This window comes from Populus trichocarpa, chromosome 4 (assembly GCF_000002775.5).
Source record: "Populus trichocarpa isolate Nisqually-1 chromosome 4, P.trichocarpa_v4.1, whole genome shotgun sequence".
NCBI classification, from domain to species: domain Eukaryota; kingdom Viridiplantae; phylum Streptophyta; class Magnoliopsida; order Malpighiales; family Salicaceae; genus Populus; species Populus trichocarpa.
The window spans coordinates 20,289,674-20,358,998 of NC_037288.2; the positions used below are offsets into that span (position 1 = coordinate 20,289,674).

Here is a 69,325-nt window from a genome sequence, read left to right on the forward strand (position 1 = left end):
ATTTTTTAAAAAATATTTAAATATTTAATATTTCATATGAAAAAAGTAAAAAAAAATCCATATAAATATAGACTATACATGTTGTAAATAATGAAGTTTCAAAGAATATTTTTTTAAAAAATTTATCCTACATTGAAAAGATACTATGTTATGCTTTTAAGTTGAAGTATTTAAATCAAAATTTTTTTTTATTTCACATTGAAAAAACATAACTTTTTTCTTATGAACATAAAGTATATATACTAAAGGGCTTTAAATCCCACATTGAAAAGATATTATGTTATCGTTTTAAGTTGAAGTATTTAAACCAAAAAGTTTTTTATCCCACATTGAAAAAATATAACTTTTTTCTTGTGAACATAGAGTATATATACGAAAGGGCTTCAGATCTCACATTGAAAAAATAACTTTTTTCTTGGAAAAATAGAGTATATATATACTAAAAGGTTTCAAATTCCACATTGAAAATACATAACTTTTTTCTTGTGAACATAAAGTATATATACGAAAGGGTTTCAAATCTCACTTTGAAAAAATAACTTTTTTCTTGGAAACATAGAGTATATATATTAAAGGATTTCAAATCTCACATTGAAAAAATAAAACACTTTTCTAATATTTATATAGTGAACTTTAAAAAGTGTTAATAACTAACTAAAAAAAATATGAAAAAAGAGGAGTATAGGAGAAAAACCACATTTGAAAAAAAAAACTCGGGTCTTAGCCGAGTTCGCCCGAGTCATAGGTCGACCAAGTTTGGCTGGGTTGTTGCACTGACCGGTCTTTTGACAAACCCGGACCGGTCCAGCCACCAGGTCGACCCGCCGGGCCGGTCCGGGTTTAATAACAATGGATTGAACACATTGATACTCTGATTCAAATATATGCCCTCTGACATCTTAAGACCAGATTGTTTCTGGTTAAGATAAAGTTTGTTTGTCAACGACTTAGACATATACTGACTTTCAAGTTTTGCTCAAAAACCGTCGCTGATGATTCTTTATCCATGACATGATACATAACATCATTATCTAGACAAATCCTAATAGTTGTCATAACCCTCGCTTCCAGTTCCTACCAATCTATGTCATTAATACCTTTCAGTTGCTTAGGTATAACGCCTTTACCATGCCCTGTTATACCAACAGATCATTCACCCTCCTCTGTTAGGCTTTGATACCGATTATTGTGAAATTTAAAACAATAATGATGAATATTACATAAGAGAGAAAACAAGAAAAACACACTAATTTAACGTGGTTTTACAATGGACCTATATTCATAAGAGTAATGAGCTTTATTTCACATTTTGTCAAGTTAGGATTACATAATGTGTATTTATAATAGACCCTAGCCATCCTAGGTGTATTAGTAATTTTCAATAATACCCATAACTTATCAATTGTATGTGACAATAAAATAATACTTTACATCTAAGAAAAGGTAGATGTTGTCGTCCCACTTCAATATCTATTTATGAGCCATAAATTACAACAGAAGTACTTTTTAATATTCTTTTGTAGAGTTTTGGATAAGTGTATAAATTGGAGAAAAAACCCATTTCCTTGCAAAAACAAGTTGTGTGTGTTAGAGATTAGAATGTTCTAATGTTCTGCTCAACAAATTGTCATTGTTGTCACGTGCACAGTGTCGAACGATGAAGATGCCTCCTGGAATTGAAGGGGTTTTGGGTTCAATTATAAACTCATGATTTGAGGGAGTTGTCACCTAGTATCATGGTCATTAGAAAACCTATTGTTTGTGAGAGCCTGGGTAAGAGGACTAGTTATGAAAAAGGAAGACCCATCACCTCGGTGCACCTTACCTAAGGTAAGTTGCATTGTTGATTAACTGTTTTTCTAGGTCATGTTTCTATTAGTTGATCTCATTTCAGGTTCAAGGCAGATCTCTCTTTGTGAGAAAGTCTCTATATTATTGGATTAAATCCTAATTGTTCTAAAGCCCAAAGTTAACATCACATTTATTTTCTATTTTGTATCTTTAATACATGAGGGTATACTTTACAATGTAATTTTATACTCTTAAATATTAAAATCTACAGCAAAATCCTAACACTCTGAATATTAATTAAACAAATTAATTGTTATGAGATTTTTGGTATTTTAGCCAAATTCTAATAGATAATTATAAACTCATTACGATATCTATTTTGTATTTTTAAAACATGATAAAAATATGATTTTATCTTTTAGAAAATATGCATGAAAACAAAACATTTTTTTTGTATTTTTGAAATGGAAAATTCGAAGAAAAATCAGGTATTTTTAATACCGAGTTCGTATCTTACATTGTAAGTCTACAACCCAATATTAAATGAAATTCTTGAATAAAAACGTATTTTTATGTCTTCTGAAATAAGAGATTTTTTTTTTGAAATCTTAAAAAAAAATAAGATATTTTTAATATCAGGTATGTATGTTATAAAGTATGTATACAACCCGATATTAGGTAAAATTACTGGAAAAGCATGTAAGTGACCCAAAAATATTTTTAAGATGGTCCTTAAACTCCATTTTTTTTTTAAAATTTGTAAGACTATTTGGCTAAACATTAAAATAAAAACAAACTAAAACTAAAGAAATGACATCAGGGTGTGTTAGACAAACGAACCCGTAACGTAGGAGTTGGGTTGGGTTGGTTAGGCTCGAGACTCAAGCTTAACATAGCTGATTGAGATGAAATAAGGACCAATCATTTTTTTATAAGGATGGGTTGGACCAGCCCAGCTGTGGGGCTGGGCAGAGGGTCTAGCCCATCTTGCCCTTTGCTAGCAAAAGTTAGCAGCTACTGGATGTTAATTATTCACGTCTTGCATGCAACAAAAGGTAGAGTGTAAGAGGGGAGGAGCGAAGGACATGCCTGACCTAGGGGTGGTGGTCGATGGTGGAGACTGGTGATGCTGATGGCATAGGTTTGAAAAGAGTGCATATTAGAGCTTCTTTTTAAAACTGTTGCCGCTGCTCAAGTTCTATACTACTGTTGGTAGAGGTGATCATTTTCGGTTCGGTTTGGTTTTTACCTAAAAAATAATCAAACCAAATTTTAAAAAAAATCAAAACTAGTTCAAACAGACCGGTTTCGGTTCGGTTATTTTAGGACAAAAACCAAAACCCAACCGATTCATGTTCGGTTCGGTTTGGTTATTTTATATTAAAAACCAAAAACTATATTGTTTTTTGGGTTTTATTTTTGTAATTTCCAAGGGGTTTGGTTTTTTTCCGGTTTGACTCGGTTTTTTCAGCTTGATTTTGTTCGGTTTGGCTCGACTCGGTTTTTTCAGTTTCAAGCTTATTAAACCGATACCGAATCGATAAGTTTTTTAAATATTATAATCGGTTTAATTAGTTTTTTTCACGGTTTGGTTTTTTCAATTATTTTTTTTTGTTTTTTTCGGTTTGATTGGTTTTTCAGTTTTTTTGTTCACCCCTAATTGTTGGAGGAGATGGTTCACAATGTTGTCACTGTTGAGAAGAAAGGAAGCTGCTGGATGAGATGTTGTTGAACTGGTGGTTTAGACTTCTTGCTGACAATGTGAATGGTTCACTTGAAATTTTTGGATTTTTTTTTAAAATTTTAGAGAAAAATCAGGTATTTTTAATATTAATTTTATATTTTATGGTGTAAATCTACGACTCAATATTAAATGAAATTCTAAAAAAAAAAACATAATTTGTTTCTTTTAAAATAAGGGATTTTTTTTAATTTTTGAAAATTTTTTCGAGATCTTAGAAAAAATAATGTATTTTTAATATTGAATATGTATCTTATAATATAGATATATAACTTGATATTAGATAAAATTATTGAAAAAAATATGCAAGTGACCCAAATAAATTTATTAACATTTTATAAAATCACATCATTATGTCCTTGTTGATTGTTAAATGATTTTATATTATATATTTCAAGAAGAATATATCAACTAAAACCTGATAAAATCAGATACCCAATAAATCAAGTGAAATTGACATCCCACTTCTCTAAAAGTATGTCAATAATCACGAACTAGCTGCTAATTGTAATTGCAAATCTTGAATCCATCTCTTCTTTATAATTACCAGTTATTTGATAAATTGTTTTGATTTAAAAATAGGCTATGAAAACCCCATGGAACACGTCTAGGAAGTTTAACATTTGCAACAATGTCTAGATTTAGAGACTTGGCATCCATGGCAATAAAATTCGATTCTCCAGAGGTCTCATCATGCCACAAGTCACGACAAAGCCACCATCCTCTTCTGACACCGTATCATTTGCATCTCAAGAAACAAACAATGGCTCCCCTCCATGTAACCTGGCCCATAAAGCCTTCTCGAGACTTCACATTCTTTTTCCAAATCAATCTTTACTAAACCTCACATCTTCGGAATCTTTTCAGCAATTCCCAGATAGGCATAACGATTGTTCTTCCCAACATAGGAAGCATTGATGGATCCCAATTCCAAGCTTCTCTTGGACAAAATCTTTTTTAAAGCTTTCCCTGTTCTCATGTTGATAGTTAACTTCTCCAATGAGAAATGGACCTTCTCTATTTTCTGGAAAACATTTTCAATGTTTAATACATTTGGTGCCACCAAAACTACCTCATCATCCCCATTTTCCCAAGCATTGGTGACATGCATGGCATTAAACCCTGGAACTGGAAACCACCTCATATCTTAATTTGTCACTCCTAGCATATCTTGGTAATATCCCAATTCTTGGCACTTTCTTTGGCTCAAAAAACCACAGGCATGCCTCTTCCTAGCATGACATTTGTTGGTGCAACCACCAACTGTGTCTCAGGGAAAATTGCAAATTGTTTAGTTATTGCAAAATCATGAATAGGAGTAAGCTGATTTATAGACAAAAGGGGGACATCTTTTTGATTAACACCATCTTCATTGAAGTAAAAATAAGTGATATAAGGAAAAATTAAAGGCTTGCAATGTAAAGCAAAAGTCTCCTTTGAATCCTTGTCAACTTTGGGGTGTCCAGTCATGCTTGCAAACAGCTTTCTATCAAAATCCATCTGCCTAATGTCTCGACGTTGCCTTCTTGTGTCAAATCAATGACATATGGTAGATCAGACTCGCCAAGAGCGAGGAGCTTATGTGAAAAGAATGCAAGACTTGTGTCGGCCAAACCAAATCCTCTCATGAGATTAATTAATATGGCCACACAGAACTCTCCCAACAGACACAACACAAGGATATGAGCAAGACTATAAAAGCCAGATAACATGTTCGAAAAGATGGGAAACCTGCTTCTTTCTCAAGCATGTATTTGTAAGTCTTGACATAGCGACGACTACAGTACGCTGCCTCGCCTCCAGATAATTTTAAGGAATGAAACGTGCCATCCCCTTCGACGAAATGGAGAGGACAGTGCAGTGCATGGTCTGATAAATAACGGAAATGATTGTTTTGGAGAGAAATGATGAAGGTGGTGCAGCTCAAGGGATATTTTGACTTCATATATATATATATATATATAGCTTTATTAGTAGGGCATCAGCTGCTGCCGACAGTAGGGAAAAAATTCACACACGCATCTGCTAGCTACAGTTCTATCTATCAATTTTCATGTATCAGACCAAATTATTGAAAAGCCACAGGAAATTAATTAAACATTTGAATGCATGCATGTAAACTACACACAGTATCCCCATTTCCAACAACATCCCATTACAATTAAATTTTAAGATTTTTACTAGTGTCAAGTCCAAATTTTGAGGCCAAATTTCTGAAGATGAGGATTTAGAATTGAGGAATTAAGGGTTAAAATCATTAAAATTAGGAGCTAAAATTTTCTATGCACATTAATTAGCTGTGGTGTGTAAGCTGAACTTTACGTGGCTTATAAAATCCTTGCACGTCTTTCTTTGCATGATCATATATATGATCCAAGCTGAACTTTACGTGGCTTATAAAATCCTTGCACGTCTTTCTTTGCATGATCATATATATGATCCAAGCTGAACTAATAGCCTGATCCCTTACCAAATTCTGCCACCACCGTCACCTCTTAGCATCTACAGATCCTTACAAAAATCACATCCCTTAACTCAATTTCCTTCCTAAGATAATAAGTGATTCCATCAATGGACAATACCCGTGTCTATTACCTATTTTCTAGCACTTTTCTTCTGTGTTTCATTGATTTCTCTAGAGAGACTGTTCTAAGTTTCTTGAGTTCTCTTCAAATGGTACCAGAATTCATTCCCTAGCTTTTCATTAAAGAAATCAAAGAACATATTAACACATACAACACCCCCTAACATAGATCAAAACAAGACAATGCCTCAAAAATTTCACTCCATTTCTTGATTTGAAGATAACAATCATCAGATTAACACAAATCCCAAACCAGGAACCAGAAAAACTAATTGATCAAAAACATTTAATGCCCACTAACATATTATTAACATCAAGCTCAAAATTTCTACAACAACCACATTTCAAAAACTACATAATGAACCAATACGAAAACACCCCATCGATTCACATTCCCACTAATCATCACTGCTAAAATATAACAAGCAGTGAAAACAGAGTGTAAATCAAGAAACAGGCGTACGCAATCAATCCACGATGCTCCTCTCCACCATCAGCAACAGCGACCATCAAATTCGTGCAAGCCCTCGTAGCCCAAATCACGAAAACCCCAGCAATCCCAAACCTAAGAGCCCCATTTTGCGGCACGAACAGCGAAACCGCCGATAAAATCACCACCGGCAACAAACAGTAACCAATCACACTCGTACATGTGTGCAGATTTAAATTCCCATGTCTACCAGCCAACATATTGAACACAACGTACAAGAAAATCGAGGAAACGACAATCCACCCCAATATCACGCCAAATTGGATTTTCCCGGCGAGTAATTGAAACAAACAGAACGATAGGTACAAAAATATTGGGCCGGATAGATCCGAATCCTTGTGGAATGTAGGGTTGACCCGGAATGGATTTAAAATAGATTTCGTTTTCTTCCAGATTTGGTCTGGGTGGATCCCGAGTTCGTCAAGGAGTGGTTCTTCGTCGTCGAAGTTGGCTACACCACCGATAGGACCGGTTCCTCCGCCGATTGGACCGACGGTGGTCGCGGCAGCGGAACCGATATCGAAGGACATGAAAGGGATTCCGGAGTTTGATGGACGTGGAGGTTGGAATGGAGCTATTGGTACTCGGCGTTGCTGGATGTTTCCGCCAGTGGCGACCGTCGGGTTCCCGACGGATGGGAAAACTACTGGTGGAACAGCGAATTCCTTCGTCATGGTTGTTGATGTTGAAAGGAAAGGTACTGAAATTAAGGTTTCAAGATCAGTGAATTGGGGATTTTGTTTTTGTCTATTTACTTGGATCTTTGGATTATTTTTTTCCGGGTGAAATAAGAAAGGAGAGGGACTTTACTTTTTTGGAAAACCTCAAGAAAGTCACCAACTTATAGGGGTAATTTTAATTAGGTCCCCAACTTAATTTTAATATCGTTTAGATTCTTAAAATGTCAATAAATCCTCAATCAGATCCTTCTATTAGTTTAGGTAAATATAATATTTAAGCATTCATATGATAATCACATAATCTATCTTTACCTCATTAAAAACTTATTAATTTGCTGAAATATCACATGAAAATCACATAAATTCTCTTTACCTCGTTAAAAAGTCATTAATTAATTTACTAAAATATTTTACATTACATGATAAAACAGACTAGAAAAAAGGTAAATGCTTCGTGTTTTATATAATTTGGTTAGAATCATGAGCTTCGTATAATTCAAAACCAAAATTTTAGAAATTCATTGATTTTTTATATAAAAAAATAAAAATCATGTAAATTTTACTTCAGCAGTGAATAACTACTAAAGGTTAGTAACTTTTACTAGGTTTATCTTTTCTTTTTTTAATTGATGGTATATATAGGATGGTATTAGATTATTGCCAATGCTACATTGCAGATCATATTTTTTTAATATATAAAATATTTAGACATTGCTAATATTTTTCTAGTAGAAAAAAATTGAACTGTATAGTAAACTCTAAGATAAATTGAAAATAAAAATATAATAAAAATTGAGATCTAATGCAATGAAATGAGAAAAGAAAAGGAAAAGGAGATAAAAAGATAAATAAATAAAAAAGAGTTTTTGGTCGAAAATGCATATTTTTTTCAATATAAAAAACAGTTTAGCCATTTTAAAAAATAACTAGAACAATTTACATAAAGTAGTCAGACCGTTTTGACTATTATCTCTGATATAACCCGATGGTTTGTAGCAAGAGGAAAAATAGCAAATTCATTTCCTCTTCTTTTCTTCCACCTTAATGACTAGAAAGTAATGGTTATGAGTAAAAAGAGAGTTTTTTGAGAGAGAAATACAATTTCCAAGTGTTTAATGACCTAATGTAAAATTAGTAATATTTGAATAAAGGGTCTTGAGATGACATTTTAGGGAAATTAAAATTAGTTGTTAATTATTGTTAATGATTATTAAATGATTAGAGACAGTAAAAATTTTGTTAAATTGAATAAAAAAATTGGATGGGTGATGGAGCTTAAAGGCTAGCCATGTAGAGTTAAAAAATAAGGTTTGATGAATTTGTGTTATTCTTGTAAATCGTGTTGAAATTGTGATAACCAAACATGTGGGTAGTAGTTTAAATGATTAATCCTATTTCTCCATGATAAATGTGAATTTTGATGTTTTAAGAATTCAATATTTTTTAGAAATTGATGAAATTAGAGTGAATTATACTTGTTTAATACTTGTAATGATGTGATGAAGAGTTAGTTGTTGATTTGATAAGTAAATTGTGGTTAATTGAAAAGAAAACATGCCCCACCTAAAAAGAAACATTTAGTCAATTGAAGAAATTAGAAGGAGTGAGTTGTTTAAATAAATTGATATTTGAAAATGGTAGAACTTGCAATGAATTAATCATGGGATGATTAATGGGAAACTAGGTTTTGAGAATTTTAAGTAGAATACATATCTTTTTCTTTTTGGTATTGTCGACCAAAGATAAATGAATGGTATTTTAATAATAATTGTTTATGTATTAAGCTAATATAAGAATATGAGACATTTAACATTAAGATGTTAAAATTGCAAGAGAAATTGCAGAGAGAGAATACTGAGACAGGATCCTTCATATAGAGCTCAAACATCAAGTAGGTGCTCAACACCTTATTAATTCGGCTCTATTTAAAATTGTTATAAATATTGAAGTAAATTCCTTACTATTTAATTGTATTAATATCTGATATGAGATTATAGCCCTGTTTTAGGCTGGATAATTAGTTCTTGGTTTAAGAAACATTGCCTTATTATGGGCTGGATAATTGGTTTTTTGGTTTAAGGATCAATGCTTTGTTCTGGGTTGGATGGCTAGTTCTTGATTTAAGAACCAGTGCCATGTTCTGGGCTGGGCTTGATTATTGGTTTCTTGATTTAAGGATTAATGCTTTGTTTTGAGTTGGATGACTAATTCTTGGTTTAAGAACTAGTGTCATGTTTTAAGAACTAATTAATTAATTAGTTCATTGGTTTAAGGATTAGTGTCATGTTCATGATTGTAAAATTAGATACCTTGGATCAGGATTTATTACTTAGATCGTGATTAAGAAGCAAATCTTTTAGATCTTCAAGGAATGATGAAATTAATAAGAAGAGAAATTGAGTTATTTATTAATTTAATTCTTAATGGTAGTGTATACCTTAGTTACTTGGTAAATTCATTAGATTGTGTATAAAAATGTTATGTTATATTAATTAATTAATTAATCATGGTATAAAATGATTTCAAGGTCCTCGTAGTTTCATCGAGATTAGTAGATTATAGAGCTCTTATGTTTTGTATTTTATAAAAACATAACTGATATTACATATTTTATATAATTTTAGGATGATAACATGTATGTTAAATATTTAATGTAATTATTATTATACTAGGAATTTTATGAGATGTTGGACTTAAATATTAGTTAAATCCATGATTATCTAATGTAGAATTTTTTCTTTTGTAATGTTTGTATTAACTATGAACATAATAGTTAAATGACACTTAGTTTAAATTATATATTGTCATATTCCTATTATTTTTGTGGATGAATCATAGTTTAATTCATGTAGTAGTTAAATGTATGATACAAAATATAATTGATGTGATGTAATGAGTACAAGAAGATTAGATAATGATTGGAATATGAATTAAATGTTAATGAAAGTATAACAAGTTTAATCAATAACTTGAAATCTTTTAATATAGGAAAAACTATATTGAAATTTTAGTAGAATCTCAAATCATAAAAAAATATTATTTAATTGATCGAATATGTTTAGTATCGAGAAACCAAAGAGAGGTTCGTGTGTATGCTCGAGTAATTGATCGAATATGTTTAGTATCAAGAAACTATCTAAATTCAAAAGCTCAGGCTTCAAAATACGATTTATATTATTCCCTAATATAATTTTTCAAGTAAAAGTTTTTAAACTTGAAATTTACACAGATACACAGTATCTTTTACTATTGATTTTATCAAATAAAATTAAATAGTAAGATTCAAACTCATGACCGGTCAATAAAAATATAATATTATGGCTCTTAAACGGTTAAATAAGATTCTAGTATATAATTTATATTATTTTCCAACAACAAATTTACGTGTGAGATTTGCTGGAGAATCATCTTATCAAATTCGGACTGTGTACATGAAATTGATATTCAGAAGGTAAAGATTGAAACAAATCAAGTGCCACAGAATCCTAGATTGTCCAGCAGGTGGCGACATTAAGAAACAAAACAGAGTGAAGAAGGCTGAAAAGTGAACCAGAGTCAAAATCATGACACCTTTTTCGCAAGGAAATCTAGCAAACTTTAACGGTGAGGGCATGCAGATTGGAGCTTTCTTGCATAGGGGATGTGACAGAAGTCCAGAGTCTTGAACCAACCCTCGTGCCTTTCCTGTGAATAGACACTGAAAATTCTTTCGAAGTTGAATTTAGTTGAAAATCATTAATGGCTAGATAGATCCTGGAGGATGAACAAGAGATGAACATTTCTGATGTAAATTAATTTACTCTGATGTTCCTTCATTACAGCATTGAGGGAATTCTTGTTTGCTTTATTGCTGGAAGAGAAGTTACAGATTGGATGCAACAAAGCACAGAATCATGACAAAACAAAAGGTCATAGGTACTTGTGACGATAAGTACTTGTTGTCAGTCTGCCCGATCTTGATCAAAATTAAGCTCGACAATTTTGATCGTTGGCATTTACTTTTAGCCAATTTCCTGACAGAACCACCACAACAAAAAAGTGAAAAAAAGAACTCCAAATTTTGGGCTACGTGGGACACTCTCAGGCTTTTTGCTTGATCCGAGTCTTGAAGCTACGAATGATGGGAGGATCTGAAGAGATGGACCTTGTCCAGGAAGGTTTCGTACCGGGACAGAGATTAGACGGCAAGAGAAAGAAACCTGAGGAAAGTAGCAGGTGTCGCAGCAGCTAGTTAAGATCCTTGTAGGAAATTATCCTCTCGTGTGTGCTGCAAAATACCCAGTAGAGAGCATATGATCCTCCATGCGCCTAGGAAAAGAAAATTGGCATGATGCATTGCTATCTATTCTTAAAAAATAAATTAGTGGGGATAATGTCAATAAATGTTATTTGAAGTAATTAGTGTAATTTTTCTTAATCGACTAGCCATATTTCACAAATAAGTGGGGAAAAAATATTGAAGAGATTTGCTTCTTTTATTAACCTTTTTCAATTCAAACCTTCAACTTCAAATCATATTAATATATTAGTATGATAAATGGTGTCATTAAAATCATTTAAAGGTATAATACCAGCATACAAACTTATTATGAAAAAAAAAATTAATAAGATTGAAGAAATTTGCTCGAGGCAAATTTATTTCAATGTTTTTATATTTTTTTTTATAGATTTTTTTTATATGAGAAATTTGCTAGTTTAATATGACATGTAGCCACCGGGTTGGTTATATATGACATCATTATATTCATGTAAATATATGTTTATTATTAATAAATGCTTAATTTATCTTTAATATTCATATAATATTAAATTAATGAATTTAATATTTGATTTATAAATCTAGAGTAAAGATAAATTCAACATGACAAAAATATTTTGCAAAGAAAAATATAAAGTTATTATAATTATAAGAATCTTATTGTTTCAAAGCATTATTCCTACTCGATGTTCTTTTAAATACTGGACATTCATTAGAACTGTAGAGATTGATATATATATATATCATGTTCTTTTTTTTTATAAAATAAAACATCTATTCTCATAAGCTGAGATATAAATAATACCTAGAATTCATATATAGGTGCTAATCATAAGATACGTAAACTGAATTGGCCCATATGAGAATTACGTATGGAGAGATCATCTATGTTTATGAAAAGTCTCACATGACAGTTATGTAAGTGATATATATTTAAACTTGAGATCACTAAGTTATTTTATATAAATAGTGTTATGCTTTGATTATATCACATGATATCTTAATCGAGGTAACGGAAAGACATACATTGGATATAATATGAACTATATAAAGATATTTGAGTGATTAAAAGAGGATTCATCACCCTGGGTGAATTAGAAAAAATATCACATATGTTCTCAAATAGTATTGACTGAGAAATTCTTTACTCAGGTGGAATGAGATTTAAAAAAAAAATTAATTTTTATTCAAACAATCAATGATTATTGTGTAGAGAATAAACATGATTTAACATGGTAGATATACTCTATAATTTAATGTTAAATCAGAATATTATTGATGAAAAAAATATTAATTACACTGAAAAACCGGTCACTAAAAGGTTAAGTCAAACCACTAATGACTTTTATAATATTTAGGGGATCATGACACTTACTAGATAATGCACCTGATCTTTAAATATAAATTAATCAATTGTTTAATTGATAATAAATTAAATTATTTAATTTATTTAATTCTATTTAATTATAATTATAATTATAATTTATATTTGGACCAACATATTAGGAACTAATGGGTCATACACACATTAAGAACCATTAATCAAAAATTAAATTGGAATGATTTAATTAAGTATGACTTGATTAAAATATATTTTAGAAATTAAAAACTAGAATATAATTAATACAATGATTATATTTCTGAACATAGAAAAATCAAGCAAAACTTGAATGAGTTATTTTTTAAAATTATTCTGAATTAATAAATGGATATTCTAGCCTAGCTTGTTTTAACCTTCAAGCAAAGACCTTGAGAGATCTCATTAGTTCTTTTCTGTTCTAGATTATTCAGATGACAAATTTATTTTTGCCAATTTATAAGATTTTGCAAATTTTTTTATAAATAGTAAGATATACCTCTTATTTAGAGAGGTTGTCTGTTAGAAAAAAAAAACTATAAAAATACAGAATTAGAGTTAGCACTCTAGGTATAACAATCACTCTCTCTTGGATAGGGGTTTAAGAGATTTCTCATGGATGGTTCGTGTGGATTACCGTTGGAGGTCGGAAAATTAGACGACTTGCGGTTTGCGACAACCCAACTTTTAAAAAATTATTCAAAACCGAAAAAGATCAGATTTTCAGGAAATAAATCACTAAACAACTTTAGATCTGTCTAACAGGATCCTAAGGACTCCCAAATAACTTATGTTTTATAGTTTTCATTGTGTGTATGATATTCAAGAACCTAATAAAATTAATCAAATGTACTTTTAAAACAAGATCCGATTTCAAGGGCCTGTTTGAAAGTATAGTTGAGGTTGTTTTTCAAAGTACTTTTCGCTTGAAAATATATCTAAATAATATATTTTTTATATTTTTTAAAATTTATTTTTGACATCAGCATATTAAAACGATAAAAAATAATAAAAAACTAATTTAAAATTTATTTATTTATTTATTTTTATTGGATGATAAGAAGTATTTTTAGAATAATTACTATATTGAGAAATTATTTATTTCATTGTGTATGGCTCCTTTCAATTCTCCGGGTGCCATGAGGTCGCCATTTGCAAATTTGATAGCAAATGCAGGTTTTGTTTTATAGTTTATAAGTATTTTTAAAATTTTTGATTTTTTTGATTTTTTGATTTTAAATTAATAATTTTTTAGTTTTTAGATATTATGTTTATATTAAAAATAATTTTTTAAAAATAAAAAATATTATTTTAATATATTTAAAAGTTAACTGACACCGTATTCTTAAATATCCTATAAAAAGAGACTTTAACTTTACAACAAATGAATAAATAAATAAATAAATGTAGTGGCTGTTAATTATGTTCATCTTGACCAATAAAGCACGCCTGTTGGTCCAATCATTGCTGTAACAAATTGCAGAATACGTGCTTTTTTTTTAAAGCAATCATTTGTCTATATCAAGCATGAGTACCAAACTTCACCCGAGTTCTCCATTGTCAGGATTAATCTTGTTGAATCTTAAAATAATAATATTTTTTAAAATTAAAATAAAATCATAAAATTAATCTAGTAAAATCTCGTTTTAAACTTGTGAATTCACTTGAATTTAATTAAATCAACCCCTAATTTAATTAAAAAAATAAATCCAACTCACTCCAAGTTAATATATTTATACTTGGTGTAGGTTTTATTTATTTATATTTTTATAAAAATTAATTTATTTTTATTTTAAATTATTTATTTTATATATTTGATTTGTTGATTTTAAAAATAAATTTTAAAAAATAAAAAAAATAATTTTAAATAATTTTTTTAATAAAAAAAGACCTGCTAGCATAGTAAGAAACAGGAGTTTAATGACCACGGCACCGACATAAATTAATAATTAAATTAAATTTTAAGAGCACGAAGGCTTCCATGTGAATACTGAAGAACGGTCCCATCTCACCTACTCACATCACCAATATAATAATATTGTATGACTAATGGAAATTAGTGTGGTCCTTTTTATTTGATGTCTCTCTCTCTCTCTCTCTCTCTCTCTCTCTCTCTTTGTCCTAATCACGAGTTGGTAAACTTCATTTTTTTGCTCCTGCAAATTCACCCATCTCCCACCTCCATTCATATAGTTTAAAAATTCTCAATTTTATCCTTGTAGTTCTCTAAAAGTTTCAATTTTATCCATAGTTTTCAGACCTGGCCCGATTCAAGGCTTGGGTTCCGGGTTTTGACCGGGTCACCGGGCCGTCCTGGTCAATTTTTTTAAATTAAAACAATGCCGTTTTAGTAAAAAAATCAACGTGTTGCAACCGGGTTTTTGACCGGATCTTGCCGAGTCAACCGGGTCACACCGGTTTTTTCTTCATCTATTTTTTCTTCAACCTCGGGTCAGTCGGGTCTTGGGTCGACCTGCCGGGCCAAGCCGGATTTCAAAACTATAATTTTATCAATGATATATTGAATCTTGAAAAACACAAATGTTGAAAATAAAATGGTAAAATTGAAAAACAATTAATTATAAGTGTAAAAGTGGATTGTTGATGAATTTATAGTGGCAAAAGATATGGCTCACCTCACCACACAATTTTGAGTAGATTGCATTCTAGGGAAGTTGCTTACAAGTATACATCCACTAGGGCACCAACTTCATGGATGTGACAATGGAAGTGATTATAAAATTAAAATCGGAGCTTGGTTGTATGGTCATGGTCATGTTCATGTTCATTTTGATCTAAAATATAAGATTTCTAAGATGACTCATATTCAACTAATTCCCCAAAAAGATTGAAGTAGGTGATGGATTTGTCTTTTTGGATTTTTTTGCCCTCCACAAATTATATTTTACTTCAATCCTTACCTACATCTATAGTTTTGAAACCCGGCCCGACCTGGCGGGTCGATCCGTGGCTGAAATCAGGCCGGGTTAAAGAAAAAATAGAGGAAGAAAAAACCTAGTGTGACCCGGTTGCAACCCGTTGATTTTTGTGTTTTTTTTACTAAAACGATGTAGTTTTGATTTAAAAAAAAATTAACCCGAGCCTTAGACCGGGCCGGGTCTGAAAACTATACCTACACCTAGTAAAACTTGAGACACATTGAGATAAATGGGATAAATAGCATATAAATTTTTTTAAAATAGATGAATTAACATCATAACAAAAAAAATAGATAAATTGGATAATTATTGTGATTTTGTTTTTTAAAAAAATCCAATACATTGATGGTTATCGGAACTTAACATTATCCAATATTAAAAAAAAATTTAAAATACCAACACCGTATAGCTGCTACCTAACACCAAAATAAAATATTATTTTCTATAAATTGAACATTAATTTTCCATTAGTAGTTGGGTTACAATATTCAATTTTGTTGACATATTATTTTGCTGTATAATAAAACTGAAATGAAAATTTTAGTGTGTATATAATAATTTTTATTGATCGGTTTGATTTTTAGATACCATTACATAACATTTAAACCATATTAATATCATAACACTTAAGGATCCTTTAATATTATTGTTGAAGTGTTTTTTATAAATAAATTCTAAAATATTTTTTTATAGAAATATCAATTTAATATATTTTTATATGCTCTTGATTTGTAATATAGTTGAAAGTACTTTTCATCTGAAAATATATTGAATTAAAATATTTTAAATAATTTTAAAATATTATATTAAAATTATAAAAAAATAACTAAAATACATCAATTGAATTAAAACTAAATTAAAAAAAAAATTCACTAGAAACATAACTCTAAATAGTGGCTTACCTTTGCATATATTACCAGCATAATTTATTTTTTCCTGGCACTGAAACGCATGAAAATATCCAAGTACGAAACAAAAATAATTAATCAATGAAAACAGAGAAAAAAAATAAAAAATACTTTTTTTTTCTTCCAACGGAATACTCCAAAACAAAGATTATTTATTAAATAAATTAAATAAAAAACAAATGGTTCAGATCTAGAGAGAAAAGTGGGACTGTAGTACACTGCATATGGCAGCTTTTCCGTATAAATGAACCGACTCTCTCATCACATACTCGCGCCGTTCTCATCTCATAGAGTCATACCCCTTCGCTCTCTCTCTTTCTCCGCTTCCTTCACTGCCACCAATTCCCACTCTCCTCCTTCACTTCTCCGCTTCTCCTTTCGCTCCTTCTCTATTAGGTACCGTATTTTATTAACTACATTACCTTTTTCTGAAATCCCTTTTTTGGTATCTAATTGTTTGCTTTTTGAATGGATCGATTCTTGGTAGATCCGATGAGAAACTTGCAAGTTCTTGTTTTGACCTTGTTGTTTCGTTGATCTGGTCTTGTTTGCAAATGGGGTTGTTTGGTTTATGTTTGTGAGGGAAATGGTTGAGTTTGGGTTTGTGAAGTTAGTTTTGTTGGGATCTTTAAATGGTCAAAGATTCGAACTTTTGGATTGGTTTCTTGATTGTCGATAATTTGGGGTTGTTTGGTTTTGGTGACTGAATGTGGATTTCGGGTGGGAATTTGATTCAGATCTGGAAATGGGAATTGGAAGCTGTGGATGACATGCATTTATTGACGTTATGTTCCATTAACTATGACAATGGATTTTATTGTTGGGAGTTGTGTTAGTTGATTAGACATGATGGCTAGCATTTATGTGTTTGTGTTTTTGAATGTCAGCTATGTCGGTTATGAATCAAATGGGATCTGGATCATTAATTTTCGATTTAATTTCCTTATGGAATAAAGTTTGAATTTTGGTTAACTATATGGATAAATCCACTTTCTCTTATGGCATCTGATTAGATTCCAAAAAGGTGTGTTTGGGAGTTGAAACTTAGTTGTATGGACATTCTCTTTTGACCTCTCTCTTTTGTCGTTTCATTTTATTGAAACATTCTGTGTTTAATTATTAGATCAGTTGCAGTGTCCATGGGAGTTAGTTTAGGTTTGATGGAACCTGCTGATTCTTTTGTCCCCTTATGGTTCTATTTGGCGATTGTAGTATGCGATTTGATGGATTGTCTTTCATTCTTTTAATGTAGTTTTTGATGGTACTATCCTTTAACATTGGAAGTTTGGGACTCTTGATTTATGGTTTTGTGAAGCTATTCCTCTGTTGTTCTATATGCAATTTGGCTATTGTTTAAGACATGCATTGGGATCTAAGCTTTGTTTAATGTCTTATGTTGAAACAGAGCAATGGCTTCCCACATCGTTGGTTACCCTCGCATGGGCCCCAAGAGAGAACTCAAGTTTGCTTTGGAATCTTTCTGGGATGGCAAGAGCAGTGCCGAAGATTTACAGAAGGTGGCAGCTGATCTCAGGTCATCCATCTGGAAGCAGATGTCTGATGCTGGAATCAAGTTTATTCCCAGCAACACTTTTTCATGCTATGATCAGGTGTTGGACACTACAGCCATGCTTGGTGCTGTTCCTCCAAGATATGGATGGAATGGTGGTGAGATTGGATTTGATGTCTATTTTTCCATGGCTAGAGGTAATGCCTCAGTCCCGGCCATGGAAATGACCAAGTGGTTTGATACCAACTAGTAAGTGTCATTTTTTCCTATAATGTTGGTTCATACTTTCGTTCGAAGTATAACAAGACTAAAACTAACAGTATATGAACGGCATTGTAATATTGGTGCAGCCATTACATTGTCCCTGAATTGGGACCAGAAGTTAACTTCTCCTACGCATCTCACAAGGCTGTCAACGAGTACAAGGAGGCCAAGGCTGTAAGTTATCCTCTCACTGCTATTTATAATTTTCTATTTTTTTTGTTGTTTTTTGAATGGTTTTCTTTGCACATGATAAATGATCATGAGGAAGCTTGAGCCTTCCTTGGATTTTCAACTTGAATTTCATATCATGGATATCATAAAGTAATAGAATGAGGATTTTTTGCTCTGATAGAAAAATAACATGAAAGTCATTATACATGCTGTCAGTCTAAGTTTTAGCAAATTTTCCTTTGTTACAACTTACAAATAAATAAATTTACCATGGTTCAATAACAGCTGTCTTTATCATCTTGGTACCCCCACTTTTACCATGATTCATGGGTCAATTTTAAACCTTCTCATAGGAAGCAAACTTTAGTCCCATCTGAGAGCCTTAGTCATGTTGTCAACACATCGAGCTAGGATAGTGTCTTCATGAGAATCTTGTGTTGATTGTGGCTTTTCAGTGGAAACATTCTTTAATTTGACTGTCTCTAAATGATTTTATTGGTTAACTAACAATCTTTTATTTTTCTGTGACACAGCTTGGAGTTGATACAGTGCCCGTCCTCGTCGGTCCTGTTTCATACTTGTTGCTATCAAAACCAGCAAAGGGTGTGGAGAAATCCTTTTCTCTCCTCTCCCTAATTGACAAGATTCTTCCTGTCTACCAGTGAGTGCCCAACTATTTTCTGAGTTTTATTGGGTTGGATGTTAGGCTATGCTATTTGTCTCTATCTTGGGAATCTATGCTGACAATTAGTTTCTTTCAGGGAAGTTCTGGCTGAACTAAAGGCAGCAGGTGCAAGCTGGATTCAGTTTGATGAGCCGAAGCTTGTGATGGATCTTGGAGCTCATGAATTGCAAGCATTTACCCATGCCTACTCTGCACTTGAGGCATCTTTATCTGGTTTGAATGTTCTGGTTGAGACATATTTTGCTGATGTTCCAGTTGAAGCATACAAAACACTCACTTCTTTGAAGAGTGTTACTGGATTTGGGTTTGACCTGGTTCGGGGAACAAAGACCCTAGAATTGATTAAGGGTGGATTCCCTTCTGGAAAATACCTCTTTGCTGGAGTGGTTGATGGAAGGAACATCTGGGCTAACAATCTTGGTTCTTCCCTCGATACACTAAAAGCTCTCGAGGGCATTGTTGGCAAAGGTATTAATGCTTTAATATGGTGCTTTATCATTGCTATTTTGATTCAATTTACATGAAGCTGAAAAATGCATCTATCTTATGCTTTTGCAGACAAGCTTGTAGTATCCACTTCCTGCTCTCTTCTGCACACTGCCGTTGATCTAGTTAACGAGCCTAAGTTGGACAAAGAGATCAAGTCATGGCTTGCATTTGCAGCACAGAAAGTAGTTGAAGTAAACGCCTTGGCTAAGGCACTTGCTGGACAGCAGGATGAGGTAACCTCATCTCTCAGTTTTCTCATCATACATCATCCTCTTCATTATTTAAAACTTAAAACAGTGTCTAAGAATTAGAAGTTCATTGCTGTTTATTTTTTATCTATTGTGCTATTAAGGTTTCTTCTAGACAGTTTTGAACCCAATCTGCATTTAATGCTTTTCTGTATCAAATGAATTGATTTACGGTCAGATGCATATATATGTATTATGTTGTTTGTTGTTATTATTAGAATACCAAGAGATCTTACTCCTGAAAGATTCTTCTTGTGAGAAATATGATGATATGACTAGTAAGAGTTGCACTAAGGTCTTTGCCTCCTATTTCCATATGTCCAGGCATTCTTTTCTGCAAATGCAGCAGCTCAGGCTTCAAGAAAATCCTCACCAAGGGTGACAAATGAGGCTGTTCAAAAGGCTGTAAGTGGCTTTTAGTTCATCCTTAATGCTGTTGTATGGCTTATGTTCATAGCTTGTTCTTACTTTGGAGTTTTGCCTTCTTGCTCAGGCCGTTGCTTTGAAGGGTTCTGACCACCGCCGTGCCACCAACGTTAGTGCTAGGCTGGATGCTCAGCAGAAGAAGTTGAACCTTCCTATTCTTCCTACCACAACAATTGGATCATTCCCTCAGACCATGGACCTTAGAAGAGTGCGCCGCGAATACAAGGCTAAGAAGTGAGAATACTGTTGCATTATTGCACCTATGTTTAAGTTTATCAGTTGCAGTTTGTGTTTCAACTTAGCTGATTTTGGTTTTTCTTTTTCTTTTTCCTTTTTGATAAAAAATAGGATCTCAGAGCAAAATTATGTTGAGGCCATCAAGGAGGAAATTAACAAGGTTGTCAAAATCCAGGAAGAGCTTGACATTGATGTTTTAGTGCATGGTGAACCAGAAGTGAGTTTTCCCTCTAAATAAAATAGTTTAGTTACTGAGCTGTGATGCATTTTCCTCCCTTTGAGATTTTACTGATTTTTAAAAATTTCTTGCAATGCAGAGGAACGACATGGTTGAGTACTTTGGTGAGCAATTGTCTGGTTTTGCCTTCACCGCTAATGGGTGGGTCCAATCTTATGGTTCTCGTTGTGTCAAGCCTCCTATCATCTATGGTGATGTGAGCCGCCCCAAGGCCATGACTGTATTCTGGTCTTCAATGGCTCAAAGTATGACTAAGCGACCCATGAAGGGAATGCTTACTGGTCCAGTTACCATTTTAAACTGGTCCTTTGTCAGAAACGACCAGCCCAGGTAAGAATTTAAGTAAAATAATTATAACCATGCTTGGTTTTCAGGGTTTCTAATATTATTTGACTTTACCTATCTATGTTTGTGTTATAGATTTGAGACCTGCTATCAAATAGCTTTGGCCATCAAGGATGAGGTTGAGGATCTTGAGAAAGCTGGAATCACTGTCATCCAGATTGACGAGGCTGCTTTGAGAGAAGGCTTGCCCCTAAGGAAGTCTGAGCATGCTTTCTATTTGAACTGGGCTGTTCACTCTTTCAGGATCACTAATTGTGGAGTCGAAGACACCACTCAGGTTCTTTACTCTCTTTCCTTTCTTTCTTTGATTTTTTTTTTGAGATATTTATTAAACCTTGGGTTACATGGCGGGAGTGGCCTCCCCTTTTTCCTCCAATGCAATTTGCTGGATTAGCGATACTAAACTTATGGATGATACATTAAATAACCGTTATGTCTTGGACAGATCCACACCCACATGTGCTACTCAAACTTCAATGACATCATCCACTCAATCATTGACATGGATGCTGATGTGATCACTATAGAGAACTCCAGATCAGATGAGAAGCTTCTGTCAGTCTTCCGTGAGGGCGTGAAATATGGTGCAGGCATTGGGCCTGGTGTTTATGACATTCACTCTCCTAGGATCCCCTCAGAAGAAGAAATCGCAGACCGCATTGAGAAGATGCTTGCTGTCCTTGAAAGCAACATCCTTTGGGTCAACCCTGATTGTGGTTTGAAGACCCGCAAATATGCTGAAGTCAAACCTGCCCTCAGCAACATGGTCGCAGCTGCCAAGCATCTTCGCACCAAGCTCGGAAGTGCCCAGTGAGCTCAAAAAGTTTTGACGAATTATCATTCTTTCATCAGCGAATGGAAATTATGACGAATTACCATTCTTTCATCAGCGAACGGAAATTATGTCTAATCTGTGTTATTTCTGAGATGAGTATTTTCCTTGTATTTCTTCTTCCGTGTTATTTCTGAGATGATTATTTTCCTTGGTTTTCTTTTTTTAATTTAGGAAGCAATTATTAACTGGATGTGTTTCACAAGGTTTATGTCCTTGGAATATCTTAAGCTCATGAAGCTGTTTATTTCTTTGCTCATGCTCTCCTGCTCATTGCTTCTTCAAAGTGAAAGTCAGCAGTCATAACGAATATTACTGTTGATATTTGCTTCATCTTCTGATCCTTCAAGTCTCATCCATCAATATTTCCACTTGTTTGTCCTTCCTAGACTTTGGAGGCACGACTTGAGCAGCCGAATCCTGTCCCACTCTTCTGGTCTTGTGGTTTATCATTTGCAGGCCTTTGAGGTCCTGCAGCTGGCTTTGGATTGTTTTCCTTTACCGGTTTGGCTGGACCGATATATAGCATTCCGCCCTCAAAACCTTGGATGGATTTTGTAAAAAGATCAAAATCTGATGGAACAATAACCTCCTTGTTAAAACGGATCCATTCATTGTCACCCCGATCTCGAGTTTCTGACCTGATGCATGAATCCTGACTTGCTGAAACCTATAGAATCAACATAAACATCCAGGTATACGAATTTTCCTCTCTTTTTACTTGTTTTAATTTTTGTGTGGCCATTCTGGACATGCATGAGTGAAGCGAGCTACACGCCCTCTAAAGCAAGCATATGATCATAAACAAGAACAAATGGCCTGAATCCGAAAATAAAGCATGAATTAATGAAATATCACCTGTTAGATGCACAAGTAGGCTACCAAATCCAGCTTCTTTAACCCATTCCATTGTAGAATCAATATCTTCACAAACATGATCACTAACTTTAGCCATTGGCTTAGTACTATCCATCTTAGGGTTTGTATCGATGTGTATGTTTCAAGTGAGAATGAAAGGTCCCGAATTGTGGTGGCCTTATACACACAGGTAAAGAAAGAGTTGCAATGTGAAGGAACTTTCTTTTTTCTACACATTTTCTTTAATTGAAGGAACAAAAGATAAAAATGTAAAATAAATATATATTGAGACTATTTTGGTATGAATTTCTATTTTTTAAAAATAAAAATGCAAGTAGATATATCTTTTCTATTATTATTGTCATCATGTCTGTTTCTTTTATCTCGAAAAAATAACCAACACTAATGAATCATTTTTTCCTAAGTGAAGGCGAGACTTGATTAATTAAAGGCTAATAGCTATTAGAGGCTGTCAGGACTCAAAAATACCAAAAATGGTATCAATATGATTAATCCAAAGCTACACATTGCAAATGAAATAACAGATCGTCCAAAATCTGATAAGCTGGACCAAACTGCAATTTCTGCTTCCTTTCCCTGGAATACAATGGCATAATTCTTCAAATTTTGACCTCTTATTCAACTTGTTTACCTTTCAGACATGTTTTGACGATGTGTAGAATTTATTCCTAAGCACACACTTGAAAAATGAAGACGTAGTGAGTTCTTGGATTCTTAGTTCTCAGATTCTCCATGAGACCTCATAGCTTTTTGTGCATAAAGCCCCGGGACAACAACAAACATACCAGCTGACACAACCAATGTTTTTTATATTCTCAACTTTCTTTTCTTTGCTACCAAGCCACTACTGCCGCGGTTTCATGATTTTCACTTGTTCCTGTGACCTTTCCTGCTTCAGTCAAGCTATGATCACTCTTCGGATCCTTCAAGTTAGCCTAAGTTGAAGTAGCATTTGCTCGTCCATCAATATTTCCACTTGTTTGTCCTTCTGTCTGTGTTTTTGGAGGTACTTCTTGAGTAGCCTAATCTTGTCCACTCGTTCCGTCTTCTGGTTTTTCATTTGCAGGCTTTTGAGGCTCTGCAGTTGAGCTTGCATTATTTTCCTGTACTGGCATGGCTGGACTGATATTCTTCTTGGGGTGTTTGATATAAAGTACTCCACCCTCAAACTTAGCACGGATTTGATCAAGATTATAATCTGATGGAACAGTAAGCTCCTTGTTAAAACGGATCAATTTATTGTTTCTCTGACGGCTCTTTCCTGTGATCTTGAGTTTTCGATCACCTGTTGCTGCTTGGATCCTTAGTTGCTGCTTCGTAAAACCTGTACGATCAATATATACATCCTATTATACATTTTTGTTACTGCTTTCTTTTCTTTATCATAGAAAAAAGAAAGAACTTCTGTGTGGCCTTGCTGGGCACGAACAAAGCAAACAAACGATCATAAACAAGAACAAATGACTAGAATTTCACATCATTTTAAGGAATAAAATGTCACCTGGTAGACGGACAAGTAGGGTGTCGAATCCAGCATCATTCACCCATTCCATTTTAGGATCAATATCTTCATAGACTTGATCATTAACTTTAGCCAATGGCCTAGTGCTATCCATCTTAACCTTTCAAATGCCAAAGAAAGGTCCCAAATTTGTTGGTTTTATATACAATATAAAGAAAGAATTGTAATGTGATAGGAACTTTCTTTTCTTACACATGTTTTCTCTGTATTCAATTCTTCCTTTTTATTATTACATCAATTATTTCTTTTCCTTTTGAAGCTTCTCTGATTTTTCCTCCTCAGCGAGGCAAAACAATTTTCTTTGTAAGCTGCTTCACAGCCTTTTATTCCCTTAAATCTATTTTAAGGAAAGCTTTACAGGCCCTTGAGAAACTCTTTCTTCCTAATGTATAACCTTTTAGTGAGAGCATCCACCTCTGAATTAATTTGGTGGGAACATGATCGATTACATGCATTTCAGCACCCAATCTTACAGGTTGGCCTATTTGAACATAAGCTACTATGTTTCTCTTTTCTTTTCTAGAAGATTTCTTTTTCCTCAAAAAGGTTATCCCTTCTCTTTATTTAATATTATTCTGGACATACTTTCTGAAACTCTTCAAGATTTTGAGCCCTTTATTCATCATTGTACATTTGCAAACATGTTTAGAGTTTATGTACCACTTATTCAAAGGTTTACAGTACAGTTTTTATTCTTGGATCCTCCAGTTCTCAGATTCTCCATTAAACCTGATGGTGTTGTGAACATGCATCCCAAGCACCAGGATTAACAAATCAGCAGCCGTGACCAAGTTTGTTGATTTTCTTGGTTTCTTCATCTCTTCAACCAAACCTCCAAGAACCTGCTTATGATATGCTAGTTTAAATTTATCACTACCACTAACAGCAGCAGTTTCTTCTTCCTGGTGCATCTTGGCAGCATTCTGGACCAAGCGGCCCTCATTTTCACGCTTTTGGTCACTTGTGCTAGTGTTATTTTCTGCTTCAGCCAAGCCACGATCACTCTTCCAATCCTCTGAAGTCTTTGGTGTAACATGAATCTTAGCCTCAGTTGCAGAACCGTTTGCAACCCCATCAATTTTTTTCACTAGTTGGTTCATTGATCTAGTTCTTTGAAGGAACTTCTTGAGCAACCTGATATTGTGGTTTTTTGTTGTTGGGCTTTTGAGGCTCTGCAGTTTATGCGGATGCGTTTGCATAATTTTCCTGCACTGGGTCAGCTGCACTTACAAAATCTTCTTGGGGTGTTTGACTTGAAGTAAGGCCACCCCTAAACTCTGTACTGATTTGACTAGCATCATAATATGATGGAATAGGAAGCTCCTTGTGAAAATGGCTCCATTAATTGTCACCACGAGAGCATTCTCCCATGATCCTGAGTTTTCGAGTTGATGTTACCAGAAACTTTAGTTGCTGTCTCTTAAAACCTGCAGAAACAATATTTAGGATGCTTCCGATTTACCGAACATTTTCATAGTATATGCATACTGGCTTCAAAATTATGTCAGAACAATACTGAAGATGCCCCCGATGGTTGATCCACTTTTATAGTTTTGCAACAGTTTTAAAGCTGTTTTTTTATGGAAAACACTCTGATAAGGTTATTCTAAGGACCTAAACATTCTTAAAACTAATCTAGTTTATGGTTTTGAACAATTTCTGCTTGCTTAATGCTTCCAATTTTCCAAACACCTTGGAGATTACTCCAAACATGCAGAGAATGCCATTCTCTAATTCGTTTTAGTTCATGATTCTGGAAAACTTCTTAGAGTACCTCCTTGTTCCATGTACTGTAACAATTCTTCCAATTCATAAACTTTGTTCATGATTTTGTAACAATCTTAATGGCGTTTCCATTAGCCTAAACATAATCCTGATTGTTTGAAATAACAACGTTCTTCAAATATATGAATCATTAATATTTTTTTCGGGGTGGGATTTTATTATTTGAATGCAGACGTAGTTACAATTTGTATAGATTAATATACAGATGAAAAGACTTAATTATCAGATTTCTTGAGGGATCTGATTGCATTCCTTCCATATATCCCTAGTACCGTAATAAATAAAATAACCAGAACCAGGTTCACCAATGTTCTTGGCTTCTTCATATCCATGACCAAAACACTAAAATCCTTCTTGTAACTTTCCATTCTGAGTTTCTCAGTTCCACTTAGAAGTCCTTTTTCTGCTTTTTCTTTAACCAAGTTTGTAGAATCAAGGCTAGAGTCAACAAGATTTTCAGGTTTAGAACTTTTGCTTGTTGTGGCAATTCCCTTTGCTTCATCTTGCCCATTTTTAGTGCTCTTCTCATTCCATTCATATTTCACTGGATCTTTCTCCTTCCTTGGTGTCCTCGGTGAAAGATTATCATCTTCTGCTCCTTCAATCTTGCCGCCCATTTGTTTCTCCATGCCAACCTTTGCAACAGGATCTTCAGGTTGTTGCTCACTTGCGGGCTTTTCCTGTGGTTGTTTTTTAGGCTTGGTAGCTGATTCTGAGGGTGGCTCCACTTTTCCCTCAACTGATGACGACTTTTGTTCAGGTTTACCTGGGGCTTGTATTGGAGGCGGCTGTGCATTCTCCTGTGCTGGCTTCTGATCATTCTTCGATGCTTCCACAGGCGATCGCGCTTGTTCCTGTGGCTTAGGAGCATCTGGAACAATTATTTTAGGTTGCTTCACATAAAGGATTCCCTTTTCAAACCTTGCAGCGATCTCATTGGTGTCATAATTTGATGAGATAGGAATCTCCTTGCGGAAAGTGCTCCATCTATTCCCACTTAGTTGGCGTTCTCCGCTGACCCTTAGAACACGCGATGAGGTTACTTGAACTTTCAGCTGCTCTTTCTTGAAGCCTGTAGGAAAACCAGAAAGATGACAAGCAGAATGTTAGATTTGATTTTCTATGGAATTTTGTGTTAAGAATTGCATACATAATTAAAGAAAAGAAAAATCCCTCAAGACACCATATTTTACATGGTTCAACTATGTCTACATCCGCTGCACTGCACTGCATTAGAATGGGGAATTATGAAAATAAAAATTAAACTGGAGATAATGAAAAAAAAAGAAGAAAAGAATCAAAGACCTGGTAAATAGATTCGCAGAGTGTCAGCTCCTGTCTCCCGTACCCAGTCTATTGATGGTTCAAACTCTTCATGAACACGTGCAGCAGCTGCGTTACCATTTGGCTTTGACTCCATTCGTTAGCCTTGGTTTGTTTTTGGAATTTGTTCTGATATATGTTGATGAGGGGAGAAGAACTATATAATTCTTTGTTTTTTTATGCATATAAAGGAGAGAATTTATATATAATTAATCTGATGATTAAAAGCCTTGTGTTTTATGTTGATGTTTTGCTTTGGACGATGTTATTCTTTGTGTAGTTGCATGGATTTCTTACCATTTATTCCTTCCAAATTGTTTCCATGGTTTCAAGTATGCTTTATCTGATTACATAGAGTTGGTCGCTTCAAGCATAGGCATAGTTCTCAGATTCTCCATTAAACCTGATGGTGTTGTGAACATGCATCCCAAGCACCAGGATTAACAAACCAGCAGCCGTGACCAAGTTTGTTGTTTTTCTTGGTTTCTTCATCTCTTCAACCAAACCTCCAAGAACCTGCTTATGATATGCTAGTTTAAATTTATCACTACCACTAACAGCAGCAGTTTCTTCTTCCTGGTGCATCTTGGCAGCATTCTGGACCAAGCGGCCCTCATTTTCACGCTTTTGGTCACTTGTGCTAGTGTTATTTTCTGCTTCAGCCAAGCCACGATCACTCTTCCAATCCTCTGAAGTCTTTGGTGTAACATGAATCTTAGCCTCAGTTGCAGAACCGTTTGCAACCCCATCAATTTTTTTCACTAGTTGGTTCATTGATCTAGTTCTTTGAAGGAACTTCTTGAGCAACCTGATATTGTGGTTTTTTGTTGTTGGGCTTTTGAGGCTCTGCAGTTTATGCGGATGCGTTTGCATAATTTTCCTGCACTGGGTCAGCTGCACTTACAATCTTCTTGGGGTGTTTGACTTGAAGTAAGGCCACCCCTAAACTCTACTGATTTGACTAGCTTCATAATATGATGGAATAGGAAGCTCCTTGTGAAAATGGCTCCATTAATTGTCACCACGAGAGCATTCTCCCATGATCCTGAGTTTTCGAGTTGATGTTACCAGAAACTTTAATTGCTGTCTCTTAAAACCTGCAGAAACAATATTTAGGATGCTTCCGATTTACCGAACACTTTTCATAGTATATGAATACTGGCTTCAAAATTATGTCAGAACAATATTGAAGATGCCCCCGATGGTTGATCCAATTTTATAGTTTTGCAACAGTTTTAAAGCTGTGTTTTTATGGAAAACACTCTGATAAGGTTATTCTAAGGACCTAAACATTCTTAAAACTAATCTAGTTTATGGTTTTGAACAATTTCTGCTTGCTTAATAATACGGGACAATAAATAATAAGAATTAAAGCAAGTAAAGAAGGAAGCTTTAGAGAAAGAAAAAAGCTAAAGAAGAGAAGAAAAGGGATTGGAGATATGCAAAGTTTGCAATATTTTCATTAATAATCAAAACTCCTTAACATTTAGAAAAGTAGGGTATAAATACTAAAACCCTAACTAGATCAAGCAATTTGGGCTTATGACCTACTAAATAAAATACCCAACAATAATTAAATCAAACCCAACAAATAAAGCCAAATTAATAAACTTCAACTAAAAGTTCATATAAATTAAACCCAAAAACATAAGTTAAAGCTCAGTCTCTCAATTATTTGGGCTATCCTCCATCGTCTATGATCATACGCATGCATGAATAATATTTCAGGTTCGGTGTCCCCACTAATTCTCCCGGGGTTGGAAGAACTCGACCTCATCGAGTATAGGTCAAGGCGACTCCGATAGCGCTCTCAAAGATAAGGATCAAGCTGTTGTGATGTCTCTCTGATAATCCAAGTATAGTCTAAATCTGGTTGTTGAAGCCCATATACTGGGATTTGCTGAAGTTCACCATCCCTGGTAAAAACAACTTGTGCATTTAAAGTAGCATTAATATGTTCCTTTTGTGCCAAAGATATGGATAATGAGGTAGGGGTATCAAAAGAAGTATTAGGGATAGGTTGTATTTTATAAATACTAAGGTCTTTCATGTTAAAAGTAGAGCTAATATCAAAGTTTAATAGCAATTTAATGACATAATTATTTGATTCAATCATTTGCAACATTTTGAATGGTCTAGCAGTACTTACTTGCAATTTATGATCGGTTTCCAAAGGACACCGTTAAGGTCTAATCTGTATCATAAAATAATCTCCAACATGAAGTGTATCATGATACTTAAGTAAATCAACTCAAAATTTGTATTGTTCATTACTTGCTTGAATTTGTTTCATGATCTCAATATGCAAATTATGAACTCTACATGGTAACGACTCAGTTGACTTAGACATCCTATCATGAAGAGATATGGAAAGGTGTTCTATAGGCTTCTCAGGTATGGTATGGACACAACCAAGTAAACTAGGATTATTTTCATCTTCCTCATCACGTGCATGAGGTAAGGGGCCAGGAAGCTCAACATGTTGCGCTAAACCTATGATGTGTTAGACACCAAGCATGTAGGGTGAGGAACCAGATAGTTTAGGAGGACTAATATCATGAGACTCTTCTAAGACCATACTTATCTCTTTAGGCGATTCCACTGAAGAGTTACCTAAAACTTCCTCTGCCATTAAAGCAAACATATCAGACTCTTTCTTAACCTCATTCTCAAGCTCACGTGGATTCATTATGTTAAGTCCCTCTTTTTGCACATCCATGTCATCTAGGTCACTAAAATCCTCAAGATTAGGCTCATACACTTCAACACTACAATCTTCCTCTTTACCTATATCCTTATATATTTTTTATGACTAAGGGTTTAGAGGTGCAATCTAAAGAGATATGATGAAACCCTGACAATTAGTACACTTAACCCTTGAACTCACCTTAGACACTTCATTGACAACTCGTTTGCCCTTATCTTTCTTATAAAGTTGGGCGCTACCAGGATTAAGTCTGTGGGGGTGAAACACCTAACAAAGAATCACTACTTCTGAATTGGGACCTAGTAGGGATACTATAGGAGTCATGATGATTCTTCCACTGATCCTTTGTGACCAACTTATAGTTTTGAACTAAGGTACAAACTTGGTCAAAGGTAGATACACCTTGAAATATAACTTCTCTTCTAAGATTATCATTCAAACCCTTACAAAATCTACGCAAAGTCATGGCTTCATTCTCTCTTATGGCACATCTCATCATGTAATTGTTAAACTGTGTTATATACTCATTGATAGACTTATTCCCTTGTTTTAGATTGTTCCATTGGTTTAAGAGTTTATTCCTATAAGACTGGGTAGGTACTTCTCCTGAAGGTTTTATTTCATTTTGATCCAATCAGTTATAGGAGGTTTACCTCTCATCTCTAAACAATCCTTAACATCTCTCCAATAAGTTTTGGATTTACCAATAAGCATCATCTTAGCAAATCTAACTTTTTTATTATCAGACAAGTTATGCCACTCAAAGAATCGATCCATATCACGAATTCACATATCAAATATCAAAGGGTCATGACGACCGTCAAAAGTGAGGGCTTCTATTTTGTTAGGACTCATGACACAAAAGCATGCAACACTCACTTAGAAATGAAATTGAGATCATAAATGGTTCTTGCAAATAAAGTCACAATACAAAAATAAAGCTAATCTCATTTTTTTTTCTTATATGAAGATTAATCAAGAACATATTATGCTAGGAAAATTATAAGCATGCAATGCTAGACCTTTAAGTGTAAATGATTAATCAAATAATGATCATAACTTTTCAATAGTTTCAGCATGCTCAACAACTAGTTGCTAAATATCAATGAAGAAAAAGGTTGATAAGCAAGAGTTGATAGATAACAATGCAAGGTGGGATATGAGTGTGTGTGTGTGTGTATATATATATATATAATTTTTTTTCTAAGCACAAAAGTAATATTAACGACAACTTTGAATACCAAGTGCAATACCAAAACAGTAAAATCAACAAATCAAAAGGTAGAGCAATTTACCGACCATCATTTAAATTGTCGAATTCGATCGCGGATGGACCTCAGATGACGTGTCAATTGACATGGCAATAGGGGATGATGTGGCGATGCCTGCTTACATGGTGACTGAGTGGCATGATGTGGCTCTGGAGTGATGGCATGACGGCTGACGTGGATCCAGAGAGTTGGCGTGGCAGGGTTAATTAATTTCGCCTCAAATTTCTTCTTCTGTGTTGCAATTATTGAGTTTCCTTTTGTTATTTGCTGGTGGCGAGGTGTGACTGCTGCAGTATCAACTGGTCTGAAGGACCAGTTGTGGTGACTGCGGCTGGTGCTGCTGCTGCTGGAGGGTGCGATTTAGCGGTGGCTGAGGCTGAAGACAAAGATCTACTGTGGAGACAACAACTCAGTGTGGCCTTGTGGGTTTCTTTTGGCATGGAGTGGTGGCTGTGTAACTCCCGGGTAAATTCCTGTATTTTGACTTACAAAAAAAAGAGGGGCAAATATATATATATATATATATATATATATATATATATATATATATATATATATATATATATATATATATATATATGTTAATGGAGTGGAAATTATTATCTAATAATTTGAATGTGGGACAAGGATTAAATTGAATAAGTCAAACTTTTGGGCCAAATGGTTTTAAAACAAAACAAGGAAGGACTTAAATGAAAAGGGGGGGAAAACTTGTAAATATATAAACAAGTGGGGAGTGGAATTTAAGGAGGGTGTGGCCGGCCATGTTAGGGCTTGAGAGGGAAAAGAATTGAGTGAAATTTATCAAATTTCATCCAAAATAAATTCACAAAGATAAAAAAGGAAGGAATATAACTAGTGATTAAAGTTTATTAGGAAGGGTTTGAACAAGAAAATCTCAAAAGGGGAACAAAAGATTTTTTTTATTAAAGAGGGGAGGCATTGAGAGGAAAATAAGAGGGGGGGAGGAAATAAATTTGTGTGGTGATTTCAAGCTTTCCATCTCTTAATTCTTTGAATTAAAAGGTAACAAATCTTTTCCTCTCAATTAAATTGATATATTTAGTATGTTAAGATTTTATTCAATTGTATTAGTGTATAATTATGGTATGAGTTGTGAGGTTGAATGTGTTAATTTATAAAATTATGATGAACTAATGTTTTAATAAATGAAATAATAGTGGGTAATGTTTCAATTTGTCAAATTGAAGAAAAATAATTATAGGTTCTTTGGAGGAGAGGTTTCGGTCCAGAGAAAGAAAATGAATGAAAATGTTGGATCAATAATTAATTGTTAAGTTATGTGATAATATTGATGATGAAGGAGTTATATTAGTGATGAGTTAATATTGTTGAGTAATAATTAAATGAGTTATGTGGTAATATTGATTATGAAGGAATTATTTTAGTGATGAGTTCATATTGTTGTTTGATAGTTAAATGAGTCATATGGTAATATTGATGATGAAGGAATTATATTAGTGATGAGTTGATATTGTTGTTGAAAATTAAATGAATTATGTGGTGATGTGTTGATGAAGTAATTAAATTAACAATGAGTTGTTTTGCTGGTTTGATAAGTAAAGTGGCTTTGTGGTGATGTTGTTGATGAAATAATTAAATTGATGACAAGTTGATTTTGTTGAAATAAAATTTAATTGGTAATGAAATGAACCTGCAGGAGTGGACGAGGCTACAGGAACCACTCAACAGATAGGTTCAGCTAGCAGGACGCAAACACCAGGTAGGTGTTTAATATCTTGAATATTTTTTTCTTTCTCTGAACTTTAGATATTTAAATTTTTCCTCGATCAATGAAATGTTATGTGAAATGCTGGTAGATTTTCCCATGATAATTTATTTTGAAAATGGAAGACTTGTGAGCCAGTTATCTTGGAATGGAATTGGTGCCTTGTGAATGGGCAACTTGTGAACCAGCTATCCTGGTATGGTACTGGTGCCCTGTGAATGGGCAGCTGGTGGACCACTTATCCCGGTATGGAACTGGTGCTGGTATGGAACTAGTGCTGGTATTGCTGTACTGGTTTGGAACTGAAGTTCTATGATGTGGATAGGTTTGAATTTTGGATTATTGATTTGTGAATAGTACTTGAAAGATGATAGTAAATATGAAAATTTTATGAGTAACTAATGTATATATTTATATGTTAATGCAAATATAAATGCTCTAATTGACCATGATTATCTTTTAAATCATTATGCATGTTCATCTCAATACCGCGCCTCCTAGTAGTTTTAGAGTTTACTTCTATTACTAGTAAATCTTTTGGATATGTAAATTGTTGATAATAACATTACTATTTGTATATTTTGAAGATTATAATGTTGTGTATGTATGAATTTAAATGGACTAGCTTATTTAACTTGTACTCTGTTGTGTAAATATTTTCTAATTATAATGGTGATATATATATATATATATATATATATATATATATATATATATATATATATATATATATATATATATAAAAGCATGTAGTTAATAACATTTGTGATAAATAGTACTTAAAAGATTATATATGATTGAAAGAAGTATATTAAGTCTATAATCTATGGTTTGTGTATCATGGTTAAGATAACTCTTTCTTCATTTTAGCAAAATAATTATTCGTTGAGTTGATATGTTAGAGAAAGTGAAATATTGTTGATTAAGATATGTTGGAGTATAATAAGAACATTAAATTGTGGAAATGGTTGATTAGGGACTGATGTTGTTTTGTCGATAACTTGGGATAAACTAAATTAGGGGAAACCCTGCCAAATTTTTTTGGAAAAAATAAAATATATCATGAATTTTCAAAATATATTGCTGGAAAATTTTGGAATTGTTACAGGTTGGATGTCCGATCTGTCGCCGCCGCCGGCGAAGATCTATTGCTGCTGGTGTGGGTGACCTGTTGTGGCTGTGGGTTGTTGTCTTCTATGGGGATCTATCAAGTTAAATAGTAGTAGAAAGCTAGTCGGGGCAGAGGTTGTGGCGTGGCTGGTGTCTGGGTTGGTTGGTTACGGTGGCGTGGGCTAAGATTATTGTAACCCAATGATCTGCTGCTGCTGGTGAGGACTTCCTGTTGTGGAGGCGCTACGGGAGTGTTGGAGGTAGTAAATCGGCGTGGATCTGTGAACTGATGTGCAAGTCTTTTGGGTGGTGGGTCTGCTGCTGTAATTGGCTGAGCCGTCGCTAATGGCAGGGGCGCCGCTGCTGAAAATTTGATTGCTGTCGTTGATGATGAACAATGAACAATGAACAATGATTTTTTTTTTCCTGTAATCAGAACAGTAGGATTTTTTTTAGATCAAACCGGATCTAGGGTTAAGTATAAACATGTGGATCGTTTAATTGTAAGAACAATTAAAACCCTGGCTCTGATACCAAATTTGATGCGGGACAATAAATAATAAGAATTAAAGCAAGAAAAGAAAGAAGCATTAGAGAAAGAAGAAAGCTAAAGAAGAGAAGAAATTAAAAAATTGCTCTTTTTATTTTTTTATGGTTCTGAGCACATTTATTAAATTTATTAGGCTTGATGGGTTGATCTGATTTTAAAAAGAAAATAAAGAAATTAACCTAGTGTAATCTGATTGACCAAGTCAACTTTCGAGTTAACTTTTTAAATTTTTTAAAAATAATATTAATTTAATTAACTCGGGTTAATTTAGGTAACTCATAACCCGAGCTTGGACTGGGTTATTAGCCACACAAAAATTCATTACTATTTGATATCATTTTAATATTTTAAAAATATTATTATTTTAATAATTAACCACCTCATAACCCCAAGTTTGAGCTGGGCCTTGCAAAGTTTCATTAGTATTTGTTTTGAGAGATTGCGTGATTATTCATATATAACCAATGTCTTAAAAATGTATTTTTTTTTTCAATACTCGTTGACTTCTCCTTGCAACTGTATGTCTATGATGTGATTTGGCCTTTGGGCTCTCTCTTTTCTTTTAGCTTAACCCTAAAAGTTTTGCCTTTGCCTATGCCTGAAGCGACCAACTCTATGTAATCAGATAAAGCATACTTGAAACCATGGAAACAATTTGGAAGGAATAAATGGTAAGAAATCCATGCAACTACACAAAGAATAACATCTTCCAAAGCAAAACATAAACATAAAACACAAGGCTTTTAATCATCAGATTAATTATATATAAATTCTCTCCTTTGTATGCATAAAAAAACAAAGAATTATATAGTTCTTCTCCCCTCATCAACATATATCAGAACAAATTCCAAAAACAAACCAAGGCTAACGAATGGAGTCAAAGCCAAATGGTAACGCAGCTGCTGCACGTGTTCATGAAGCGTTTGAACCATCAATAGACTGGGTACGGGAGCCAGGAGCTGACACTCTGCGAATCTATTTACCAGGTCTTTGATTCTTTTCTTCTTCTTTTTTCATTATCTCCAGTTTAATTTTTATTTTCATAATTCCCCATTCTAATGCAGTGCAGTGCAGCGGATGTAGACATAGTTGAACCATGTAAAATATGGTGTCTTGAGGGATTTTTCTTTTCTTTAATTATGTATGCAATTCTTAACACAAAATTCCATAGAAAATCAAATCTAACATTCTGCTTGTCATCTTTCTGGTTTTCCTACAGGCTTCAAGAAAGAGCAGCTGAAAGTTCAAGTAACCTCATCGCGTGTTCTAAGGGTCAGCGGAGAACGCCAACTAAGTGGGAATAGATGGAGCTCTTTCCGCAAGGAGATTCCTATCTCATCAAATTATGACACCAATGAGATCGCTGCAAGGTTTGAAAAGGGAATCCTTTATGTGAAGCAACCTAAAATAATTGTTCCAGATGCTCCTAAGCCACAGGAACAAGCGCGATCGCCTGTGGAAGCATCGAAGAATGATCAGAAGCCAGCACAGGAGAATGCACAGCCGCCTCCAATACAAGCCCCAGGTAAACCTGAACAAAAGTCGTCATCAGTTGAGGGAAAAGTGGAGCCACCCTCAGAATCAGCTACCAAGCCTAAAAAACAACCACAGGAAAAGCCCGCAAGTGAGCAACAACCTGAAGATCCTGTTGCAAAGGTTGGCATGGAGAAACAAAAGGGTGGCGAGATTGAAGGAGCAGAAAATGATAATCTTTCACCGAGGTCACCGAGGAAGGAGAAAGATCCAGTGAAACATGAATGGAATGAGAAGAGCACCAAAAATGGGCAAGCTGAAGAAAAGGGAATTGCCACAACAAGCAAAAGTGCTAAACCTGAAAATCTTGTCGAATCTAGCCTTGATTCTACAAACTTGGTTAAAGATAAAGCAGAAAAAGGACTTCTAAGTGGAACTGAGAAACTCAGAATGGAAAGTTACAAGAAGGATTTTAGTGGTTTGGTCATGGACATGAAGAAGCCAAGAACATTGGTGAACCTGGTTCTGGTTATTTTATTTATTATGGTACTAGGGATGTATGGCAGGAATGCAATCAGATCCCTCAAGAAATCTGATAATTAAGTCTTTTCATCAGTATATTAATCTATACAAATTGTAACTATGTCTGCATTCAAATAATAAAATCCCACGCCGAAAAAAATATTAATGATTCATATATTTGAAGAACGTTGTTATTTCAAACAATCAGGATTATGTTTAGGCTAATGGAAACGCCATTAAGATTGTTACAAAATCATGAACAAAGTTTATGAATTGGAAGAATTGTTACAGTACATGGAACAAGGAGGTACACTAAGAAGTTTTCCAGAATCATGAACTAGTACGAAGTAGAGAATGGCATTCTCTGTCTATTGGGAATATGCTTTGATTTACAAAGTACATTTCATATTCACATAAATTCTATAGGGCATAGTCATTTCATTGTAGCAGTAGACATAAATTATTGAAGATTATTATAGTAAAATTATTTTACCCCTTCATTCACAAAGAAATTAGTCTTGGTTTAGGGTGTAGGATTGTCTTTTCACAGGGATACAATGGTTATTTTTTATTTTTTTAAATAAGTATTTTCAAACAAAAAATTAATAGTGAAAATACTATAATATCCTTTGAAAAAGTCAAAAAATAACTTTTATTGAAGGGTTATTTTGTTATTTTGTTTTTGGTTGCATAATGTAATTACTACCAAACCCTTATAGCCAAAAAAATTTGGACTACCATGGAAGGGTTTTTCTGTAAAATCATTTGTTATATATAGTGTAATTACTTTCGTACCGTTATATACAAAATTTTATAGACTACCATCTAAGGGTTTTTTGGATTTTTTATCCTGGTTTTTACGCTATAAACAATGTGAATGAGGGTTAGTTTGGTCTTTTTAGAGATATAAAATTGATATAAAAAAGTTTCAGATGTCTGAAGAGAATGTGTTTGCGCGTGGGGAAGAGCCACCACATTCAACTCTAGTGGCCAAAAAAGCCTAATCACTATGTCACCAGATTTGACGAGTGGCGGCGCTTCTATTGGGCTGACGCGTGTATCATGGTTCTCAGTGGTTTGGCGGTGCTTGAGTTTTTTATTTCTCCTTCTTTTTCTCTCTCGAGATGCCACTGGCCCAACAAAAAAAAGAAATGAGTCCTCCCATTTTATTTTTAATTCAGTTATAGTCCTTATTTTTTTTATTAATCTTTGATTTTTTTTTAATTTTTCTTTTCAATTTCATCCATTTAAATTAAGTTTATTTGATTTTTATATTAGATTTGACCTTTAATCTTTTAGTTGCTATATTTTTCTTTTCAATTTCAGCCCTTGAAATTTGATTTGGTTTGTTGTTAATATCAGATTTGGTTCTTATTTTTTTAATTACTAATTTTTTTCAATTTTATTTAATTTGATTTTTATCCCAAGGTTAACCCAGGTCAATGGTTAACTCGACTCGTGACCCACACCTGGCCCCTGATCGACTCTGAAGCTGAGTTTTAAAACTATGATAATAATTTTTTTTATCTTTATGTTGACCCGAGTCAATGATTAACGTGACCTGTGATCTAGACTTGGTCTTGGATTAACCCTCAAATCGAGTTTTAAAACTATAATAATAACCACTTTTATTTTTATGTTGACTTAAGACAATGATCAACCCGATCCATAACTCGGGCCTGGTTGACCATGGTTTAGTTTTCTTTTTAGTAAAGCAAGTATGATTTTTCCTTGTTTCTTTGAGAGGGACACAAGGGAAGGAAATCAAATTAATGTTTTTTATTTTTCACAAACATAAATTTGAAGGTGAAATTTAATAGGGAAAGTAGGAGAAAACTGTTGTTACCCTGAGGAGCAAGTACTGAGGTGGATAAATTGTGCAATTTTCAAATATTTATGTTACCATACACTATAAATTTTGATAATGAATAGTATTAATCTTTTTTTTTTTTTGGAGGCAAACGTTTTTGAAGATTACATTAATAATAATTATTCGATCAAAGAGGTAATATGTTAGTGAATTTGTTCTTGTTTAAATCTTAAAAAAACAAATTTCAACCAAATGCATAAGAGAAAAATGACATTAGTATCCAATGATCATTGATAAGCCTCTTGTTTTCTATCGGTATGCCATCGACTCAATTCTTAGAAATTTACTTGGATATGGATTTCCATACAAGCACTATATCTAATGATAGGATCTTATCATCTTTGTTATGATAGTCAAAGACTTACTAAAAAAATAAATTTGATATAAAATCTAACTTAGAGTAAGCTCTAAATCACCGGATTATTCATTGTATTACACCAGGTTTTATAAGGATACTAAGGATGTATTTGAGAGAAGTATCAATCGGAGTTTTTAAAAATTTTAAAAATCTTTTTTTGCTTGAATTTAATTTTTTTTGGTGTTTTTGTATCGTTTTAATGTGTTGATATCAAAAATAAATTGTAAAAAATAAAAAAAAAATATATTATTTTAATGTATTTTCAAGCAAAAAATACTTTAAAAGCAATCATTATCACTGTCTCAAACACCCACTAAGATTAATTATTAGTTCATTGATGTAAACCGGCATGTAAAAAAAAAAAAGCCATCCAATTACCTTAAATCAAGGTTGTCAAAAATAGTTTTTGACACGACATGAAAAATACAATATAAACTTGGATCGTAAAATTATAAATAAAATTTTTTAATTAATTATATATTGACAATTCCAGCCAAGAAATTAAATTACATTAAAATCTAATAAAGAGAGTCATCAATATTATAATTAATGAGTGATCTAAATAAAATGAGAGAGATAAATAATATTAATTAATAAATTAATGATACAGAGAAATAAAATGTCTTAGAACAAAACTTCCTAATACATGAGAGAATCACTGAATAGTATGAAGTACACAAGAACCTGGTAACAACTTGGTTGTTTCCATCACACCAAGTCTTAATGGACTTATTTTAGATTGCAAGCGAATGAGTCTAAACTAGTAATTAACTAACAAAAGTTCAATAGATAAAATAAACTCCTGAATAATGTTTAATGCGACAGTACAAACCTAAATTAAAAATAGTTATCCAACATGAAATAAATAAATAAAATAAGATAATAAAACAAAATATTTATGCTAAAATTCCTCCATGTAGCTTGAATATCTAATTTTCACACATTCTTGGTAGATTTCAGTCATGATTTCAAACAAGGCGTTCTCTCTTGTCTGGATGAATTACTGGATCTACCATGTATGGTTAAAAGGCTTGAGATGTCTAATTTCTAGCACAACTTGAATCGCAACAAACTTCCACCTGTAGATCCAGATATGTCCCACACAGTACATGAATGTCTAGTTTGACAGATTTGATAAGATTCATTTACTAATTTCGATCATCTAAAATAAATGTTCCCGAACTCCATTTGACTTGACAATTTACCACAATAAATTTTCATGTGTCTAGTATTTTCCTGTAAAATTTCATCTAGATCCAATCTATGATTTAAGATATATGCTTAATCTTGTAAAACTAGTCAACATGCATTTTAATACTAAATTCAAACCTAACTTGGTTCATATCACAAATTTAATAAACTCGTAAAATTAAACTGATTTTTCTAATTTTACTCGAGTTAAATTTAATTTTACTAATTTTTAAGTTTTTAATCTAATTTTATATATTAGATACATATTAATTTATAAAATTATATAATTTTACAAGTAAACTTGTAATTTTAATAACAATACCCTTACCCGGTATAGTTAAAGGGCGAAAAAAAGGGCTGGCCATCTCCCCTGGCACGTGGGCTTGTTTCGAGCATTATATGCACAGAATGAATTCAAAAATAATGCGTCGTCCTATCACATTCCACGTGGTATTCACATCCTCAATATGACATCACCTTTCCTTAAACCAGCCAAACTCTTCTATAAATTTTTCCTTTTTGCTCTTATAAAATAATAATTATTTTCTCATCTTCAGATTTCTATCAATTGCAATACAATCATGCAGATTCTAACTATTATTTGCTCGAAAACTTATTTTAATGAATCATATTTGGATTTTAATGATTCTAATTTATTTTATTATTGTTTTTTTTATTAACATGGATGTCTGAGTCAGTTTGCGTGTACTTCGACTAATCCCGCGGGCCCTGAAATTAACAACCATGTAAGCTTTTAGTGGTTATGAGGTTTCTGAGACTCGAACTGGTAAGTTCTAAAGAACAAACCTAAAATTTAACCAATTAACTATACTTCTCAGGGATATATAAGTCATATTGCCTCATGGATATATAAATCATATTCGGATTTTAATGATTCTAATTTATTTTATTATTGTTATTATATAATGAACGAAGGTTTATTCTTAATATGTGATTTATACATCATGAGATGCGGATACTCTTTTACTTTTCCTTTCTCTTCTTTATTACAGTAAGAAGTTATCAATAATCAAATTCCTATCAATCATGATCGGAATACTAAATTTAATATGTATTTGGTAATACGATGTAATATATATTTTATTTAAAAATATATTAATATAATTTTATTTTATTTTAATATCAACATATTAAAATCATAATAAATCATTTGAAAATATATCAATTTAATATATTTTTTTAAGTAAAAAAAGTTTAAAAAACATATCCCTTATAGTTATAAAACTTGAGTGCATTTGTTTTCTTTATCAAAATAAATGGCCTTACTTTGTTTTTGTTTTTTTAAAGAAAGTGTGGTTGTGGTTGATTTTCAAAAATTTTTTCGTGTCGAAATATATTAAAATGATGTTTTTTTTATTTTTTAAAAATTATTTCTAAGATCAGCACATCAAAACGATCCAAAATACAAAAAAAAAAAAAATTTATATAAAAAAAATTGAATTTTTTAGGAAGTCAATTGGCTGTTGACATTTTCCTGAAATCTTGAAGTAAAGGAATTGAATTCCAATTTTGCTAAAACTATATATCAGACATAAAAAAAAAAAAAAAAACTAATCAGATTCGTTACAAGTAATTTTCTTGACAATCTACCCCACTGCTTTGTGCTATAGCTCACGTCTCTTTTGCTTTTCGCTTTAGTTATTGCATACTTTTTTTTTCATTTTATTGATCGATGGGTAAGTGTTTTTTAAAATATTTTTTATTTAAAAATTTATTAAAATAATATATATTTTTTTAAATTTATTTTTAATATTAATAAATCAAAACAATTCAAAATCATAAAAATAATTAATTTTAATAAAATAAAGTACAATAAAATCTCTTCATCGGTAGTAGAGGTGATTATTTTCGGTTTGGTTTGGTTTTTATAAAAAAAAGTAACAAAACCAAATTTATTTTTTTAAAAAAACCAAAACCGAACTGAAACTGGTTCAAACAGACTGGTTTCGGTTCGGTTTAATTTTTTAAAACAAAAACCAGTTCAAACTGATTTAGTTCGATTTAACTCGGTTTTTTTTCAGTTTAATCTCTTTTTTTTTTTTTTTTATTTAGATGCAATTCAGTTCAGTTTTTTCGATATTTTTATTCTCTCCTAGTCGGTTGCAACAAGTGCAGTGAAGTGTGAACCCATCCAACTTGATGGCCACCATATTATTATAAAAAGCCACCAGTCCCTAGCCCAGCAGCACCATCAATTATACCTTTATTGTCATTTTTGTCCTGGTGCACACAGGCACCCATCACTGTCCCCACAAAATTCCCTTGACTGACTGTTATTGGCCAGTTCGTGAGAGCAGTATTATCCTTCGAATCTTCACCAGTGATCGTTTTGTTCTCGATTAGGTTATGCACAAGTCAATTTAAGTTTTGATTGAGTCCTATTAAGTTATTTTTTTTTATTTTTTCATAAATTTAAATTAGTTCAAATTCCAAGTTAATTAGCCAATCCATTCCGAATTTAATAACAATGAAAATGAATATTGATGTTATAATATTAAAACATAATATAAAGCTTTTATGTTGTAGTTTGATTGTGACCTATTCAAGTAAAAGATTATTATTTGGAGATTTTTATTATTATTTAGATTTTTTTTATTATAAAATCTAGATTCAAAGAAATAAAATTTATTTGAATTACAACTTGAATAATTTGAATAATTAAAATTATTTAAATTTTGCACCCATTATTAATTCTGATGAGAAAAATATATAGAAATAATATATTTTGGATGCTTTGAATCAATATAATAATCAATTATAAAGAAAATTAAGTGTTAAGGATGAAATCAAGAATTTTAAATAATATTTTTATCTAAGATTTCTTAATAAATTTACTTTCTTGTATTTGTTTATTTTTTAAAAAATTCAATGAAAAATATTTTTCAGTTAAAGAAAAATTTGACTTAGTTTTCAGATTTTTTTTATTTTAGGTGGAAAACACTTTTCAGATATTGTAAAAAATTAAAAAATATCTTGTTATTTGTTAATTATATCAATGTTAGTACTTAATCTTTTGATTGCTGATATATATATATATATATATATATATATATATTGTTTTGATTTTTTTCTTCAATTTAATCAATTAGAATTTGATTTAACTTGATTTTTATACTAATTTTGATCCATATATTTTTTTTTATTTTTTATTTTTTATTATAATTTAATTTTTTTATCTATCATATTTGGTTAATATTCATTTTATTGTTATTTATTTTATTTGAAATAATTTATGGAATTAATTTTTTTTATTTTCATTATCTTTCAATTTTTTTATGTGTATGATTTGGTTTTTATTCTTTTAATTACTATTTATTTTTATTTAAAATAATTTATAAAATTAATTTTTTTCAATTTCATTGTTATTCAATATTTTTATATGTGAGTTTTGGTCTCTATTTTTTTTAATAAAGTTTTTAAAAAATTATTAATAAGTTATTTTTAAATTTATTTTTTATTCTATAACACAATATTAAAAAAATATTTTCCAACTTATATTACTGTACATAAATGATAATATACTTTTCATAAATTTATTTTCAAAAGAAAATACTTTACGCCGCCAAACAAACGGGCCTTAAAATTTCAGTGTTTCTAAAAGGACAGTGAGCTAGTCAGCCAGCTTCTTATGCGCTCGCTGTCTTTTATGTGTCTACCTCACGAACTGACGCAGACACAAAAAACACAGTCTCAAAAAATGGAAGAGGAGCAGATAGAAAGAGAAACGAAAAGTCTGGTTTTTGCTGTTAATGGACAAAGGTTTGAGCTTTCAAGTGTTGACCCTTCAATGACTTTGCTTGAATTCTTGCGTACACAGACCCCTTTCAAGGGTGTCAAGCTTGGTTGCGGTGAAGGTATCATCTTTCTTTCTGTTTCTTTCTTTACCCATAAGAGCACGTCTTGTCCTACATTGCTAACAGATTTGATAAGTGAGGCACTGTTGGGTTTCAATCTGGGATTTTAACATCATGTTTTGCTTATATGCATGTGGAATTTTCTTACTTTGAATGCTGAATTATATTGTACTAATGTTTACTTTGTTGCCTGATTTTTTTACTGTGGTTGCAGCTGTGATTAGAATGTTCTTGACTTATGAACTGTTGATACTTTTGAGGAAATGGGTTTGCTTGTTAGTTTATTTGTAATTGAGAAGATTTCCTTAATGGGTTGATTCGTTTTCCATGGTTTCGATTCTTGTTTGTTTGCTGTAGATTCATGTAGATCTCTGAGAGAACATAGGGAGAGAATACTAAAAATCTCAAGTCTTGTACTATTATCACTATTTAAGACATGGCCACAGCCAAAATTTATTACACTCAATCATCTGGATTTTTCAAGCTTGCAAGTTATGTGAATGCATACAAAGCTTGGAACTTTGTTTTCAGAATGCTTGCTGCTGTTATAAAATCTTTTGAATCAACTTCATCTTTGGTTCTTGAGTTTTCCTGTGTTGCAATTGTTGTATTGTTCATATTCTTGTTTGCGATTTGGTGGTATTTCTTGCTTGTTTCAGTAGATAAATACTTTCTCATTCTTCTCTCTAGGAAATGAGAAGAAAATAAAAAAAAGACAAACCACTTGGCCTATTAGATTTTGCATGCCGTAAATTTCAAACTCAATCACTTATTGTAAGTCTGCTTGGGTTTTCACAGCAACCAAATGGAGGATAAAGATGAATCTGTTAGTTCATGTCAGAACATCGATTACTTGAGTGGAATTAAAGTATTTGAAAGTTATATGGCTTCTCAATATGTTTTCAAATTTATGGTTTTTAGGTGGTTGTGGTGCTTGTATTGTTCTACTCTCCAAGTATGATCCTGTGATCGATCAAGTTGAAGATATTACAGTAAGCTCATGTCTGACACTGCTTTGCAGTGTAAATGGATGCGCGATTACAACGACTGAAGGCCTTGGGAATAGCAAAGATGGGTTCCACTCAATTCACCAAAGGTTTGCTGGCTTCCATTCTTCTCAATGTGGCTTTTGTACTCCTGGAATGTGCATTTCACTCTTTGGGGCCCTGGTTAATGCTGAAAAGACTGATAGGCCGAAACCCTCTCCAGGATTCTCCAAGTTGACAGCTGTTGAAGCTGAAAAGGCTATCGCAGGAAACCTTTGTCGCTGTACCGGGTATCGATCCATTGCAGATGCATGCAAAAGTTTTGCAGCTGATGTTGATATGGAGGATTTGGGATTAAATTGTTTCTGGAAGAAGGGAGAAAGTCCAGATGTAAAGATAAGTAGGTTACCTTCATATGACCATAATAACGAGATTTGTACTTTCCCTGAATTTCTTAAATGTGAAATCAAATCTTCCTTTCTTTTGGATTCTCAAAAGTCCTCTTGGTACAATCCTGTCAGTGTTAAGGAGCTCCAGAGCCTATTAAAAGCCATTAAAGGCAACAACGGGGCCAGGATCAAACTAGTGGCTGGTAACACAGGTATGGGTTACTATAAGGATCTACAACACTACGACAATTACATTAATCTCTGCTATGTTCCTGAGCTTTCAATTATTGGGAAAGATCATACAGGGATTGAAATTGGGGCAACTGTTACTATTTCTAAAGCCATCAAAGCTTTGAAGACAGAGAGTAATGGCGAGTTTCTATCAGAAAGTGAGATGGTGTTCAAAAAAATCGCAGTCCAAATGGAAAAAATAGCCACTCAATTTGTTCGAAATACAGGTAGTGTGGGGGGGAATTTAATGATGGCACAGAAGAATTGTTTTCCTTCAGATATTGCAACGATACTTCTTGCAGCTGGTTCATTTGTGAATATAATAACTGATACCATGCATGAAAAGCTTTCCTTGGAGGATTTTCTGGAAAGGCCTCCACTGGATTCAGAAAGTATACTTACAAGTGTTAAAATCCCAAAATGGGAACCAATTAAGAATGATTCTTCTGAAAAGGATTGCAAGATGCTCTTTGAAACCTATCGAGCTGCACCCCGACCTCTTGGGAATGCCTTGCCCTATTTAAATGCTGCTTTTTTGGCTGAAGTTTGTCGCTGGAAATCTTCCGGGGCAATTACTCTAAACAAATGCATGTTGGCTTTTGGTGCCTATGGAACCAGACATTCAATTAGAGCAAGGGAAGTTGAGGAATTTTTAACAGGAAAAAAATTAACTCTAGATGTTCTGTATGAGAGTATTAAATTAGTTGGAGCCTCTGTGGTACCTGAAGATGGCACAACAAGCTCTGCGTATAGGTCAAGCCTGGCTGTTGGTTTTTTATTTGACTTTCTTGGTCCCTTAATAGACAATGTTGCTAAAATTTCTAACCATTGGTTGGATAACTATGGTAGTGCAGCAATATTCACTGTTGACGAAGTAAAACAGAAACACGACCAGCTTGATCATGTTAAAGTCCCAACTTTGCTGTCATTATCAAAACACGTGTTTGAAGTAACCAAGGAGTATCATCCTGTTGGTGAGCCAGTGAAAAAATCCGGAGCTGCCCTTCAAGCTTCTGGTTTGTATTTGTTATCTCTCTGCTCCTGTGCCAGCAAACATTTTAAATTTGTGAAATTGTTTGTGTTGGTTTGATCTACTTCATATTTAAACATCTGCATTGATTTCTAGCTGCAAATTTTCAAGAAGCAAGATACAAAACTTACTCATCCTATCACTTCTGCAGGTGAGGCTATTTTTGTGGATGACATTCCCTCTCCGATGAATTGTCTATATGGAGCATTCATTTATAGTACAAAGCCTTTTGCTAAGGTCAAAAGTATAAAATTCAAGTCTAAATCACTACCATTTGGGGTTGCTGCACTTATCTGTTTCAAAGATATTCCGAAAGATGGGGAGAACATAGGTTCTAAATCCATTTTTGGTGCCGAACCTTTGTTTGCTGATGAGATGACTCGGTATGCTGGAGAGCGTATTGCTTTAGTGGTAATCTGTAATATATCTTTTTATTTTTTTTTATTTTTTTTAATTTACTGTTGATGTTGTTACAGAGTCATTATTAAAGTATGCTACCGGATCATGGGGGCTATTAGTGCCTGATCGGGTCTATAAATTCACTTTGATAGGTTGCAGATACACAGAAACATGCAGATGTGGCATCAAACCTAGTCGTGGTAGATTATGACATGGAAAATCTAGAACCACCTATTTTAACACTGGAAGAAGCTGTTAAGAGATCTAGCTTTTTTGAGGTCCCTCCTTTCTTCTACCCTAAAGAAGTTGGAGATGCATCAAAAGGAATGGCCGAAGCTGATCATAAGATTCTCTCTGCTAAGGTAGGGGAAGGAAAGAAAATATTCCTCTTTAAGACATAAAAACAAGTGAATTAGTGAACTGACTTATTTTTCTTCTAGTATCATCTTTCAGCTATTAGGATATGCATTCATTTCAAATTTTCTGCTGAATTATAATGTCAGATGAAACTTGGATCACAATATTATTTCTATATGGAGAATCAGAGTGCTCTTGCTTTGCCTGATGAAGACAACTGCTTGGTGGTTTACAGTTCCAGTCAATGCCCTGAGTTTTCACATTCTACAATTGCAAGATGTCTTGGTCTTCCTGAGCATAATGTGCGTGTAATTACAAGAAGGGTTGGAGGAGGCTTCGGTGGAAAGGCTTTAAAATCCATTCCTGTGAGTATCTTTCTATACACTCTAGATTCTGTTGCAAATATTATATAGCGACAACTCACAGGGTTATGTTTATGAATCCTCTTCTCTCATTTTGTTATGTTTTGAGACAATTTCTTTTGAGTTCTTACGGCACTGATTTTTCTGCCATTTCATCCAATATAATTTTCCTCATGACTTTCCTCTTTGCCTTCACTACAAGAATCTAATCACATTTAATACACTAGCTCATCCATAGATTATAATGGACATGGTCAAGCACTTAACCATCTGAAACAATCTCTCATCCTCAGGGCCGCCTCAACCTTCAATAAGTACACTCTTTTCTTAACCAACCCAGTTTTGCATTCACATGCATCCATCTCAATAATGTTAAGAGATGAATACTTTGTTCTTACTAATTTATAGTTACCTTTCTCTCTCTCACAAACACAAACATTGAGTCACCCCAGACATATGCACCTTTTGAAGATCTTTATTGATGTGTGGTCCTCTTCATTATTTAATGAGTGAATTAATTGTCCACTTCTTTATGTTAACTACTGGTACAAGTACTAACAACATGGTGATGTTTTAGGTAGCAACAGCATGTGCACTTGCAGCACACACTTTACAACGACCTGTCAGGATGTATCTCAATCGCAAGACTGACATGATAATGGCAGGAGGGAGGCATCCCATGGAAATAACTTACAGTGTAGGGTTCAAATATAGTGGGAAAATCACAGCCTTACAACTCGATATACTGATTAATGCAGGGATATCTCCAGATATAAGTCCAGCCATGCCACATAACATGCTGGGTGCTCTTAAGAAATATGACTGGGGTGCTTTATCTTTTGATATAAAGATTTGCAAAACAAACCATTCAAGTAAATCAGCAATGCGGGGCCCTGGGGAGACACAAGCATCATTTATTGCGGAAGCTGTAATAGAACATGTAGCCTCCACCCTTTCCATGGATGTTGATTCTGTGAGAAGCATAAATCTCCATACATACGACAGCCTTAAAATGTTCTATGTCTCTTCAGGTGAAGCTCATGAGTATTCTTTAACTTCAATGTGGGATAAGATAGCCATGTCATCAAACTTGAATCAAAGGACTGAAGCGGTAAAAGAGTTTAATCGGAGTAATGTGTGGAAGAAAAGAGGCATTTCTCGAGTGCCTGTTGTGCATGAAGTGATGGTGAGACCAACTCCTGGGAAAGTTGGCATTCTAAGTGATGGGTCTGTTATTGTTGAAGTTGGAGGAATAGAGCTGGGCCAGGGGCTCTGGACAAAGGTAAAACAGATGGCTGCATTTGCTCTCAATGCAATCAAATGTGATGGAGAAGGAGTACTCTTGGATAAAATACGGGTGATACAATCTGATACGCTGAGTTTAATTCAAGGAGGGTTTACGTCTGGTAGCACTACATCTGAATCAAGCTGTGAAGCAGTTAGACTTTGCTGTAAAACCTTGGTTGAGAGACTAACACCTTTGAAGGAAAGGTTGCAGGTGCAGATGGGTTCTGTGAGATGGGAGATGCTCATACCCCAGGTAGTTATCTATGCTTCTCAGACATTATACTTGACATTTGTTTTTCCACTTCATTCTTAGAAATTCAGCTCTTGAAAACATTATAAAGTGAATGCGGTTCTTTTGTATTATTTTCTGTTTCTTTCAACATAAAGAACTTTTTTATTATCTAAACTTATCTCTTTAATGACTATTAATTTCCAAGTTGTTCAGTTGCTCCCTTCTAAGAGAAGAAAGGTTTGGGTCAGGGTGAACTGATCTTTTATGAGACATAATATTGAAATTTATGTTCTTTATTTGTGCTCCTTTAGATAAAAAAGATCTTCACAATATCCATTGTATGTTCAATCAAAATGCAGGCATATTTGGAAGCTCTGAACTTGTCAGCCAATTCTTTCTTTGTCCCTGACTTGAATTCCATGCAATACTTAAACTACGGTGCAGCAGTCAGTGAGGCAAGTTTGTCCAGAACACCTTTTGATTTTCTTTGGTTCATGATTCGAAACTAAAGTTGTGCTTCTTAATGTATAATCAGAGACCTAGACCTTGCATTTTCAAACTTGCTTCATGAAATATTAAATTAAGTATGTCATTGTTAATTTATTATCATCACAGTTTGCAGAACGCATCATCATCATCTTGATTATCTTTACAAATATTTAATTTGAAGCTGTTGTGAAACAGGTGGAGGTGAATCTTCTGACTGGCGAAACAACAATTTTGAGGTCAGATATTATCTATGACTGCGGAAAAAGTCTGAACCCTGCTGTGGATTTAGGACAGGTTAGCTGGATACCAGTAACTCAAAAGCTCAATTCTAAAGTATAATGTTTTTCCGCATCTGTTTCTAGGCACTACCCCCTTTAAATGTGTATGGATGTCTTTCAGCCATATCCCATTCCTTTAGAGAATTAAAGTTTCTTTTATAGATACGTTACTGTTCAGTTCTGAGTATGGATTTACTACACATTTTCAAAAATAAAATATGTTTATGAATGATTATCTTCACAGTCCAATTATTTAAGAAGACTTGGTGGTTGCAGATTGAAGGAGCTTTTGTCCAAGGAATCGGGTTTCTTATGCTTGAAGATTACACCACAAACCCAGATGGATTAGTGGTTTCTGACAGCACTTGGTCATATAAGATCCCTACAATAGACACGATACCGAAACAGATCAATGTTGAAATCCATAACAGTGGACATCACAAAAATCGTGTTCTTTCATCAAAAGGTACAACTCTTATGTTTTCTCGAGCATGTGTAAGGTCCAAAATAATTTTCTCCATGCATGTTGAAGAGGCTCGCATAGTTTGACATAGATCAAAATTAGTGAATTGAATGTGCTTTGTGCAGCTTGTGGTGAGCCACCACTACTCCTAGCAGCCTCAGTTTACTTCGCTGCACAAGCAGCTATTAAAGAGGCCCGCAAACAGATGCGTTCATGGGGTTGTATAGAGCAGCCAGCATTCAACTTCCAGGTTCCTGCCATTATGCCAACCGTGAAGGAGCTTTGTGGGCTGGACAGTGTGGAGAGGTACTTACAGTGGAAAATCGGAAGCGAGAACTCCTCCAAGCTAGACTAGTGAACATTACATGGAGACTGCTATTGTTCACACACACAAACAAATTGCTCTCTAACACGGTCATGCATGCATACGAATACACAGGTCTGTGCGACATCAAAACAAACAAATACTGCAAGCAGGTCTTATGCATGTCCAGTGTTGGCATCCACCAAAAGCCATTATCTAGAACAAATTCGGATTGCCCCCTCTTTTAAAATTTAAGTTTCTTGGTTCTTTAACTCTATTCTTGTAATAAGTTGAATAATTAACAAAATTGATTAAAGAACTTCTATCGGAGATGGAAAAGGTTGAAGAAAAAAAAAATCTTCTATCTCTGATCTTTCAAATTTGTGCAGTTAATTAGACCTAAAAAAACAAGACTATAATTACGGATTATAATGAAACTAATAGTACTGCATTGGAGTTTTTTTTTTTGCTTCCAATTCAAAATTTGAAGAAAAACCACGCAGCTATTTGCCTACATAACGAAGGCAGAAAGGAAACCAAACAGCCGGCTTTCTTGCCATTTCTGACCCCATTTCTTGCCTGCATAGTCACACGATTCATGCATGGAAGCAACATAAGCTTGAACGATCTGGTACTTGCTAGCTTAGCAAGGGAATCAAGTGGAAGATTAAATTATTCATCATTAGTATTCGATTATTGATCAAAATCAGAGTTTCCTGTTCCAACCGGTAACATTTTTTAATGATTTTAACTCATGATGAAGGGCAAAAAAAAGTATAAATAATGTCTGGCAAAAAATTAAAAATTACTAAAATATTTATTTTATAAAAATATATCTTAACATGGAAATGACCTCCGAATATATTCTATTTACTATTAACCAGAACAGAAAACCTTAAAAAATAAAAAAATTGCAGCATCAAATAAATATCATTTGATTAATTAACCAAATGCAATGATCTGATCAACACATCTAGTGTAGGCCTCTTTCGAATTAAAAAAAAAGAGGCATAAAATGATGAATGTTTCAAATGATGTTAATTTAATTTATTTGCCAAATATCCAATATATTATCTATGTATGCATTCCTCGACACAAGCTATTAAACAAAGTTTATAAAAAAGAGAAAAATGAAGAAGAAGATTGTTTTCAAAGAAATAAATAACTTGTATTCATAATATTGCAAACTCATATATATTCTTTATATTTTATAATTTCATAATGGTTTAATTATTATAATTTAATAATAATAACTTCTTATGATACCTTAAATTCAACATCTTTTATCTTTCGCAGTGATCCAGTCTAGTACCGATCCTTAACTATGACGCTAAGCAAACACGTATTCCGCGCTAAATTTCCGGATGCCGGGTTGACTAGGGATTAATGACTCCAAATTCATAGAATAATACACAAACTGATGGATGATGTTCCTTCAATTGAATTGTTCAAACTTTGAGACAATGACAGTACACCTAAACAGCCTAAAATATTACACCAAAGTCGTCAAGGTAATACCTTGTGATTTCGAGTAAATAAATGTACTGATCGAGGTTTTGTTTCAGAAGTTGCAATGATTTAAACTTATTCCTAATTGTCGGCCTTGTTTATATTTCTTGGTTTCTTGATGCTTTTGATCTAGAACAAGCAAAAGATGATTTTGAAGTTGTGTGTGCCTGGGCTAATGATTTTGTTTCTACTGTGTTCAGTGGCAACGGCAATGGATCAAAGTGCAGCTGATTCGAAACCTGGCTGCCGAGACAAGTGTGGCAATGTTAGTGTTCCCTATCCCTTCGGTATTGATGAGTCCAGTTGCGCCGAAAACCAGTACTTGTTTCTAAATTGCAGTCAGAGTGATGGTCATGGTCCTGAGAAGTTGTGGTTTGCTAATATTCCTGTTCTCAGTATATCAGTTCTTGAAGGCTTAATGGTTGTCAGCATCTTCACAGCATATGACTGCTACAACCAGTCAGGGGCAAAAATGAAGGAAACTAATCTCTCTATCCATCTCGGTCAGGGCCCCTACATGTTCTCAGACACCCGAAACATGTTCACAGCTATAGGCTGTGATACTATGGGTTTTTTCAGTAACGCTGACGTCACATATGCAGCTGCTTGTATCTCCTCATGCGATGAAATGGTGAGCCTGGCCCATAACAGTTCTTGCTCAGGTTCAGGATGCTGTCAGACCTCAATTCCCCAGGGCCTAAAGTCTCTGTCTATTCTCTCTAGCTCCATATACAACCACATAAATGTTTCAGATTTCAATCCTTGTGGATATGCATTTTTAGCAGACAAAAGAACCTTCAAGGCTTCAGATTGGCAGCTCTCAGGTTTGCCAGATGGAAATGCTTCAGATGCTGTGATTGAATGGGTCGTCGAAACAAAGTCGTGTGAACAGGCTGGAATGAATACCAGTTCATATGCTTGCCGCAATAATACTAACTGCAATTACTCTAAGAATGGCCAAGGATATCGTTGTTCATGCAAAGATGGATTCACAGGAAACCCCTATCTTTCACCAGGATGTCAAGGTAATCTACTGTTCCAATTAAATCGTACACAACACATAATATGTTGGGTCCTTTATTCGTTGTTTTGATTTTTTTTAAGTCTTGTTTACTGGTTCTACTGCTTCTATACTCAAACAGATATTGACGAGTGTGCTGATCGACAAAGGTATCCTTGCAAAGGAAAGTGCAAGAACACGCCTGGAAATTACACATGCAGTTGTCCAATGGGCATGCACGGTGATGGTAAAACAGGTTGTCAAGGATTTGGTATCGCCACCATTGCTTCAGGTAAATTTGCACGTACCCTGTGATTAATTTCTCTCCCCACTTACAGATTTTAGCAACCCCATGTTGGATTCTTTTAACATAGCACAGGAGAATCACTTCTTTATATAAAATTCTCAATAGGATATGTGGACTTAATAATATGTTACTTACAATAATTATATGAACTCCTCCTAGTGTGAGAACTGAGAAATTAGACCTGAGATAGATTCAGGGGAGACTGCCCCCTCAGAATCAAAATAATTGCATTTTGCTTGTCTATGAAGTATGAAGTTGGAATCTGGATTCATCCAAACTGACCAAAAATGGACTTCAGGGAGCCTGCCCTCCAAAAATTGCTTATACTTTCAGAATTTAGTACAAGAATTCAGCTTTTTAACTATTCTAGCACCTTATAGAACACGGCAGTGTGCTGTTTGTATCAACAATTGTTTTCTTCCCAGACTCCCAGTTGCCCTAGGTTGATCATCATGGCAGTTCATTTCTTTCCATTGAATCTCTTGATGCAGTTACTGGAGGAACTATTTCCCTTGTGATCATCGGTGTGCTGCTCTATATAATTTTGAGGAAATTAAGAAAGGTTAAAAACTTTAGAGAAAATGGAGGCATGGTTTTAAAGCATCAACGAGTAAGGATTTTCAGTGAGGCAGAGCTGGCAAAAGCAACCGAAAATTACAATGATCATAAGAAACTTGGCGAAGGAGGCTTTGGCTGTGTTTACAAAGGAGTTTTACCAGATAATACCCAACTTGCAGTGAAGAAGTTTAAGGGAGTAGACAAGGCTCAAATGAACGAGGAATTTCAGCATGAAATTGGCATGGTTTTGCAAGTCAATCACAAGAATGTGGTCAAGCTATTAGGCCTGTGTTTGCAGACCAAAGTGCCTTTGCTAGTTTATGAATTCATTTCAAATGGAACTCTTTTCCACCATATCCATGATAAGAAGTCCCAAGTGTTGAGAACGTGGACAGACCGTTTGAGAGTAGCTGCTGAGACTGCACTTGCACTTGAATATTTGCATTCTTTAGCAAACCCTCCAATGATTCACGGGGATGTCAAGACGGTGAACATACTTTTGGATGAGGATGGAACAGCAAAGATAGCCGATTTTGGAGCTTCAGTGCTGATCTCACCTGGCCAAACGGATATAGCCACAAAAATACAGGGGACTTTTGGCTACCTGGATCCTGAGTATCTCATGACAGGTAATTTAACTGTAAAGAGCGATGTCTTCAGCTTCGGAGTAGTTCTTGTGGAACTTATGACAGGACAGAAGCCAAACTCTAACGCTAAGTCTGGAGAGAAGCGTAACGTGGTTCAAGACTTCATCTCATCATTAGAAAACAATCATCTCTTTAAGATTTTAGATTTTGAGGCAGATGAAGAAGAGCTGGAGGAGATTGAAGTGGTTGCCGAGCTTGCAAAAAGATGTGTAAATAGCAGTGGTGTGAAAAGGCCAAGCATGAAGGAAGTATCTGACGAGCTTTCTAGGCTAACATCACTCCATGAGGACTTGTGGGGTCAGAAAAATAGTGAAGAGACGGAGCATTTGCTAGGAAAATCAGCACTCTCTTTCAATGAGAATGCAAGTCCTTCAATGAATGAACCTCAGATGGCTCAGACTGTCATATCCTTGGAGATTGAAAATTACACGAACAGTATTTAAAACTGAACCAATGCCGGTCTTTAACCGACATTATCGGTTGTAGTTGTGCTTGTGCATGTAATAATAAGCAGCTTTTTACAACCTCTTGAGCTGTTTAAACTTGTGTTAATACTTGCTAGGATCCTGTTAGTCTCAGGTGAGGCTACAGGTAATAAACACTAGAGCTTTTTCGGTCTGTAAATCCAATTGGATCTGTTCTGATAAGGCACTGAAAGGTACATCAATAGTCTATAAAATCAAAAGAGAAGGTAAATCTGGAAGCATTGCTTGTCAGTTATATTCGATGATCTCTTTGTGAGTGTTCTACTCATTATATAGCCAACGGCTAAATCTCAACAATTATATCGATTCTGCCTAGGAAGCTAAAATATACGGCAACTCACAAATATTTACAATTATAATCATTCCATAAATAGATAGGCTAATCATACCTTAATATACTTTGTCTGACATCTCTCCTCAAAATGATGTAGAGCGATCAAGAAGCATTAATTTGCCAATAAGAAATTGATTGCGTTAGCCAGTCATGACTTTTGTAAAGATATCAACAATCTGGAAGTCACTGGAAATACGAGGAAGAGAAATGATACTAGTGTCTAGTGCTTATCGAATAGAGTGACAATTCATCTCAATATGCTTTGTGCGCTCATGATAAACAAGATTAACTATAATCTAAATAGCACTAGTGTTATCATCATGGAGAGGAGTGCGATCAGACTAGGAGAAACCGAGCACAACAAAAAACCCACAAAGCCAACTAATTTTAGAACAAGTAGTAGACATGGTACGATATTCAAATTCAGTTGAATATTTCAAAACACAAGCCTACTTTTTACTCTTCCTAGAAATCAAAGAATCTTTAAAGAAGAGACACCAGCCAGTGATAGAACAACGAGTATCAGGACAACCGGCCTAATCAGCATCACTATAAGCAATGAGACGAAGAGGAGAGCCAATAAGGAAGAACAATCTACGACTAGGAGACCTTTGAAGATATCGAATGATATGATGAACGACAACTAAGTGTAAATGACACGGAGTCTGCATAAATTGGCTAACCTGCTGGATAACAAAGGAAATGTCAGGCCAAGTAATAGCCAAATAGTTCAAGCTTCCCACTAGTTGACGATACATAGTAGGATCAGAAAGAATATCACCCTCCTCACAACGATACTTCGTGTTGACTTCTAAAGTAGTATCCACTGAAGAAATATCTTGAAGACTAGCCAAAGTAATTAAATCTTGTGTATACTTGAGTGAGAAAGATGTATGAAGAAGTAGTGTGAGCTTCTAATCCCAAGAAGCAAGTAAGAGGACTAAGATCCTTCATATGAAAAGAGGCATGAAGATGCTGTAGGAGATGATCAATCAAAGTGTGATAACAATATCATCAACACAAACCATAAAAAGAACAATACCAGCAGATGTCTTGCAAAGGAATAAAGAATAGTCATATTGGCTTTCTTGAAAGGAAAACAGAAGCAAGGTAGTTCGAAACTTGTCAAACCATGCATGGTGTCACAACCCGATTCCCAGATCCATGACCGGCACATAAGCAAGGTTCCCCTCTGAGGTTCCATACCTATGCGAACCCAAACTTATACACAAACTTCTCCTAAATCAATCAGAGTTCAACGCAGCATTAATAACAAAATCAACTTCATAATATAATTGAATTGTCTTAATACAAGAGTTTATATAAGTTCAGAGTTTTGGAGCACTAACTAAACATAAAGGAAAGGTACAAGGTACAACCAAAGAGCAGGTTATGAAGGTCCAACAAAATGACCTGCTATCAAGCTATAAGCCTGAAAAGGATAAATAATGAGATGGTGAGTTCAACAACTCAGTGAGTAGATAACGTTCAATATACACACACGAGGTAATACAGCAATGTGAAATATATATACAAGTATGGCTTTAGGTTCTTATGGAAGTGTTCTCAAATTGGCCATAACAAGAAGATCATATGGTAAAACTCGTCAGAAAATCAAAATGCAATGAGCATGAGGCTCCGTACTGTGGGATGATCAGTCCACACAGGTTGGTGACTCCCCCGACCAACTAGGGTTCAGATACGATGTGCACAAAGACTAACACTACCCTGTTAGCATGAGTATTCTGACTGACATACCATAGGTTCATAATCATAATCAAACAGACATATTCATATCTCAAGGCTCAACTCATGACATCAATCAAATGAGGAGCTATCAATTCAGAATTCAATTCAAAATATATACTGGTTCATATCAAGAATTCAGATTCAACAATTGATCATGTTTTATCAAAACAAGGATAATAATCAACATATATATTATCAAGAAGCATGATCCAATTCATATTAGCAAATCAAATATTTATAATATTTCTCATGCATATGGAAAATTATCCACTCACCTGACTCGAAAGCAACAAAACTCAAAGCTGATATCGAAGGAAATCCTACCGACGTCCCGCCGGTAGAATATCAGGATTATCTGAATACAAAGGAGGTATATTCAAGAACGACTCGAAAAAATATTTAACTTATTTAATACACTTAACTAAGGGTGTATTCCGTAATCCTATATGTCTTTGAACTAACTAGTCAATTTTCTCAAAAACCCAAAAATCTAACGGTTTTTCCGAAATCTAATCCATAATAAAACAAATAATAAAATTGGTAATAATTCACTAAATAACCCTCAATTATTCATCAAACCAATCTGAAAAAGCTAATATTACAGCTAGGGACTAATCTGTAATTTATCATATTTTTAGGGCCAAATTGTAATTTTCGTCTAATTGGAGGACCAAACTAAACATATCATAAATTCATGAATATAGTGTAATTATGTCCATAATTCATCCTCATTTCTGTCCAGAACCTCTAATTATGCTCCAGGGACCATTCTGGAATTTTTCCCAATTTTTTAGGGTCAAATTGTAATTTTTGTCAAATGGAGGACCAAACTAAAATTTGTCATAAATCCATGAATATACTGAAATTATGACCGTAATTAATCCTCAATTCTGTCCAGAATATCTCATTATGCTCCAGGGACCATTCTGGAATTTTTACCAAATTTTTTAGGGTCAAATTGTAATTTTTGTCAATTGGAGGACCAAATTGAAAGTGTTAAATTTTCATATCTATACAGTAATTCTGCCCATAATTCATATGTTATTCTGTTCAGAATCTCGGAATATGCTCCAGGGACCAATTTGTAATTTTCCAAAGTTTGGGGACTAAACTGTAATTTTCCAAAATTGAGGGACCAAACCGAAATTTTGTCATCTTCAACCTCAATCCCAGAATTCTCACAGATTACCTACTGTTCTTGCCAAATTTCTAACTCAACATTCACCATTTACACAATTCATAACTCAAAATCATCACAATCTTCCATAATCAACTCATTAATCAATTACCCATAACAATCAACCTTATAACATTCAATTTAATTCATCAATTAAACCCAAAACATAAATTTTCAAAACCCTAACATTCATCAAAACTGAAATTAAGTTCAATTAACATACATTTATACATTTAACAACCTAAATCTTACCTTTAAACTTATTCTCTTCAACTCCTTTCTATTTCCCTTCTAATTTCCCTCTTTTCTCTTCTTCTTCTTCTTTCTCCCTTCTCCCTTCTCTCTCACGGTTTACTCTCAAAATATTCAGATCTCTTTTTTTTTTTTCCTTTCTATTTATATTTATCAAGTTTTTTGAATTACCACTATACCCCTTATTCATTTATTCCAACTTTTAAGCCTCCAAGGGCTTTATTGTATTTTCCTACTCATTAATTCAAAACATTACACATGGGGTGCCTGTTTTAACTTATAGAGAGATCGCTTCAACTTACATACATCCAAAAAAGAGGAGGAGGAAAAACCAAGTGGAAAAGCTATGTAAATTTCATCTTTGAGGTCACCATGGAGAAATGTATTTTTTACGTTCATTTGATGAAGTGGCCAGTCCTGTGAAGCCACAATAGATAGAACCGTACGCACTATAGTCATCTTGGCTATCGGAGCAAAAGTCTCATATTCCACTCTATATTCTTACTTGTTCCCAAGTGCAACCAACAAGCTAAGATGCTGATGATGTAAATGAAGATAAGGAGAATCAAAATTCAAGACCTGAGAGGGCAATTTACTAATTAGGTAAACTACGGTAGATAATGCCTTAACCCAGAATTTAGGAGCAATAGAAGACTCAAGTAATAAAGTGTAAACAACATCCAATAGATGTCGGTTCTTATGTTTGGCCACACCATTTTATTATAGGGTATAAAGACAAGAGCATTGAGACACAATGCCTTTATGGTGTAAGAAATCATGAAACTCGTGGGACATGTATTCCCCACTAGAATCACACTCAAGATCTTAATGTTCTCAATAAATGTTACAAATGTCTGAAAAATAGACATGACCTCAGATTTGGAGCGAAGAAAATATACCCAAGTATATCGACTGAAATCATTAATAAAAGTCACAAAACATTTGTATTGAGCATGAGAAATCATAGGAGAAATGTCCCGGGACATCACTATGCACAATATCAAAGCATTTTGCAGCACGACTACCATGAGAAGGAAATGAGAGTTTTACTTTTGCCAAGTTTGCATATCGAACAATCAATGACAAAGCTTTAGAAACATATTCTTTATTGCCTAACAAACTAGAACTTAACATATAAGACAGAACAATAGAGTTTGCATATCGAACAATCAAATGATAAGGGCGAACATTGCAAAGAGTGTCTGATAATCTAGTCAGATGATTAGATGCAACAGAATCAACAAGTCAAGATTGAGATGCAGTAGTACCATTACCTTAGAGCCCTAAGACAGAAAAAGCTGACATAATCATCTGTTGAACCATCTCTGGAGTAAGAGCAGATTGATCACTAACTGTATAAGGACCAGCAAAAGAAGAAGAACCAGCCGTAGCCTGATAAGCATGAGCTTGACGGTTCTAGGGACGAATAAGACATTCTTTGATAATATGGCTTGGCTTCTTATAGTAATTGCAAGATTTCTTTGAAGAGTGGGCAACAATGCGCCTATAGTCCTTTCAATTGCAACTGAAGCGTTAAACTTTCCACACATCTCTACCCCTACCTTTCCCAAGAGTTGCATATGCCACGACATTAGATGTGATGTTATCTTGCTGAAATTTGGCTTGTGTTGCAAGACGCTGCTCCTCCCGAATTAATTCTCCAAAAACACATCCAATAAAGGAGAGGGATCACGGTTCATCAAATTAGAGCGAGTTGCCTCGAATTTAGGCTGTAATTTCATCAAAAACTGGTCTCTCTTACTCTGTTTATGAACTTCCTGAACAGTTGAGAGAGATGCATCTGACACTTTAGCATTAACCATGTTAGTAAATTCGTCCCATAAGTTTTGAAACCCAGAAAAATAATCTTGAATGGAGAGGTCACCCTGAATGTATTTGGCAATCTCATATTCTTACTGAAAACATCGTGTTGTGTTGCCCTGGTCATAAACTTTCTTTAAAAATTCCCACATACTTTTAACATTCTTGTATGGCCTCAGATTTAGCACAATCTGAGGGTCAATAGATTCTAAGATCATAACATGACTATGGCATCTCTGACTTGCCATCGAGCCAATTTAGGAAGCTTAGTTGGAGCCGGGTCACTTCCATCAACCCCATAACTCTTTTCCATAACAAATACACGGAATTAAAATTTTCAAGTACCATGATTTTTATCTGTGAACCGCACACCACAGAAATCTAAGTTGATTTCATGATTCCCGTAACACAACAATGAAAGAACAAGATAAAAAAATACCAACCAGTAAAGCCTAAACAGCCCAACACAAAGAGAACAAGCCCAAAACAATTGCTTGCCCTAGAAAGAGAAGAGACAGTGTGTGCAATACAATCTGTCCAGCACAACCTAACAGCCTAAGTTGACTCAACAACCCTCACAATCACAAAAGGAATTGACCCAGAAAACCTAACTCAAGTTTTTGGCTCTAATAGCATGTCAGTTATATTCGATGATCTCTTTATGAGTGTTCTACTCATTATATAGCCATGTTTGAGCTAATTACATGGCTGAATCTCAGCAATTACATCAATTTGCCGAACTATATAGGAAGCTAAAATATGCAGAAAATCACAAAATATTTACAGCTATAATCACTCTATAAATAGATAGGCTAGGCTAATTATGTCTTGATATACTCTGACTGACATTGCTAAGTTGCTGGGCAAATCAACGGAGAAAGATATTTTGACACAATCACAGTCCATAAAGCTACAACTTAATAATACAAACTATTTGGTTCACATATCGCTACAGCTTGCTAAAATGTGGCATTCCAACACTACGAATAGAACTGCACGTCAAAACAATTCAGATTCAGACATCACGAGGTTGTCCAAGTAATCAATGTCACAAATTGATAATTGGCGAGTTTAAACGGTCAGTGCTCAATCTAAAACGATATAACGCTATGAGTGCTCTGACAATGACTTAAGGAAGGACTTGCACTTTTGGAGAAAGAGCGTGGCGATTCACTTAGCAAATGCTTGGTGTCATCATTTTTGTGCTGAGCCCAAGAACTTTCATGAAGGGCCTTCTGCTTAGCAAGCTCATCGGATACTTCCTTCATGGTCGGGCGGTTTATGCCCATGCTGTTGACACATCTTTTTGCAATCTCAGCAACAACTTCTATCTCATCCATTTCACCTTCATCAGCTGCCTGAAAATCCAAAATTCCGAAAAGATTATTATTTTCCAGTGCTGAGATAAAGTATTCAATAATGTTCCTTGTTTCTCCAGACTTGGCATGGGAGTTTGGCTTTTGTCCTATGAGAAGCTCCAGGAGAACAACCCCAAAACTGAAGACATCACTCTTTGGGGTTAAATTACCAGTCATAAGATACTCAGGATCCAGGTAGCCAAAAGTCCCTTGTATTTTTGTGGCTATAAAGCTTTGACCTGAAGAAATCAACACTGAAGCTCCAAAATCTGCAACCTTTGCCGTGTAGTTATTGTCTAAAAGTATGTTCACTGACTTGACATCTCCATGAATAACTGGAGGGTCTGCTAGAGAATGCAAGTAATCAAGCGCAAGGGCAATCTCTGATGCTATCCTCAGACGATTGCTCCAGGAATCTAATATCTGTGACCTTTTATCATGGATGTGCTTGTAAAGAGTTCCATTTGAAATGAACTCATAAACTAACAATGGCACTTTGGTTTCCAAACACAAGCCCAAGAGCTTGACCACATTCCTGTGGTTGACCTGTGAAACAATGCCAATTTCTTTCTGAAATTCTTCATTCAGCTGATCCTTGTCTACCCCTTTAAATTTCTTGACAGCAACCAGGGTATTATCTGCTAAAACTCCCTTGTAAACGTAACCAAAACCACCTTCCCCAAGTTTCTGATCATCAACATAATTGTTGGTTGCCTTTTCCAGCTCTGCCTCTCTGAAAATCCTTACTCGCTGATGCTTTAAAACCATTCCCCCATTTTTTCTGAAGTTCTTGTCCCTTCTTCTTTTTGTGCAGATTACATAGAGTAGGAAACAAATAATCAATAGGAAAACTGCTGCCCCAACTGCTACTGAAAGAGATCATAGGATATGAAATGAGCAACTTTAAAGAAAATAACGGTTGTGCTATATCTGTAAGCAAAATCTTTCTGATAATCCAGAGGTAATGTGAAGGGATTTCTGGAAAATTGTATCCAGTAATAGCAAGAGTATTCTCCCAGGAAAAAAATATCACAGCGTATTGAGAAAATGCAAAGGATATTTACCTGATATAATTATGATACCACCAAATCTCTGACAACCGTTTTCACCATTAGCATACTTGCCAAATGGACAGTGACATTTGTAACTTCCAATAGTGTTCTTGCATTTACCTTCACATGGGTATCTTTCTGGATATTTGCACTCATCAATATCTATAAAAACATAAGGAATCATTATATGATTATAAACCTTAAAACTATTTAAATGCATATTAAATTAGGAAAGAAAATGCTCCACATGATCGGATCACAAAGTAGAAAAGTACTGTTTCTCTTGTGAATATAACCAGAAGAACTATTAAGATTTCAGAAATTCCACAAAGCATCCATCTGTTTACCTTGGCATCCTTGTTCAAGATAGGGGTTTCCTTCGAACCCTTCATTGCATACGCAACGATATCCCTGACCATTCTCCGAATAAGTGCAGTTTGTATTAATGCCACAAGCATATGCACTTGTATTAGCTTTAGCCTGTTCACATGTCTCGTTCTTAACTACCCATTCAATCGCAACATCTGATGTATCTTTTCCATCTGCCATACGACTGAGCGGCCAATCTGAAAGATGAAAGGAGCGCGTATCCGCTAAAAATGCAAATCCACAGGGATTGAAATCCGAAACATTCGAGTGGTTGAAAAAACTATAAGATGAAATATCAAGTGACTTGAGGCCCATGGGAATTGAGGTATGGCAACATCCAGAACCTGAGCAAGCATTCGCATCTGTCATGTTCACATATTTTGTGCATAGGGATAGACAGGCAACTCCATATGTAAACTCTTCGTTGGTCACCTGGGCAGCCGTATCACAGCCGATAACTGTGAATATGTTTAGGGTGTCTGAGAACGTAAAAGGGCCTGGTCCAAGTTTCATAGACTGATCGAAATAGCGAGTTTCATTCCCCGATTTGTCATAACAGTCATATGCCGTACCAATGCTTACAGTCACTGTGCCCTCCGGCACCGATATTTTACGAGCAGTCATGTTGCTTCTAAACCACAGTTCAGCACCACCATCATTTGAACTGCAATTCAGAAAGAAATGCTCATCCATGGCACAGTCAGGTTTCCCAATCCCAAAGGGATAAGGAACACTAACATTCCCACATTTTTCTTGGCACCCAGGTTTCACATCCTGGCTTGAAGATTCAGTTGTCATAAGCCAGAACATTACCAACATCATGAGCAAAGACACCCTCATCTGGAGAGTCATTTTCTCACACTCCCCAAGTTAACTAATTGCCATTTAAACAAGAAATGAATATATAATAGGAATTTTCTACGAACAGCTGTTTTCTTATGGCACATTGTCTGATGATGAAGCCTTGATGACAGAATGCAGCAACCTTTGTTGCACATCCCTTTTTAAAATTTCACAAGCATAACCGGCTGTTTATAAAAACAAGAAAGTCAACCATCCTATAAGAAATTATGCTATTAATCAAATAATTAGCCAAAAATGCGACAAGACTAACATATTTCTTATCGAAAAAACAACAACATCGTATTACTAGAGGTAACTCATCCAAGAATACATATATCAACATCAACCATTGTATGAAACAACATTGAATTCCTCGCCTAAACATACATCCAAAACTCGTCAACATCGATCATCAAACAAAGTAATTACATATAAATTAACTCAATATCAAAAAATATATAAATCTATAGTTTCAACCAAATCATACTTTATTTTGTCCCAATCTTGACAACAACACAATGAGATTCTTGGAAGATCATTAGAATAAAAGACTAGCATCTATCGTTAATTTTAATCATAAAATCCAAGGACTTGTTGAAGAGACTAAATATGTAAATATTACGTGGTGTATATATATGTACTTTGTACTGTACTGATTATACACCAGAGATTAGATAAGTGGACAGGTTTTTGCAGGCGGTGTGGGTCTTGATTTACAGGGTCGTTGACAGTTTCCAAAAACATGGGACACTAATGCTATCAACGGTGGGCGCTGGTAGCACTACTGAGTATCAACTGCGAAGTGATGTCAACAAAACTCTCATTCAAGTACTAGTTTTTTTTTCTCCCACACATATAATTAGTAATTAAGTAGCTTATTGCGTGACACTTTATTTAATCTAAATTTTAAATTAAATTATATTTAAATTATCTTGATGTGAACTTGTTAACTCATAAATAAATTTTTTTATTTTTTTAAAAACAATAAATTAAATTTATCTTAGTCAACTTGGCAAACTTCGACTCAAGTATTGAACTTCACTAGATTAAAAGTTAGTTTTTTTATTTTATTTTATTATTTTGTATAATAAAAATTACATGTTTGCCCGTTTCATTCTTTATATTCAAATTAATTTTTTTGTATATTGGTTGACCTCGTATTTATATATACAAGTCTTCCTCGTTTTTAGTTCAATGAAAATTTTATCTTTGAAAAAAAAAAATTTCATTTCCCGTTTTATCATCAAGATATAATTCCAAGAGGTTACAAATATTATTTTTCATAAACACATAGGCAGAGATGCAAGTGATTTGTCTATAAATTAATTTCCATGGATATCTTGGTAGATACACGGATAATCAATATAAAAATATTCGATGATCTCTTTATAAGTGTTCTACTCATTATATAGCCATGTTTGAGCTAATTACACGGCTGAATCTCAGCAATTACATCAATTTAATTTGCCTAACTATATAGGAAGCTAAAATATATAGAAAATCACAAAATATTTACAGCTATAATCACTCTATAAATAGATAGGCTAGGCTAATTATGTTTTGATATACTCTGACTGACATTGCTAAGTTGCTGGGCAAATCAACGGAGAGAGATATTTTGACACAATCACAGTCCATATAGCTACAACTTAATAATACAAACAACTTGGTTCACATATCGCTACAGCTTGCGAAAATGTGGCGTTCCAACGCTACGAACAGAACTGCATGTCAAAACAATTCAGATTCAGACATCACGAGGTTGTCCATGTAAAGATATCAACGTCCAAGATAATGCCACATGTCAAGAGATTATGTAATGAAGTGGTTAATATTCTGTTAGACAGTTAAATCAGTTAGGCAGTTAGAAACAGTTAGTAAAACAGTTAGAAACAGTTAGCAAGCAGTTAGAAACAGTTAGTAAAACAGTTACACAAACTGTTAGTCATTGAAGAAAGAAGGTAGCTTACGTATACACTCTATAGATTAGCTATAAATACAGCTCAAATGATATAATAAAGGCAAGGAAAATACAGTGATTAAAATTCTTCTTTTGTCAACTACTCTGCTCTCTCTGCATTCTTCATTTCTCTTCTTAAACTTTCTTTCAATTCTGCCATCTTTACATGGTATCAGAGCATAGTTCCTAATCCTCTGCTTCCGCATATCTTACACTGACTTCATTGCTTCTCTTCTCTCATCAAAGAACAACTCCTTTCAGCTGCTTCTCCGTTTCTATATTCCAAAAGCAAAATGGTGACATCTTCTCAACTCCAGATCATCCAATCTCCCATAACTTCATTACTTTCTACAGTTGCTACTGCTGTAGCAGTTAAGCTTGATGATACCAATTACCTCACATGGAATTTTCAGATGCAAATTCTCCTTGAAAGCCATGGTATTTTAGGTTTTGTTGATGGTTCCAAGCAGTGTCCTAGCCGATTTCATGCAGACTCTGATCTTGAGGGAGTCGAATCTAATGAATATCAGGTATGGAAGATGCATGATCGAGCATTAATGCAGTTGCTCATTGCCACTCTTTCCTCTATTGCAATTTCTTATGTTATTGGATGTGTAAGTGCCAATGATATGTGGATTCAGCTAAAGGATCGATTCTCTATAGTCACCAAAGCACGCATTTTTCAGATGAAAAGTGAGCTTCAGAGTATTAAGAAGGGATCAGAACCAGTTTCTCAGTATCTGCAGAAAATTAAAGATGCGAGAGATCATCTTTCTGCAGCTGGAGTCCTTTTTGAGGATGATGACATCGTGATCTTGGCTCTCAATGGCCTGCCATCTGACTACAACACTTTCAGATGTATGATTAGAGGCAGAGATACTCCTTTGTCTCTTAAAGACTTTCGATCTCAATTACTTGCTGAAGAAGCCACCCTTGAGCATACACAGTCTGCATCTCCCTTTGTGTCTGCAATGTTGGCTCAAAATCAAGCATTCCAAGGCAAGGCTCTTGTTCTTGATGAAGAATCTTCTCCTTCTCATTCTTATCTGCAATCTCAGGGATACTCTTCAAACTCGAAGACCTTCCCTTCATCTCATCCATCTTCTAGATTGAGTGGGGGCTCTACTGGACATCATGGACGTTTCCATAACTCCACGGGTGGTTTTAATGGTCCACACACCATGTTCACCAACAATGGCCACTCTAACAATAGAGGCTCTTATTTTAAAGGGCGTGGCCGCAGTCGTGGTCATTATCAAATTGGTCCACGTCCTCATCAAATGACTTCTTCTAGTCCTGGTATTCTTGGTCCAGGTATTGCCATTCACATCTGCCAAATCTGTAATAAGAAAGGACATGTAGCTGCTGATTGCTATCAACGACATAATTCATCAACTTCTTTTACCTCTTCAGTCCAATGTCAGATTTGTTGGAAATTTGGTCATTCGGCTATCCAGTGCTATCACAGAGGCAATTTTTCTTATCAAGGCAGACCACCTTCTCCTAATCTCAGTGCAATGCATGCAAACTTTCCTTCTTCTGACTCTACTGCGCAATTTTGGGTTGCTGATACTGGAGCAACTACTCATATGACTTCTGATCTGACTCAACTCAATTCAGCAACTCCTTTCTCAGGATCAGACACCATTGCTACTGCAGATGGTTCAGGTTTGAGTATTTCTAATGTTGGCTCTTCTATTCTGAATGTTCCCCAGTGCTCACTCCAATTATCACAAGTTTTGCATGTGCCTAAGCTGTCACAACACTTGCTATCAGTTCGTAGGTTATGTAAGGACAACAATTGCCGTTTTATTTGTGATGCCTTTGGTTTTTGCATTCAGGACAAGCTTACAAGGAGGGTTCTTCTTCAGGGACTGTGTAAAGATGGTTTATACCCTATCCCTCTATCCATCCCACACTCTCGCCTATCACAGTCCTTCTCCCCTTCACAGAATCAATTTTGCTATCTTGGTCATCAAGTAAATACAAGCCTCTGGCATAAGCGGTTTGGCCACCCTTCTAACAAAATCACTTCAGCTCTTTTACATCAGGCCAAGATTTCTTTTACTGCATACCATTCTAAATCCATATGTACTGCCTGTTTAGAAGGAAAATTTACCAAACTTCCTTTCTCTTAACCAGCACTCAAGTCTGCAACCCCTTTAGAAGTCATTCATAGTGATGTATGGGGTCCCTCTCCTACTGTTTCCATTGATGGTTTTCGTTACTATGTCAGCTTCATTGATGCATGTACTCGGTTCACTTGGATTTTTCCAATGAGAAATAAAGGAGAAGTTTATTCCATCTTCGTTTCATTTCATGCTTTCTTGATCACTCAGTTTTCTGCTAATCTTCGCATCTTTCAGAGTGATGGTGGTGGTGAGTACCTCAACCATTCTTTCAAGCAGTATCTCCTCACTAAAGGAATTGTTCATCACATTTCTTGTCCATACACCCCTGAACAGAATGGTCTTGCTGAAAGGAAGCATCGCCACATTCTAGAAACCGCAATCACTTTACTCCAAACTGCTCATCTTCCTTCTAAATTCTGGTTCCATGCATGTGCTACTTCCATCTATTTGATTAATCGGCTGCCTTGTCCAATTCTTCAGCTCAAGTCTTCTTATCAGTTACTATATGGTTCTCTACCTATCCTAACTCATTTAAAGGTCTTTGGCTGTGTATGCTTTCCTCTTCTCAAACCTTATAACACTCACA

The 69,325-nt window shown here is 34.3% G+C and overlaps 10 protein-coding genes, 1 long non-coding RNA gene and 1 pseudogene across 13 annotated transcripts; 4 read left to right on the plus strand and 8 right to left on the minus strand.

The window, feature by feature from the left end:
• Window positions 1-3,939: 3,939 nt before the first annotated feature.
• Window positions 3,940-5,477, minus strand: LOC18098011 (probable carotenoid cleavage dioxygenase 4, chloroplastic; annotated as a pseudogene).
• Window positions 5,478-6,300: 823 nt separating this feature from the next.
• On the minus strand, window positions 6,301-7,408 carry LOC18098012 (uncharacterized). The gene has a single exon (XM_006384628.3). It carries the CDS (start codon window positions 7,278-7,280, stop codon window positions 6,528-6,530), a length of 753 nt encoding a protein of 250 aa, XP_006384690.3. The 5' UTR covers window positions 7,281-7,408; the 3' UTR covers window positions 6,301-6,527.
• A 9,567-nt stretch (window positions 7,409-16,975) lies between these two features.
• LOC18098013 (5-methyltetrahydropteroyltriglutamate--homocysteine methyltransferase) lies at window positions 16,976-22,452 on the plus strand. The gene is made up of 12 exons (XM_024598622.2): window positions 16,976-17,144; window positions 18,154-18,507; window positions 18,609-18,696; window positions 19,227-19,354; window positions 19,455-19,846; window positions 19,937-20,100; window positions 20,440-20,520; window positions 20,609-20,775; window positions 20,890-20,995; window positions 21,096-21,346; window positions 21,437-21,638; window positions 21,807-22,452. Exons 1-12 carry the CDS (start codon window positions 16,993-16,995, stop codon window positions 22,173-22,175), a joined length of 2,454 nt encoding a protein of 817 aa, XP_024454390.1. The 5' UTR covers window positions 16,976-16,992; the 3' UTR covers window positions 22,176-22,452.
• Window positions 22,453-22,578: 126 nt separating this feature from the next.
• Window positions 22,579-23,166, minus strand: LOC112327353 (uncharacterized). Its single transcript, XM_024600148.1, has 2 exons — window positions 23,052-23,166; window positions 22,579-22,856 (listed from the first exon to the last, which is right to left on the minus strand). The coding sequence occupies exons 1-2, from the start codon at window positions 23,164-23,166 to the stop codon at window positions 22,579-22,581; spliced, it is 393 nt and encodes a 130-aa protein (XP_024455916.1).
• A 928-nt stretch (window positions 23,167-24,094) lies between these two features.
• On the minus strand, window positions 24,095-24,688 carry LOC18098014 (inactive protein RESTRICTED TEV MOVEMENT 2). The gene is made up of 2 exons (XM_006384630.1): window positions 24,574-24,688; window positions 24,095-24,396 (listed from the first exon to the last, which is right to left on the minus strand). Exons 1-2 carry the CDS (start codon window positions 24,686-24,688, stop codon window positions 24,095-24,097), a joined length of 417 nt encoding a protein of 138 aa, XP_006384692.1.
• Window positions 24,689-25,196: 508 nt separating this feature from the next.
• On the minus strand, window positions 25,197-28,793 carry LOC18098017 (uncharacterized). Its single transcript, XM_052452057.1, has 2 exons — window positions 28,106-28,793; window positions 25,197-25,323 (listed from the first exon to the last, which is right to left on the minus strand). Exons 1-2 carry the CDS (start codon window positions 28,573-28,575, stop codon window positions 25,284-25,286), a joined length of 510 nt encoding a protein of 169 aa, XP_052308017.1. The 5' UTR covers window positions 28,576-28,793; the 3' UTR covers window positions 25,197-25,283.
• Window positions 26,503-27,897, minus strand: LOC127905190 (inactive protein RESTRICTED TEV MOVEMENT 2-like). Its single transcript, XM_052452056.1, has 2 exons — window positions 27,685-27,897; window positions 26,503-27,451 (listed from the first exon to the last, which is right to left on the minus strand). Exons 1-2 carry the CDS (start codon window positions 27,797-27,799, stop codon window positions 26,595-26,597), a joined length of 972 nt encoding a protein of 323 aa, XP_052308016.1. The 5' UTR covers window positions 27,800-27,897; the 3' UTR covers window positions 26,503-26,594.
• A 7,064-nt stretch (window positions 28,794-35,857) lies between the features above and the next one.
• On the plus strand, window positions 35,858-37,258 carry LOC18098016 (inactive protein RESTRICTED TEV MOVEMENT 2). Its single transcript, XM_006384632.3, has 2 exons — window positions 35,858-36,076; window positions 36,310-37,258. The coding sequence occupies exons 1-2, from the start codon at window positions 35,962-35,964 to the stop codon at window positions 37,164-37,166; spliced, it is 972 nt and encodes a 323-aa protein (XP_006384694.2). The 5' UTR covers window positions 35,858-35,961; the 3' UTR covers window positions 37,167-37,258.
• Window positions 37,259-44,156: 6,898 nt separating this feature from the next.
• Window positions 44,157-51,509, plus strand: LOC18098019 (abscisic-aldehyde oxidase). 3 transcript variants are annotated; one of them, XM_024599766.2, is made up of 11 exons: window positions 44,157-44,379; window positions 45,301-45,475; window positions 45,589-47,001; window positions 47,167-47,426; window positions 47,567-47,776; window positions 47,918-48,136; window positions 48,711-49,673; window positions 50,012-50,107; window positions 50,337-50,435; window positions 50,696-50,885; window positions 51,008-51,509. In XM_024599766.2, exons 2-11 carry the CDS (start codon window positions 45,406-45,408, stop codon window positions 51,235-51,237), a joined length of 3,750 nt encoding a protein of 1,249 aa, XP_024455534.2. In that variant the 5' UTR covers window positions 44,157-44,379; window positions 45,301-45,405; the 3' UTR covers window positions 51,238-51,509. The 3 variants fall into 3 exon arrangements, with proteins under 3 accessions (XP_024455534.2, XP_024455535.2, XP_024455533.2); XM_024599767.2 differs by having other exon boundaries at window positions 45,401-45,475; XM_024599765.2 differs by having other exon boundaries at window positions 45,301-47,001.
• A 1,198-nt stretch (window positions 51,510-52,707) lies between these two features.
• On the plus strand, window positions 52,708-55,932 carry LOC18098020 (wall-associated receptor kinase 2). The gene is made up of 3 exons (XM_024599768.2): window positions 52,708-53,720; window positions 53,838-53,987; window positions 54,494-55,932. The coding sequence occupies exons 1-3, from the start codon at window positions 52,841-52,843 to the stop codon at window positions 55,648-55,650; spliced, it is 2,187 nt and encodes a 728-aa protein (XP_024455536.2). The 5' UTR covers window positions 52,708-52,840; the 3' UTR covers window positions 55,651-55,932.
• A 1,360-nt stretch (window positions 55,933-57,292) lies between these two features.
• On the minus strand, window positions 57,293-59,338 carry LOC127905192 (uncharacterized). The gene is made up of 2 exons (XR_008058967.1): window positions 59,205-59,338; window positions 57,293-58,130 (listed from the first exon to the last, which is right to left on the minus strand). It is a non-coding gene; the product is annotated as an uncharacterized LOC127905192 (long non-coding RNA).
• Window positions 59,339-62,116: 2,778 nt separating this feature from the next.
• On the minus strand, window positions 62,117-64,656 carry LOC127905264 (wall-associated receptor kinase 2-like). The gene is made up of 3 exons (XM_052452588.1): window positions 63,783-64,656; window positions 63,448-63,597; window positions 62,117-63,249 (listed from the first exon to the last, which is right to left on the minus strand). The coding sequence occupies exons 1-3, from the start codon at window positions 64,654-64,656 to the stop codon at window positions 62,117-62,119; spliced, it is 2,157 nt and encodes a 718-aa protein (XP_052308548.1).
• Between the last annotated feature and the right edge of the window lie 4,669 nt (window positions 64,657-69,325).

What these genes read in the sequence shown, in the direction of transcription:
- LOC127905190 (XM_052452056.1), bottom strand. Translation starts at nt 27,799, where the DNA reads ATGGAGTCAAAGCCAAATGGTAACGCAGCTGCTGCACGTGTTCATGAA. An exon ending in TCTGCGAATCTATTTACCAG is followed by an intron (nt 27,452 to 27,684) that starts GTCTTTGATTCT and finishes GTTTTCCTACAG; the next exon opens with GCTTCAAGAAAGAGCAGCTG.
- LOC18098020 (XM_024599768.2), top strand. Translation starts at nt 52,841, where the DNA reads ATGATTTTGAAGTTGTGTGTGCCTGGGCTAATGATTTTGTTTCTACTG. An exon ending in TCTTTCACCAGGATGTCAAG is followed by an intron (nt 53,721 to 53,837) that starts GTAATCTACTGT and finishes ATACTCAAACAG; the next exon opens with ATATTGACGAGTGTGCTGAT. An exon ending in TATCGCCACCATTGCTTCAG is followed by an intron (nt 53,988 to 54,493) that starts GTAAATTTGCAC and finishes CTCTTGATGCAG; the next exon opens with TTACTGGAGGAACTATTTCC.
- LOC127905264 (XM_052452588.1), bottom strand. Translation starts at nt 64,656, where the DNA reads ATGACTCTCCAGATGAGGGTGTCTTTGCTCATGATGTTGGTAATGTTC. An exon ending in TCTTGAACAAGGATGCCAAG is followed by an intron (nt 63,598 to 63,782) that starts GTAAACAGATGG and finishes ATGTTTTTATAG; the next exon opens with ATATTGATGAGTGCAAATAT. An exon ending in TGGTATCATAATTATATCAG is followed by an intron (nt 63,250 to 63,447) that starts GTAAATATCCTT and finishes CTCTTTCAGTAG; the next exon opens with CAGTTGGGGCAGCAGTTTTC.
- LOC18098014 (XM_006384630.1), bottom strand. Translation starts at nt 24,688, where the DNA reads ATGGATAGCACTAGGCCATTGGCTAAAGTTAATGATCAAGTCTATGAA. An exon ending in CCTACTTGTCCGTCTACCAG is followed by an intron (nt 24,397 to 24,573) that starts GTGACATTTTAT and finishes TTGATCGTACAG; the next exon opens with GTTTTACGAAGCAGCAACTA.
- LOC112327353 (XM_024600148.1), bottom strand. Translation starts at nt 23,166, where the DNA reads ATGGATAGTACTAAGCCAATGGCTAAAGTTAGTGATCATGTTTGTGAA. An exon ending in CCTACTTGTGCATCTAACAG is followed by an intron (nt 22,857 to 23,051) that starts GTGATATTTCAT and finishes TATAGGTTTCAG; the next exon opens with CAAGTCAGGATTCATGCATC.
- LOC18098017 (XM_052452057.1), bottom strand. Translation starts at nt 28,575, where the DNA reads ATGCAAACGCATCCGCATAAACTGCAGAGCCTCAAAAGCCCAACAACA. An exon ending in CATGTTCACAACACCATCAG is followed by an intron (nt 25,324 to 28,105) that starts GTTTAATGGAGA and finishes CAACACCATCAG; the next exon opens with GTTTAATGGAGAATCTGAGA.
- LOC18098016 (XM_006384632.3), top strand. Translation starts at nt 35,962, where the DNA reads ATGGAGTCAAAGCCAAATGGTAACGCAGCTGCTGCACGTGTTCATGAA. An exon ending in TCTGCGAATCTATTTACCAG is followed by an intron (nt 36,077 to 36,309) that starts GTCTTTGATTCT and finishes GTTTTCCTACAG; the next exon opens with GCTTCAAGAAAGAGCAGCTG.
- LOC18098013 (XM_024598622.2), top strand. Translation starts at nt 16,993, where the DNA reads ATGAACCGACTCTCTCATCACATACTCGCGCCGTTCTCATCTCATAGA. An exon ending in CGCGAATACAAGGCTAAGAA is followed by an intron (nt 20,776 to 20,889) that starts GTGAGAATACTG and finishes GATAAAAAATAG; the next exon opens with GATCTCAGAGCAAAATTATG. An exon ending in TAGTGCATGGTGAACCAGAA is followed by an intron (nt 20,996 to 21,095) that starts GTGAGTTTTCCC and finishes CTTGCAATGCAG; the next exon opens with AGGAACGACATGGTTGAGTA.
- LOC18098012 (XM_006384628.3), bottom strand. Translation starts at nt 7,280, where the DNA reads ATGACGAAGGAATTCGCTGTTCCACCAGTAGTTTTCCCATCCGTCGGG.
- LOC18098019 (XM_024599765.2), top strand. Translation starts at nt 44,172, where the DNA reads ATGTGTCTACCTCACGAACTGACGCAGACACAAAAAACACAGTCTCAA. An exon ending in GAGAGCGTATTGCTTTAGTG is followed by an intron (nt 47,427 to 47,566) that starts GTAATCTGTAAT and finishes TCACTTTGATAG; the next exon opens with GTTGCAGATACACAGAAACA. An exon ending in GGGAGATGCTCATACCCCAG is followed by an intron (nt 49,674 to 50,011) that starts GTAGTTATCTAT and finishes ATCAAAATGCAG; the next exon opens with GCATATTTGGAAGCTCTGAA.